Raw genomic sequence first — 72089 nt, 5'->3', positions numbered from 1 at the left:
TTTTTCCCATCCTGTGATCTTTGGTATATCTTCTTAAAATAGACTTCAACTCCCCTGTAACCTGACGTGTACACTCCTATGTGTGACCCGTGGTAGGTACCTATTTAAAATAGGACAGAGCCGTAGGTGCACAGTCAGTTTAAAAGAGTTAAATTTTTAATACAAAATAAAAATAACAGTGTAACAGTGGCACCTAAAAACAATTAAAAAGCTTTACCTTATTAAAAACGATAAAACTGCACAGCAAATTCAAAAGTGTTAAATGTTTTGGTGTTAATAGGCTTCTTGCAAAAGTAGAGTTAATTTTACTCTCTTTTAATGTAACTTTGAGGTGTAAAATGATAGCAGTTAAAATCGAGTGTTAAAAATGAGTGTTTCTATGTCAAATCTGGAGGTGTTACAATGGAAACATTAACTTGACCTCTTAACTCTGAACTCCTACAGGGGCTATGACACCAACAGAGTAAATTCACAGACTCCGCCCCCAGCACGGCTCCAATCGAAGCTGAAGTGAAGCCGTTTCAGAACATTTTGCTCTACATATTTGAGTTGTTTGCCATGCTTGGTAAGTCATTTTTTCAAAGATTGTTTCAATTATTTCTATTAGCTTTTACTTCTGTGGCTCTTTGGAGTTGAGACAAAGCTGTGTGAAAGGCATTAGCCATGTTGCTCGGTGATAGCATAATATTCTGTTTTAGCTAGCTGAAAGGTATTGTTTGCGGGCAAATACCACAACTTGAAAAAAAGCTTGCATGTGAATTTTCAGTCAAACCTTTGGTCAAATACACCTAAAACAATGTGTAGAATGTGAAATGTTGGTATAATGGTGCTACTTGAAGCCTGAAAACGATCGCCCATAAAAAAAAAAACGAGCAAACAGCAGTAGCAGACGTCCTGACTGGATTCTACGTTAGCATAGATCCCTCCAGAGTTTTGTGCACACGGTTTAGGTAAAAATGAAAAAGGTTGAGGTTTTACATTTAGTTCAGTATTACCTGTTGCCTGTGTCCTTGTCTTTTGGGAAAATACTCATATAATGGCTCAAAGAGGATTCCTTTTTTTTTTTTTTTTACTGTGCTGCAATTGTTTACTGGATTATTTGTGCCATTAATTAGTGTCAACTAATTTTTATTCAATCTCCACACAGGATATGCTTGTGAAGATGGAATATGGGGGAGAGCAGAAGTTCCACAAAGGGATGAATGAAGGACATGCATATTGTATTGAAGAAATAAGTGTTGAGAATGCTGTTATTTGCATTTACCAGCTCACCTATGTCAGACCTTTTGATAAACACAATTCTAATGAAAGTGAGAACATGTATACTGTTGCATCTTTCAGAAAATGTTTTGAAATTGTGGTGCACAGTTCAGAATAAATGTTTTTCAAAAACCATTGCGTCTTTTTAGTAAATGTTTATTTCCAAAAGAAATTTCTAGAAGTTCAGAACAGTAAAATTCCCGCTTTTTAGAATGAATTAGAAGATAACTCTTACGTAGTTAAACTAAAATACTCTTTGAGAGTTAATATATAAACTCTTAACACCAAGTGTTAAATTGTCAACTCCAGACAGATTTGGTGTTTAACACTAAATCAGAGTTAACGTACCAACTCTCCAAAAAGAGTTAAATTAACACTCTCTGGTGTGGACCCATATAGACACTTTAATAGTGTTGAAATCAAATCCGACAGTGTTAATTTGGACATGCTGGATTTGCTGTGTGTATGATTGCCCGTGAGACAGGACAAGCGCTGCGGGGAACCGTTTAAGAACAAATCGACATAGCACACAGGTTAAAAAGGGACGGCAACTCACACATGACCCCAAATGGGCAAAACACTATAGAAAAAAAACAAAATCTTCAGTGTCGTCTTCACTCGGGCCCACCGCTGTGCATGCAAAAGCGGTGAGACAAAAAAAGGATTTGTTTTCCCTGCAGCGCCTTCACCGTCTGCGACAATATTTAAATAAAAAAAGGGGTTAAAAATACTAAAAGAACCAATATCTGTGGTGCCTACTGATACAGAAAAAATTAAAAAAAACAAAACAAAAAAACCAATCGACAGCCGCAGCAGTCAGTCTGTCGACTTACACCAATTTAAAACAAATTAAAAACACACTGATGTGCCGGGTCCTTTGCCCGCAGCCAGAAATCCACCTGGCAAAGCAGCAGCTCGGTACTCTGTGAATAAAAGTAAAAATAAACCTCTGCCAACAGCCAGAGCTCAAGTGGTACATTTTTGTGCAACGTACCGTTATAACAGAAGTTTAGGGGAGGACCCGTATCAGACTTTCATAGACAGAAGTTAAGAAACACCAACTTGCCCAACTTGGACCAAGCACTCGCAGCTTCAGGTTTGCAGAGGAATACCCAATTGCCCACACCTGCGCTTATGAAAGGAGCAAAGACCAGCTCCGCCCACCAGGGGCGGTCCCAAGTCACCAGGTCTCACCTGTCACATTCGCTTTACTTAAAAACATAGGATGGACAATAAAACCATTGTTTTGGATAAATAAACTTAACAATACACACACACACAAGCGCACAGCCCCAACAAAAAGAGATATCTAAGTAACTTTTTTTTTCTCTAAAAAGAAATCTTCTTTGCTTAAAGTGACAACAAAACACTAATATAATTTTTGTTCCATGTATTTAATTTATAATACATATTTTGAACATATTATTCATCATCATATTTTAATCATGTGAGTATAAATTATCACTCAGTAATGAATTATTAATATTTTATGACATATGTGGAGCAGGGAAATTATTTTACTGCTATTGTTAAATAATCATCATTATTACCATTGCATTAATAATATAATCTGGAGTTTATATTGCATTCAGGGGTTGAACAGTGTGTGTCTTTCAGAAAGGCTAAAAGTCACAGGCTGACAGGAAACAGGCTTGCAGAGAGTTTGCAGAAGCAGGAAGTTATTTTGAGCAGCAGGCTAAGACGAGGCTTTAACAATGTAACAGATAGCTTTAAGATGGCCTTAAGATGTTTATGATGATGTTAATTTTGTATTTCAGATGCAGTTATAACTATTGTGTACACAATGCATATCTGTGCTTATTTGAGTTGAGGTTCAGGTTCTTTAAAGGTCTTAAGCTTCACTGACGTGACTGTTCAGGTGATACATGCTGAGGGAAAACTAGAACATAGAAGGAATTGCAATACATGCTTACAAAACACTTATATCAGGTCATTTTATATTAAGGTTTTAGTAGAGGTTCTTGGTTAAAACATTTATTTAGTAGAGGACATATACATAGTCTCAGTTAGGTTGTAACACATAAGGATGAGCCTCTGTTCTGGTAAAAGGTCAGAAGTGCAACAGGTGAATTGAGAAAGAGCATTTGAGGACGAGACACAGACAGTTAGTAGGTGAAGAGGTGACACAAAGAGCATGTGAGGTCAACACACACACACACATGAGTTAGATTTATTTAGAGGAGAGATTTGTTGTCTCGGCAAGAAAGAGGAACAATTCACTTTAAGACAAGAACGGAAAGTACCAGCCATGAAAATAGAAGATGATCTTCTGGGTTAAAAGTCATTGTGGTGTTGATCTGATCTATGTATAAAATGTATCTGTGACGCATGAAGGGGCGTCAGTAAATCAAACCCTGATGCTATAAAATATCTGTTCATGCTTTGATTAAGTTGAAGACTAATTGCTGTCTGCGTACAGAGTTGTCTTCCCACACGTGTGTAGTCATTAAAATCATTGTTTGACCAAGAGCTTCTGGACCAAGGGTGGTTTGTACTCTCCCTCCTCAATTTTGAACCTTAACATTTGGGGGCTTCGTCCGGTGGTTGAGGAGGGAGAATTGAAGGTGTAGACGGTGATGTATTCGGTGGTCCGTTGTGGTCAGACAGGCAGGCGTGACCCGGCAACCAAACTGAGGGGACAGGCGCCTTTAAAAAGAGGTAGGCACAGGCCTGTTGAGTTTATCCGAAGTGTGCTGAATTGGATGATAAAATTAAATGTCTATTCAGTAAAAGTTGCCGGTAAATGTCTGGTTTGATTTTGATGAAAATCTCATGAGTTGAAGCAGTTAGAGTTCTGCTAAGAAGAAATGAAAGCAGTTAAAGTCTGCGAGAGCAGTTAGAGTCTGCCAGGAAAAGTTTAAATACTGGGTTGAAGTCCCAAAGAAATTGAGTTAGAGTCTCAAGTAGTTTGGTAGGATATTTGGTCATTTTGTGGGTTAAAGTCCCGGTTGGTCATTAGGTCAGACCTTGGTTGGTCATTTTGTGGGTTAGAGTCCCCATTGTCCATCAGGGTAGATCTGCCTCAGTCATACACTTGTTTTGGGTGTTGATTGTTGTTTCAAAGTATTATAAATTATTCTAGAACGGCAGTAGAGTCTGCTAGGAAGTGCAGTTCTCGGAGGTAACGCTCCCTCCCGGCCAAGGACGCTTGGCCCTGACCTATCGGCGAATAGGGTTAGTACGGTCGGCAACCGGGGAGAACTTGGGAACCTCCAAAATAGCTAGGAGTTAGAGTCTCCTTACCGTTTGGAACGGTAGTCTGCGCTTTTTTGGTCAGAAGAAGTTGGACTTCGGGCGTGTAACTTTAACTTAAAACTTCGGGGAAAGCCTTGGCTGGGAAACGCCAAAAATAGAGCTTCAGGCAAAGTTTGGGTTGGTTGACGCTTTTAAATTGAGTTAGGGATTTTAGAGATGAGGCCAGAAACAGTTAAAGTCTGATACTGGTTAATTGGTCGCAAAAAACTCAGGGAGTTTATCCGCTGGGCGGTTATTTTAAATTTGTCGAAATTGTGTAGGCGCTAAAGCTGACAGATCTGACAGTGGTTGTAAATATAAGATGTCTTTGTAATATAAAATAAGAGATCTCTGTGTGAAAGGAGTCTGAGGCAATGCTGGAGCTATTTTTAGACGGTGTGTGTGTGAGTGAAAATGCAAATGAGTAAGCAGTGAACTGTTTAAACCACAGTTGGTTTTACAAATACTGCTGCAAACATTGTTGAGTGTGTGTTTAAGATGCCATTCATGTTTATTAGAGGACTATAAATAAAGTTTTGAGTTGCCGTAGTGGATGTATAGTAATTGACTGAGTTTGGATGTAGATATATAAATATATTGAGTGCCCTGTATATACTTAAGACTAACACATTACTTTCAGTAGTAACTTTTCTCCAGCATTAGTTGCTGGTGTGGTTTATTTTTTCAATTTCTTGTGTGTGCGGTGAGAATTAATGGAGGTTTCAATTTTTCGTTTGTTTGTTTTTGACTTGCTCTTTCTGATTATGACAAGCATGTCTAAAATACTCTTAGGAAAGTGTGTTTTGAGTTATATTCCTCAACTCTAGTCACAGTTTAAGTGTGTGAATGCGGTGACTAGAAGGTTTTGAATGATGAATAAAGGTGAGAGGTATTTCTTTGGTGATGTCAAGTAGGATGTTTTAAAGTTTGAAAGTGTTTTTAATTTGAGAGAGGCATGAGTGATGTTATAAGAGTTTGAGTTTCTTTTTCTTTCAGTTCAAGAACGCATAAGTACATACACTTGGTACACCCGTTTACTCTTTTACTTTATTAAAACAGATGGTGTATTTGAGTTTGAATTTCAGTAATTGTATGTTGATATGGTAATTTAGTTTTATGTTAGGTGAAGGAGATGTCCATCTCTGCGTCTTGCAGGATTGAAAGTGAAAGTTGAAGGTTGTGATGTGAATGCTGTGAGTACTCGATTTGAATGATTCTGTGTGAGGTGTACAAAATACTAAATAATAATAACACTATGAAAGTTGATAGTAGAGTGAGTGCAAGGCGGTGTGTGAACAGAGGAAGTCTGAGAGAGAAGTGTGTGCGTAGGCAAAATGCAGAGTGTGTGCGTGAAATAAGGGAGTATTGTTTTTACATCAAGGTTTAGTAGAACTAAAGTAGAACGTCACAAACAAACAAAAGAATGTGAAATGAAGAGAGAAAATAACTGACAATTACATTAATGAATAGAAAACACACATACACAAAGTGCCATATGTGAAATTATTCTAGGAAGGAATCAGAAGTGAGATAGTTTAATATAAGATGCAATGAAGGAAGCAGCTTACACTCCTTTAATTTCCAGAGCCAGTGTGTTCCCTCCCCTGCCCACTTGGGCCCCGTATCAGGCGAGTATGGAAGGCTGGATAGCCCATGACGGGTAAGATCCCACCTCGAAACCCTGGGACAACCTAAGGCAGGCACAGTCACGATTACTCGGCCTCACTCAGTCCCTGTGAGCTCAGACTCACTGGTGAGATGAAGTGAAGAAGACGGGACCTCAAGGGTAAAGCCGCTGGGCTAAGGCGAAGGGGGTAAGTGGCAAGTGGAGCCCTACCTTCTGGCTGAGGACAAGGAACGCTGCTATTTAAGGTAGGAAATCAAAATTTGGGTTAGTAAATTTGGGAAGGAGAAAATTGACTGTTTAAAGGCAAAATTATGAAAGAGTCTGACACACTGCAAAAGCAACATATGCAAATTCACATACACAAACAGAAAATGCATTAACCTTATAAAGACAAGACAAGCTCATGGAGATTAATGTATAGATACTGATTAAACCTGGCTTAGAACACAAAGATACGCAATGAAGATCAGTTTGCTACTTGTATGAGTGGTAGAATGGTGTGAATGGTTAATGAAATACACTTGAGTTTGAAGCTGAGGAATAACTCAAAAGAAGCTATATGACAAAGGGAGTTATGGAAAAAAAGAAACGGTGATTAAAGTAGTTTTAAAAAAGTGACTTAGGAGTGCTCTCGTACTGAGTGATCAACACTAGTGATCACTGTAGAAAGAAATAAAATGATTTAATGAGTTGGTAATGTTTAAACATATGTTTCTGTTGTTACAGCAACTCATTGAGAGATGACTCAGTATGCAAATTAGTTGGAGTGAGTGGTGACGAAGGAACTTCCTGTGTGTGTGTGTGACTGAGGAAGTGACTTTCAGAAGAGGAAGCATGGCAGACAAGAGAAGTACAGATTTGGGTAGGAAATAGTTTATAGTTTAGTGATTATATGTTGTCGTAAGGGGGTTTTATGCTGAATTTAAGTATGTTAAAGGGGGTGATTTTTGTGTGCAAATTGTGTGGTTTTAATGAGACTTTCGGTGTATTGAGGAGGTGAAATTATGTGGTGGCAAGACTTGTGTGTTTAAGGTTGTTGAGGTTGTTGTGGTGATGGGTTGATTCTGTCAGTTAGGTTTGGGTTGTTGTTGTTTTTGTTTTTAATAGAGGGAGTTTTAGGAAACATGGACATGTCTAAAATTGGGCCCATTATTTTGTAACAGTGCACTTAAAGAAAACCTGTCAGGTGATTTTGTTTTGTGTTCTCATGAGCTAATAATCAGCTCTATTTTTTCATTTCTGTCTTAAGGAGGCCTGCAACAGTGAATAACGGGGCTGAAAATTATCGGGAAGAGCAAATATAAGGGGGCTTTCCAGATTACAATTGGCTGAGGAGAAAGCTACCTGTGGGGGACTATTCAGGTCGTAAGTCCCTGTAAAAAGGATTTTATGCGAGTCAATCCAGTCCAAAAGCATAAAGAAATATTTTCCTATGGAAAATAAAAAATGACTGAGCTCATTTTGCTGAGGGTGGAGAATCTGACGCGGGACGCTCCACTATTAGCAAATATATGGTGTGAATGCATGTGAGTGAATGTGTGGCTGGATGAAGGTGTGGATGAATACATGTGGACAAACAATTTGTTTTTACCAGAGAAAATTTCTGTTTTGTTTTGTTGACTGGGGTTAGATTATGGGATTATAGTATATTGTTGGGAGAATGCCAAATGCTAAAGGGGAAATATTTTTTGATATAACTCATGTTACCATTAATTGAAGAAACACATGACTGATAATTGTTCTGTGTTAAGTTTCTTTGTATGACATAGATTGGATCATGAGTGGGGAAAACTGAGCATTTTAAGTTTTGTATAGTATTGTGGATGTATAGTATTTTTGACACATGAAATGTGTCAAAAAATAAAAGGGGGAATTTAGGGTTTAAGAATTTAGGATTATTTCAGGACTTTTTGGGGTTTTTGGTCATTTGGGTATGGTAAAACTGAAACTGTTATTTTTATGTGAAGGTTAAAGGATTAAAGAACTGAATCCTGTTTAGAAGATACAATACCAGGGTTTTAAAGCTGTGTACAAATCTTAGAGGGAAATTGTGGGACACGTTGACAAAAAGATATCCTTAGGGAAAATTAGTGAGGGTTGAAGGAGTAGAACAGGTTTGATTTCTCTTTTGATTTCTAGAAGTAGTGGTTATAATGTAGGCTTACACATACAGATATTATATAGGAGGTATTTTTAGGATAAAGGGGAGAGCTTATAAATAGAAATGATTTTTATACATATTGCATTTTTTGATATGAGTTATTGAAGTTATTGAAGGATTGCACGCGCTTACAGACACAGAGTCCATAAACACACATGACAGTATTGATTCCAGGCAAAAGGCCTCAAATTCATTTAGCTTTTAACTGAACTTAAAGAAGGACCAAAGAGGAAGGAAAGCATATATTTTGGTTAAGTCTGATAAACTAGAATTAGAAGGTATTGTTACATTAAAGGGAGCAAATGAAATAAAAAGGCTATACCAAAAACGGGTTATAACATAGGAAATGTGAGGTTTTAAAATGAAGTTAGTGTTAACACATAGGAGTTGTTTTTAGGCAGCATTTAGCTATGATGAAATGTATACAGGAGTAATTGCTTATATGCTTAAACTTAATTGATTAAAGTGGTTGTTTTTCTTTTGGAGCTTTTAGTAGAATAGGCTGGTTCTAATGATTTTTTGTTAAAAAGGTGGACAGTTTGTGTAAAGGATGTTGATGATTAGATAAGGGAAAATAGAGCGAGCAACCGGACGTGAAACCAGCGCTTAAAGAATTTTAAAGTGATGAGTAACGTTGAAGAATATATATAAATACAAGTCAATAAGTTAAGAGCATAATTAGGATCATGCTTTTGATTGAAGAGTCCCAAATAGGATAAGTTAGGGAGGTGCAGGAAAAGGTGTTTTGTTTCCTTCGCAGAAGATCTCGACGACCACAGGGAGGTCCGAGACCACCAGAGAGGGACCGAGAAAACCTAAGCTTACACATGGAGTGTTCTCGAATGGGAGCGGGTGTTTATTACTGGACCAATTAGATGACATGAGGTTGTCTGAGCGAGGACACAATGTATTGCGACCTCTGGTGTTCCAGAGGTCGAGAGAGGGAGTGTGGAGCAGGGAAATTATTTTACTGCTATTGTTAAATAATCATCTTTATTACCATTGCATTAATAATATAATCTGGAGTTTATATTGCATTCAGGGGTTGAACAGTGTGTGTCTTTCAGAAAGGCTAAAAGTCACAGGCTGACAGGAAACAGGCTTGCAGAGAGTTTGCAGAAGCAGGAAGTTATTTTGAGCAGCAGGCTAAGACGAGGCTTTAACAATGTAACAGATAGCTTTAAGATGGCCTTAAGATGTTTATGATGATGTTAATTTTGTATTTCAGATGCAGTTATAACTATTGTGTACACAATGCATATCTGTGCTTATTTGAGTTGAGGTTCAGGTTCTTTAAAGGTCTTAAGCTTCACTGACGTGACTGTTCAGGTGATACATGCTGAGGGAAAACTAGAACATAGAAGGAATTGCAATACATGCTTACAAAACACTTATATCAGGTCATTTTATATTAAGGTTTTAGTAGAGGTTCTTGGTTAAAACATTTATTTAGTAGAGGACATATACATAGTCTCAGTTAGGTTGTAACACATAAGGATGGTAAAAGGTCAGAAGTGCAACAGGTGAATTGAGAAAGAGCATTTGAGGACGAGACACAGACAGTTAGTAGGTGAAGAGGTGACACAAAGAGCATGTGAGGTCAACACACACACACACATGAGTTAGATTTATTTAGAGGAGAGATTTGTTGTCTCGGCAAGAAAGAGGAACAATTCACTTTAAGACAAGAACGGAAAGTACCAGCCATGAAAATAGAAGATGATCTTCTGGGTTAAAAGTCATTGTGGTGTTGATCTGATCTATGTATAAAATGTATCTGTGACGCATGAAGGGGCGTCAGTAAATCAAACCCTGATGCTATAAAATATCTGTTCATGCTTTGATTAAGTTGAAGACTAATTGCTGTCTGCGTACAGAGTTGTCTTCCCACACGTGTGTAGTCATTAAAATCATTGTTTGACCAAGAGCTTCTGGACCAAGGGTGGTTTGTACTCTCCCTCCTCAATTTTGAACCTTAACACATATCATAAAGACTATGACTGTTATAAATTTTTCTTACTGCCTTTATTACTTCCCCTGTCATAAAGATTGGCCATAAATCAGTTTTTTGACATATGGTATATCTAAATCCTCCTATTGTAAATCCATAGCCTAATGATGGATGAAAAATGTAACAACTGGCTTTACTGCTTTTACCTCTGCTTTGGTTAATATGGGTGAAATGTCACAGAGAGAGGATAACAGAGTGTGGCTCACATCAATTGATAGGGTGGAGAAAGGAGGAATAAGTATAAAATCTGTGTGCAGAAGAAACAAGTTGATGGGAGTTCACAGTTGGAAACTACAGCAAGAAACACCACACAGATTAACCACTGCTGAACACTGTGGACATATTGGTTTTAAGGATTTATATTTATTATGGTGCTGTAGCCTATCAGCTTCACAGTTTGTTGTACTGTTCATTTAGAGATACTCTCAGGGGCACCAGTTGAACTCACTGATAAAAAAAAAAAAGGGTCTAATTTCTTGTCAGAAAATATCAGATGCTAAAAAACAGATTTTTTAAAAATACATTTCCATAATCTATAAACCTTTGGACGGTATTATGTTTAAACATGCCCCAAAACAGCACCCCTTCCCCCAAAAGGAAAAACAAATCTTTTTCCCGTAAAGACAGATTATCAAGACCAAACACGACTAAAGCAAATAGAAACACAGTGTGACACTGATAGGAGCTGAGTGTAAGAGCTTCTTTAAAACCCATTATCAGCAGTTTTAAATGTCACGTAAAGAAGAAGACAAAAGCTGACAGTTCAGACTCTTTTTTTTCCTCAGAGATATTTTTTATTAAATTTAACCAGAGAACATATGCACACACACTTGTAACACACACACAAGAAACGACAAGATTGCAAGTATTGTGGAAAAAAATGAAAAGAAAATAATAAACATTTTACAACATGTTCTTGGATTCTGAGAGAGAGCAGCATTCACTTAGTTATTGTTCAGGGAGGTAGTCGAGGTAAAGTGTGCAAACCTATGCCCAGCAAGCTTTCCAGAAATTAGTCTATTCTCAAACCAGAATAAAAAGAAACCTGTTGCCTGGTAATTTGGGATACATTCAAAGCCTTTTTGTGGGGGCAAAAATCTCTTTTTAGATAAAGACAAAAAATAAAAACATAATCCAATTAATAAATTAATAGTATGCAATCCAAGGATTAAAAAATTGAATTATATAATAAACAGGTGGAATTCCAGCCTAAATTAGACCTCCTTTTGACATAGTTGAACATCAGCTTTTGAAGAATCAGAGTGTTTTATATGCATAGTGAAAGACCAGGTAGGATGCTAGCCAACCTAGCATCCTACCAAACAAAATATTACAATTAGAATAAACAATGGCAGTGTTTTATCGATTTAAGCAAATATTCATAGCTGCAGTTAGCTTCCTGCACTGACCAAAGGTATGAAGGGTATAAGATACTAACAAGGCTGTCCCAATGAGTAACCATAGCAACCAGGTCCTAGTCTTTGTATTAGTTACTTTCTGTTATATTTTGATAGTCCATCATTTCATGTGCATTACATTTAGTTTTGTTTCCCTTGTCTCGTTTGTTTCCTTCATTCCTGCTATGTTGTTCCCCATGTGTCCCACTTCTCCTAATCACCCTCTTGTGTATATATTTTCTCACTCTCCTTTTGATAAGTCTAGCTGTTTTTCTATAGGTTTTGAAACTATTTTCAACACACAGCAAAAACATCTATGATGGAATTAAATCAATGACTGTAGCCAGAACCAGTATGCAGCAAACAGCAATCACATCCTAACCCCATGGGAGGCGTTTCAGTGGTCTGACTTGTAGATTTCTGGAATTGCTTGGTTCTGTGTTTTGGCCAGCAATGTTGATGGTAACAGGGAAAGTTTGATGTGTCAACCTTGTTCCAGTAAATCAACTCAAGGTGAAAATTTTAAAATTGTATGGGGACAAAAATGCAGCTATTGTCAAGCTTGACGATATTCCTATGACAACACCAAGAGAACCATCTACAACAGGGTTGGGGAACTCCAGGCCTCTAGGGCTGGTGTCCTGCAGGTTTTAGATGTCACCCTGGGTCAACACTCCCAGATCAATCGATTAGTTCATTACAACACCTTTGGAGAACTTCAAGACATGTTGAGGTCGTAACTTATTGACATGTAATGTGTGCAAAAGTCAAATCAGCAGAGGCAGATATAGCAAACATCTGTCAACATCTGCTATGCATAATCACATGCACTTAAAGCATCCTCTCCTGGTACTGTCTGCCAATCCCCCCACAAGCACCAATTCATCATCACAGTCATGTTCTGCCCCTGCAAGTCAGTTTCGCTGTCTGTTCAGCGTCCTTGGATGGGTGGTGGTGGGGTTCATGATGTTCACAGTGGTATTTTATTAGTTATTAGTTTAACCATGGATGAGGCAATGGCTGTTATGTTATTTTCTTTTCAATGACGTTACATGTTCATTGCTGGATTTATAGAAAAACATCAATTAATACTGCATATCCATAATTATTATAATGAATATAATTAAAGAATACTTACACTATAACATTAATTAGAAGTGTAACGCAAACAACTGGATTTTTATGCCTATTTTGAATTTTACTCGAATGCAAATACAAATACTTTTCTCCCCTCAACAAATACAAATACCGATACAAGTACCTTCTGCTTTGCACATCTCTAGTGACAGCACATCTTGTGGAGTGATGAATTGAAGCTACAGTAATCATGCCTGCCCTCTGGTTGACTCTGGTTTCTAGGGTGTCACTGCTGTCTCTCCCTCCACTCCAGTCACTGTGTCCCTGTCGGGTCCCCCAAACACTCATGCTAGCCTACCTTTTTTCTATCTTGCTCTCTGCTGTTTTTTTCCTTGCTCTCTCTTACTTTCTCTCTTTGTCAGTGTGTGTATGGTGTTTGGGGGTTACCTCTCTCCTTCTGGTGTGGCTCCTCCAGTCTCTCCACCTTCCTGTGGACACTCGCCTGTCAGCAATCACTTGTGCTGACTCAACTACAGCTCATCACTGATCGAGTTGACTATTTAAGACTGGAACAACCATTCAGTTCTTGCTAGATCGTTTCTTCAGCTAGGTACGCTCTCGGCCTCCATTTTGTCTGGATTCTCTGTGTTGGATGTCCTGGATTAATGCCTGTTTCTGAGCAAATCTCTCTGCGAAACCTGAACCTAGTAGCAGTATGCTTCGTCAATATGCTAGCGGCGGAGATTATCCCCACTGCGAGAGTCACCACATTCCCAAACCAGAAACCGTGGATGGACAGATCGATCCGCACTGCAGTAAACGCCAGGACCGCCTCCTACAACGCGGGTCTCGCCACTGGCGATATGAGCGCCTACAAAGCAGCCTCATACGGCGTGCGGCGCGCGGTGAGAGATGCCAAACGCCGGTACCGGGAACGTGGGGAGTCCCGCTTCCACCAGGGCGACACACGGAGTATGTGGCACGGACTACGCACCATTACGGACTACAAAGCCAGGGACACTGCGCCGATCAACGCCGACTCTGCATTCACCAACAAGCTGAATCGGTTCTACGCCCGTTTCAAGGTTAGCCAGGCGGCTAATGCTATCTACCGCCTGGCTACTGAGGACAGTGACGTCATCAGCGAGAGACCGGTGACCAGCATCGCGGAGCATGACGTCCGAGCGGCACTGAGGAGAGTGAACACAAGGAAAGCGGCGGGGCCAGACGGCATCACCGGCCGTCTGCTGCGCTGCTGTGCTGACCAGCTAGCAGGTGTGTTCACTTACATCTTCAACGAGTCCCTGGCGAAGTCTGTGGTCCCCACATGCTTCAAAAGATCCACCATCATCCCTGTGCCCAAGAACAGCAAACCCTCATCCCTGAACGATTACCGGCCAGTTGCACTGACCTCGGTAGTAATGAAGGTGTTTGAGAGGCTGCTGAAGAACATCATCTCCTCCTCCATCCCAGACACCACAGATCCGCTGCAGTTCGCCTACAGATCCAACAGGTCCACAGAGGATGCCATCGCCCACGTCCTACACACCACTCTCAGCCACGTGGACAAGAAACAGGGTAACTATGTGCGAATGCTGTTTGTTGATTACAGTTCAGCGTTTAATACAATAGTGCCCTGCAGACTGTTCACAAAGCTCAGGGATCTGGGACTTAACAGCCGTCTGTGTGCATGGGTGTTGGACTTCCTCACTGGCAGAACTCAGGTGGTGAGGGTGGGCAGGTGCTTCTCCAACAGCATCACCATCAACACAGGAGCACCTCAGGGATGTGTCCTCTCACCACTGCTCTACTCCCTCTACACTTCAGACTGTGTGGCCACCCATGGCTCCAACACCATTGTGAAGTTTGCTGACGACACAGTGGTGTTGGGTGCCATCTCCAACAACGATGAGGCGGCCTACATGGATGAAGTGAAGAATCTGGCATCGTGGTGCCAGGACAACCACCTCCAGCTGAACGTCAGCAAGACCAAGGAGCTGGTGGTGGACTTCAGAAGGGGTCAGCACAGAGACTACAAGCCCATTATCATCAATGGAGCTCCAGTGGAGAGGGTGCAGTCCTTCAAGTATCTTGGTGTCCACATCTCCTCAGACCTGACATGGGCTGCCCACATTCAGGTCCAGACCAAAAAGGCTAGGCAGCGCCTGTATCACCTACGACAACTGAGGAAGTTCAGGGTCTCTCCAAAGATCCTCAGGATTTTCTATACAGGCGCTGTGGAGAGCATCCTCACACAGAACATGACATCGTGGTTCGGGAACAGCTGTGTGAAGGACCAAAAAGCTCTCCAGAGAGTGATCCGTACAGCAGAACGCTGCTGCAGGATTGCTCTCCCCCCGCTTCAGGACACCTACACCAGGAGATGCCGGACTAGAGCAGCGCAGATACTGAAGGACCCGTCCCATCCTGGCAACAAACTGTTCCAACTTCTGCAATCTGGTAGAAGGTTCCGCATCATCCGGGCAAGGACAGAGAGACTCAAGAGGAGCTTCTATCCCCAAGCCATCCGTGCCCTAAACACACACACCCGCCCTCTCACATCATCTATAATTGACTGAGACAGGACTCTCTTCCAGACACTCTAAACCAAGGCACAATGTACATTTCAAATTCCTTTAATTTTAAATATGTTTATATTGTCTATCCTGTAAAATAGTCAGATGTCTATTCATATTAATGTACAGAATTCACCTGCTTGCTGCTACTACTGCACATTCACCCAGTGTATATACTATATGTATATATATATATATAGCTGGATAGCGTAGTGGTTAGACTACACGCCTTTGGAACAGAGGATCGCAAGTTCGATTCCTGCCTGGGGCGTCTGTATCCAGTAAGGGTCCTAAGGCTAGACCCCCTATGCTAAGCAAGCCTACCGCAGACATGAGCGAGACAGATAAATATGAAGGCATGCCGGCTCGGACGTCGCCCGGATCAACAAGGTCCGCGTCAGGTGTTGAGGAACCAGGGCACCCTGACGAAAAGTGGGCTACTGGAACAAGAAGGCATCGGTGGGCAAGAGACGAAAACAGGGCATTGTTGGAATGCTACTACGCAAGTAACCCTGGCGGAAGGGGCTACATGAATAGGATGAGGGACCTATGGATTCTTCGATACCCAACATCCACAATGACGGCGAAACAACTAGTAGCTCAGTGTTCCAACATTCGAAAGAAGGGACTGCTCTCACAGCTAGAGATTGACGAGGTACAACACAAATGCTACGGCAAGGAGGAGTCAGGACGCCAGGTCAGGGGGGAGATATCATCACCCGAGATTGGGTACATAGCCCCAAGTGCGATAGGAGAAGGATCGTTGAGTGCGAGAGGAACTGACCTGAAAAATAGGATCATGGCCAAGCTTGAAACCTGGATCCCCCGTAGCCGGTTACCAAGATTACGTGAAGTACCCTCAGAAGGTCTGCTAGATGATGTTAATGCAGCACTACGGGCAATACCTACAACCACGATTACCGACACTAACAAGCTCATCTACAATACGGCAACAGTGATCAGTGAGATGCTTGGCTACAAGTTGAACAGCGACAAGGGGCAGTACCCTCCATGGAGAAGGAGGCTAGAGGGCAAGATCAAAGTAACGGAGGGAGGTTAGCCAACTAACGGAGTTGCAGAAAGGTGCGACAAATAAGGTGCCTAAGAAATACAGCAAGCTGTCCATACCTGAGGCCTTGGAAACTGCCAAGCAAAGACTCACAGCCTTGGCCAGCCGCTTGAGGAGGTACACCAGAGAGATAGAAGGCAGGAGAATAAACCAGCTGTTCTCCACAGAACCAGCAAAGGTGTACTCTCAGTGGCAAGGGAACAATAAGAGAACAGCACCACCAAGGCTGGAGACGGAGCAATACTGGAAGAGCATATGGGAGAAGGATGCAACCCATAACGGCAATGCTCAGTGGCTAGAGGATCTGAGGGCAGACCACAGCGACCTCCCTGAACAGGGTCCAGTAACCATCACAGTGGCAGATATCCAAGAAAGGGTCTCCAGTATGAAGAGTTGGACAGCACCAGGGCCCGACATGGTTCACGCCTACTGGCTGAAGAAGCTGACTGCACTCCACGAGCGTCTGGCAGCACAAATGAACCAGCTGCTAGTTAACGAGAGACACCCGGAATGGCTAACTGAAGGCCGGACGGTCCTGATCCCCAAGGACCCCAAGAAGGGACCGGTCCCCTCCAACTACCGACCAATAACCTGCCTCAGTACTACATGGAAGCTCCTGTCAGGCATCATATCGGCTAAGATGAACAGGCACATGGGTCAATACATGAGCGGGACACAGAAAGGAATTGGCAAGAATACCAGAGGCGCAAAACACCAGCTACTGGTAGACAGAACAATCAGCCGAGACTGCAAGACCAGACTGACCAACCTGTGCACTGCCTGGATTGATTACAAGAAGGCCTATGACTCAATGCCCCACAGCTGGATACTGGAATGCCTAGAATTGTACAAGATCAATGGGACCCTAAGAGCCTTCATCAGGAACTCAATGGGGATGTGGCGTACAACACTAGAGGCCAACTCCAAGCCCATAGCACAAGTCACCATCAAGTGCGGGATCTACCAAGGAGATGCTCTGTCCCCACTGCTGTTCTGCATAGGCCTGAACCCCCTCAGTGAGATCATTAACAAGACTGGCTACGGATACCGACTACGGAACGGAGCAGTTGTCAGCCACCTCCTGTACATGGATGACATCAAGCTGTATGCCAAGAGTGAACGAGACATCGATTCACTAATCCACACTACCAGGCTATACAGCAATGACATTGGAATGTCGTTCGGACTGGAGAAGTGTAGTCGGATGGTAACAAAGAGAGGGAAGGTAGTCAGAACTGAGGGGATTGAACTACCAGAAGGCAACATTGCAGACATAGAGGACAGTTACAAGTACTTGGGGATCCCACAGGCGAATGGGAACCATGAAGAGGCCGCTAGAAAAGCTGCAACCACCAAGTACCTGCAGAGGGTCAGGCAAGTCCTGAGGAGTCAGCTGAATGGTAAGAACAAGATCCGGGCCATCAACACGTACGCCCTGCCCGTGATCAGGTACCCTGCTGGGGTAATAGGCTGGCCAAAGGAGGAGATAGAAGCCACTGACATAAAGACAAGAAAGCTCCTTACCATGCATGGAGGGTTTCACCCCAAATCCAGCACCCTGAGGCTGTACGGTAAGCGGAAGGAAGGGGGCCGGGGACTGGTGAGTGTCAGCACCACAGTCCAGGATGAGACAACGAACATCCAAGAATACATTGGGAAGATGGCCCCAACTGACCGAGTGCTCAGTGAATACCTCAGGCAGCAGAAACCCAAGAAAGAGGAGGGAGACGAGGAACCATCATGGAAGGACAGGCCCCTGCACGGTATGTACCACCGGCAGATAGAGGAGGTGGCTGATATCCAGAAATCCTACCAGTGGCTGGACAAAGCTGGACTGAAAGACAGCACAGAAGCACTAATCATGGCAGCACAAGAACAAGCTCTGAGCACAAGATCCATAGAGGCTGGGGTCTATCACACCAGGCAAGACCCCAGGTGCAGGCTGTGTAAAGATGCCCCAGAGACAATCCAGCACATAACAGCAGGGTGCAAGATGCTAGCAGGCAAGGCATACATGGAACGCCATAACCAAGTGGCCGGCATAGTGTACAGGAACATCTGTGCCGAGTATAATCTGGAAGTCCCGAGGTCAAAATGGGAGATGCCCCCAAGGGTGGTGGAGAATGACCGAGCTAAGATCCTGTGGGACTTCCAGATACAGACGGACAAAATGGTGGTGGCTAACCAACCGGACATAGTGGTGGTAGACAAACAGAAGAAGACGGCCGTAGTGATCGATGTAGCGGTTCCGAATGACAGCAATATCAGGAAGAAGGAACACGAGAAGCTGGAGAAATACCAAGGGCTCAGAGAAGAGCTCGAGAGGATGTGGAGGGTGAAGGTAACGGTGGTCCCCGTGGTAATCGGAGCACTAGGTGCGGTGACTCCCAAGCTAGGCGAGTGGCTCCAGCAGATCCCGGGAACAACATCGGAGATCTCTGTCCAGAAGAGCGCAGTCCTGGGAACAGCTAAGATACTGCGCAGGACCCTCAAGCTCCCAGGCCTCTGGTAGAGGACCCGAGCTTGAAGGATAAACCGCCCGCAGGGGCGTGCTGGGTGTTTTATATATATATATATATATATATATATATATATATATATAATGTTCTTCCTCTACACCCCCCAATTTTTGCACATGTCGAGGAGCGTGTCAGGCTACATTTCACTGTGTGTTATACTTGTATAACTATGCATGTGACAAATAAAGAACCTTGAACCTTGAACCTATATGCTCTATTCATGTGTGTGTGCATGCCCTGGGATGTCTGCAGTACCTGACATCCACTACTGGAACTCAAAGCAAAAAACACCAGCTCTGTTAACTGCTTTTTTTCCACTTGGCTAAACCTGTGAATAAACCCCTCTAAATTTTAACAGTGCTTTGGATGATCTTTAAAAAAGAATTATGACAGTTTCTCCATTATTTGCAACAATCGACCAGGGATTAGTGTTTCATTCTCAGTCAACATCTTCATGATGTTACTCTATATCAAGTCTGATTTTGTACTTCAAGATAAAAGCCTCTTAAAATCACATGTGTATCTTATAGCTTAATTCAAAATGCCAGAATTGGTAGTACATGGTGTACTATTGGTGTGAAGCAATATCTGGCTTTTCTGCAACATATTTTCATTGAAAACATTTCAAATGCTATCTTTAAGCTATGTTATCTTATGTTCCCTCTAAATTCAAAATGTCTTTTGTGAGCATTTGCACAGGAGCTGATTTAATGCATATTTTGAGGCTATATTTTTCTCTTTATGTAAACAGTTATTCTTCCTGAAGCCTCAGTAGATTTGTGGAGTCTTTGTGGTATCTTATATTGAATCTCTTTTAAGTTTTCAAAAACTGTTTTTTTTTTTTAAAAAAAACTTTGCATCTATTACTACAACTTATTGTATATATTGAAGATATTATTGTAGCTTATCCAAAAGGCAATGTACTTTTTTTTAACATATTCAAGAAGCATTTTAGTTCTGAAGTTTGGATGTTGGGTAGCTTGGATGTTACTGCCACTATGAATCTACTAGAATCTACTAGAAATGGTAGGAATGCAGTCACTGATGACATTGTGACTTCAAGCAACTGAATTTATGTACAACATATTTTTACTGTTCTGATCCATGTGTTATGTTTGAGGATGGTATGTCTACACTATTGATTTAACAAACTAAGCAAAAAAGCATTTCACCCAGGTTAAAGGGCACTGTTGCAACACTTACTGTAAGTATGTTCCCTCCCCAGATTTTGGAAAATATCAACAGGTGCAGAAAATAATTCTTTCTTTCCATTATTGACAAAAGTTAAAGGATAAAACAATAGAATATCTGCTTTTTATTAAGTACATGGACACATTTGGGAATTGAAAACTTTTCAATACTTGCTACTAGCTTTTAATGTTTAATTTTGAAGACAGCATCAAATACTAAACAAAGAAAGCCCTACATCATAAGTAACTAAAAAACATTAGACTTTTTTCCCACGATATACTGGACTTGTAGAAATTGTTGCATGATAAACGTTTTGTGCTTTGTAAATCTATAAATGATTGACTTTTAAGATATCTGGAGACCAAATAGACGGGGCTTGTCATGGGTGTTGGTATCTGTGCTAAGTGGGAGGGGCATGGGGGTTGAGGGGGTGTCTATTTAACAGACGCTGACTCTGAAAATCTTTGCAGTGAGTCATGGGCTGTTCAAGAATTCTGACATGGACACTGAGTGTCCTCCTGAGCTGGATGTGTGTGGATCAAGCGGTGGCTGAACCGTAAGTTCAAGTGTTCTTTATAAAGAAAAATAGAATTTGTTTGTTTTGTGACTTTGTGTGTAACATTTGTAGTTAAAGTTTGCACGAGTACTGGTTTGGGGTTTCCTTCTTTGTCAGTGCTTTATGCGTTCATCTGTCTGTGTCTGCAGGCAGTACCTGGTGGCCATTCCTGCAGTTATAGAAGCTGGAGCTGAGACCAAATTTTGTGCAAGTCTTCTGCAGCCCAGTGAGACTGTGGTCATGACTGTCACTTTGATGTCCAGAGAGGAGAATACAACCCTGCTCACACATACATCCAATGAAGATTTTCATACTTGCACTCAGTTTATGGTGAGCTCCCCAAGATGGGTTTTGATTCACTTGGTAATTTCTAATTTTAAAAAAGACTGCAGGTGAATACAATCAAGTATTTTAAACATAACACACAATTATTTATTTATTCTTATTTATTAATGTGTCTCATCCTCTAAAATACATCTCTTAAAGGCTCCTTTAGTGGAAGGAGAAAAGATTCTGGATTTTGAGGTGGAGGTAAGAGGAGACACATTTCACTCAAAAGAAATGAGAAAAGTCATGATCAAAGCCTACAAGGCCGGGACATTCATCCAGACGGATAAACCCCTCTACCTCCCTGGACAAACAGGTAAGAGTGAGCTGATGACCCATCAGAGCTAGATGGATTTGTTCTGATACAGATTCAGCCTCTTAGAATTTCTGCTCTGAGACAATTCCCAGCTGCTGGGAGACCCCCCCCCCCCCCCTCTTTTTCCTGTGTGTATTTAACTTCCAATATGAACACGTCCCTTTCCCTCAAAAACAAAAACTTTTATTTCTATAATTTCCAATTATTTTAGTAGGATTTCATGCTGAAAAATGGTAAATGTAAATGTAATCTGGCCACATTTGTGCAGCTCACCAAAGTATTCCCTGCAAACATTCATTCATTTATTCATTTCAGCATAAAAATTAAATGGATAAAAACGAAATGTAAAAATACAGCAGTGCTGCACAATCCAAGCAGTCTCTGTGTCACCTACGCTTTTGAAATACATTTTAAATGTGTCGTTCTCTGACAGGTACTGGTAATTATCAATTTCCCATCTTCACTTAGATTTAGGATTTTAAACAAAATCATTTGCTGTTCTGCTTTTTTTTTAAACACTTCCTACCTTCAGTCTGAACAAGTATATGCTGCATATATATATATATATATATATATATATATATATATATATATATATATATATATATATATATATATATATATATATACAGGGAGTGCAGAATTATTAGGCAAGTTGTATTTTTGAGGAATAATTTTATTATTGAACAGCAACCATGTTCTCAATGAACCCAAAAAACTCATTAATATCAAAGCTGAATGTTTTTGGAAGTAGTTTTTAGTTTGTTTTTAGTTTTAGCTATTTTAGGGGGATATCTGTGTGTGCAGGTGACTATTACTGTGCATAATTATTAGGCAACTTAACAAAAAACAAATATATACCCATTTCAATTATTTATTTTTACCAGTGAAACCAATATAACATCTCCACATTCACAAATATACATTTCTGACATTCAAAAACAAAACAAAAACAAATCAGCGACCAATATAGCCACCTTTCTTTGCAAGGACACTCAAAAGCCTGCCATCCATGGATTCTGTCAGTGTTTTGATCTGTTCACCATCAACATTGCGTGCAGCAGCAACCACAGCCTCCCAGACACTGTTCAGAGAGGTGTACTGTTTTCCCTCCTTGTAAATCTCACATTTGATGATGGACCACAGGTTCTCAATGGGGTTCAGATCAGGTGAACAAGGTGGCCAAGTCATTAGTTTTTCTTCTTTTATACCCTTTCTTGCCAGCCACGCTGTGGAGTACTTGGACGCGTGTGATGGAGCATTGTCCTGCATGAAAATCATCAGCATCAGAGATGCACATCACCTAATATGCTTAATTGATAGTAGGCTTTCGAGCCTATACAGCTTGGAGTAAGACAACATGCATGAAGAGGATGATGTGGACAAAATACTCATTTGCCTAATAATTCTGCACTCCCTGTATATATAAAAATACCCAGCACGCCCCTGCGGGCGGTTTATCCTTCAAGCTCGGGTCCTCTACCAGAGGCCTGGGAGCTTGAGGGTCCTGCGCAGTATCTTAGCTGTTCCCAGGACTGCGCTCTTCTGGACAGAGATCTCCGATGTTATTCCCGGGATCTGCTGGAGCCACTCGCCTAGCTTGGGAGTCACCGCACCTAGTGCTCCGATTACCACGGGGACCACCGTTACCTTCACCCTCCACATCCTCTCGAGCTCTTCTCTGAGCCCTTGGTATTTCTCCAGCTTCTCGTGTTCCTTCTTCCTGATATTGCTGTCATTCGGAACCGCTACATCGATCACTACGGCCGTCTTCTTCTGTATATATATATACAGAAGAAGATGTGACATATTGAAATCGCGTTTGAATTTGCGCTTGTTTTTTGCGCTTGTTTTTTGCTTTCACTTTGCAATCGCGTGAACTGTGTATAGAGAGCGACAGCACTGATTGGTGAGTGATGATAATTTGTGCACCAATTCCTCTGACATTGTCTTATTAATCGTTAGCTTACTATGCAAACATGACAAATGAAATCTCCCGCAGCAAGCTTAAACATGTGAGAGGTTGATCGCGCAGAGAATCGCTGAGCTTATGTGAGTGCGTGTGTAAAAGCAGCAGGATATATATTTCAGTTCTGCTGAGCCAAATAAGACAGGTCAGGGTGAAGAAGTGACAGCCAAAGAAAAGCTTACCACAAAACGGAAAAGTTATGACAAATCAGACTATAAGGCAAAAAGAAAGTGCAGCTTTATGGTTTCATGGACAAAATAATTTCTGTGGCTGCGATATGATGAGCTAAATAACCAGGGGTGCACATAAGTGGTCCGCAGGTGCGCATTCGCTGTCAAAATAAAAAACACGCACAAGGGTTAGGGTTAAATTTAAAAACTGTACTTTTGAGTTAAAATATATATTTATAATTTTAATAAATGACAAATTAAAAAGGCATGAACATTTTTTGTATCGAAAAAATATCGAACCGTGACACCAAAGTATCGAACCGAACCGAACCGTGAATTTTGTGTATCGTTGTACCCCTAATATATATATATATATACCGTATTTCCCGGACTACAAAGCGCACCTGAATATTTGCCACACAAGCTAAAATCAGGGGAAAATCCTGGTTTGTACATACATTAGCCGCACCTGACTAAAAGCCGCAATGTTTCAATGTTGACTTATCATATGTAAGAGAATATGCACAAAGGGAATTGTCAGGAAAGAGAACTTTACAAAGTCTCAAGCCAGCCATGATTTCTTTAAACCTTTCTTCGGAGAAGATCGATTTTCACCTGTTGTTATTTTTTTTAAAAGTGCTCTCCGGGCTTTATGAAAGTCGTTTGCTGCAACCTGATATCACAACAAGGCATGTATAGACATGGCAGTCCACCATGTCCATTTCACGCTTTTCCTCTACAAAGGATATGAGGATGAACAATATAAAATATATACACATTTAATATAATTTAAGCTTTTTACAAATAGAAGCAAAGAGAAAATTATGTTAGTACTGCTACTTATTTGGCAGTAATGATGTTGGAGAATGCGTCAGTTTCAGTTCTTGGTCAGGATTTATTACTCATTAAGGTTTAAAATCTTTGAACTTCTTCCACAGTTTATTTCAGAGTTGTTGCGCTGGACTCCAAGTTTAGACCTTTCAGTCAGCTGGTGAGTATTTCTGTCTCTCCTTTTCTCCTTGACCTTTATCACTCTGTTGAGTTTATCAGTCAATTCGCACTAACAAATCAATAGTACAATGTATTATCTGTGTTTAGTAATGAGTTTTTTACTTATTCTGTAATAACTGAAGCAGACATTTTAGCAATGACCTTGGCGTAGACAAAATAACGTAACCTACCCCCCCCCCCCCCCCCCTCCAATACTGATAAAAAGTCATGTTTATGTTAAATTGTGTTTTGTGTTGAATATTTTTGAACTTCTACCAACCCTTTAGTTGGATAGAGGAATTGGTAGGACACTGTATAAGAGCCCCATTTTCTCAATCGATTTTCTTACTTTTGTCCTATTTGATTTTTTGTCTTTTAGTGCAATATCATTGAACTCAAGGTAAGAAAATAACGACACATCATCTTTTTTTCTTTTATAAATTCAGCATTCTGATAGATTTGTTAAGAGTGTAAGCTCTCCTTAAAGCCAACAGCACAACAAAGTGCAACAACTCAGACATTTATATGCTCATTCAGATATCAGTGTCTTACCGTGGTGCAATTTTGTTGAGCTACATATATATATATATATATACAGTATATTTTGTGTCAGATTATTTCTTGCACCTTTACTTCAAACACATAACTCTGATAATGAAACGAGTTTCTATAATTACAATACCAATTAAAGCTGCAAGCAGCGTTATGAGGGCCCTCGCACCCCCGGCGCGTCGACACTACTAACACTGGAAAATAGCTCAAAATGTTAGAAATATTCCAGTGTTAGAAAATCAGCACTGCTCAGTGTTAGCCATTGTTAATCTTCAAAACTGACTAGGTTACTTTTAAACATATAACACTGTCAAAAGTGTTAATTTAACACTCAACAGTGTTGTATTTAACACTCAGAGGTGTGGACCCATATAGACACTCTCCAGTGTTAATTTAACACTGGAGATTTTGCTGTGTAGCTACTGTGATGTTGCACATACATTTGTGAAATCCCATTACCAAGCCTTGAAATGAAGAAAAATCTGCATATTTCCCTGCGTTTTCTTGATGTTAATGTGACTATGAAGCCGTATGTTCACTGGCTAATAACTTGTCTGTTACAAAAATCATTAGCAAATGAGCATACTATGGATAGTCATAACATCCCCTAGCAGTCTTTAAACAGAATGCAGGTTTAAGGCTTCAATTTTCTGACCAGAAAGCTACATCCATCATTTAAAGTTTTCACACACTCATCGTGGACACGAATGTCATGATGATTTTGAAGCTTCTGGCACAATTCTAGGTACACATGACATTGCCACTGGTTTTCTTTAATACTGCTTAGTGGTGTTACTACTCATGGTTACATCATCCACATGGAAGGCAGGGGATATCATCACGGCCATCTATCAGCCAGCAAATGGTTAGGATTCCATCATGGTACTGTCAGGGATGAGGAGGCCATTTTAAGTGGCTGTATATGTATGTTATCTTTAATCTTGTTAAAGGGAAACGGAACCAGGAGCATGGCTAGAACATATTTTCACCTGTATTCATGTGTTCACTTTATGTGTCATAAACACCCACTCCTCTCTGAATGTATTTAACAGGATCCCAATAGAAACAGGATTGGACAGTGGTTAAATGAAACATCCAATAATAAAATATTGCAGCTTTCATATTCCTTGAACTCTGAGGCCCCTGAAGGAATGTACCAAATAATAGTGTCTGTGGGTGAAGATAAATTTGGTCACAGATTCAAGGTGGAAAAGTATGGTAAGTCAGGTCTTTAAAAAAATCTTTTTACATTCTGTTTCTAAGATTCTTAATGCAATGCAGATGCTAACTTTGATATTTTGTCCCCAGTTTTACCCAAATTTGACGTAACAGTAAATGTATCTGAAGAAGTGAGTATTGGACAGGAAGAAGTTGATATTAAATTATGTGCAAAGTAAGTAGCAGTCATTTGTTGAGAAATGGCAATTTAGAGTCTCACAAAACCTGAGTTTTGTTTTGGAAATAATTTTAATAGGTACACATTTGGACAGCCTGTTCCAGGAAGTGTTACAGCTACGATGTGCCGACCTCTTGATCACTCTGGTGTCCTCGCTTCGAAACAGGCTCCCTGCCACACAGAGACCAAACGGGTACAGTAGTTCCAGTCTCATATTTCTCCTGAAACAATGTGCAGATAAAAGCAGACCACATACCCATGCAGAAGGTTTCTGTATATCAGCAATCATGCAGCAGCATCATTAAGAAAAAATCTCTTCTGTGTGAAGTACTGTTCCTATTAGGGCTAGGTATCGTCACTGCTTTCTAAAACTGATTCAATTCTGATTCACAAGGTCCCGATTCGATTTAATTCAATTGAATTTTGCCTCAGTCAGAAATATTATAATAATGATAATATATCTTGGACATGCTCTGTTGAAAGAACCCTCTAAACCTTGTAAATTAAAAACATTTAATTCCAAATTATTTGACCAAATTAATTTCTCTCCAATTACAAACTCTGTGTAAACTATCTAGGTATAAAAAAAAGCTGACACTTGTGAGATTTCATCAGAGATGTAATCATCACAGCAGATGCCTTTGTGTCAAAGTAACTGAGGATAAAACACAGACAAACATGAAGGAGATTTTCCTTGCCTGGCTTTTTATAGCAGATAACCCCTTTAAAAATATTTTGCAGTAGATAAAAACTCTGAAAAACCCATGAAACAACAGAGGAACATTACCTGAAGCTGCTGAAGTTAAGCAGAGGAAAGTTACAGAGATTTTTATTAGAGACAGACCAAAGTGTTTTTCAAATCTTGCACAATTTGTAAAAGTTTAATTTCTTCAGTATTAAACAGGAGAAATTAGGCTTTCTTTTTGAAAAAAAGAAGAAGAAGAAAGAAACAGCTACCAAAGGTGCTGTAGAGAACGGAGAGTGACAAAACTTGCAGTTTCAGAATTTGTGAAATGTCAGCATTCAGCACCTGGCATGTCTTCATACGTGCTGTCACGTCACGTTCTGCAGCTGATTAGTGCAGTTGTAAGATTACACACCTTTGGAGCGGGAGTCACAAGTTCGATTCCCACCCGGTATCCAGTAGGGGTCCTGGCTAGACCCCACCATACTAAAAACCAAGCCCTGGAATGGTACGGCTACGTCTGCAGCCTGTCCACAGCTCGGACACAAGTATTTCACTACATGTTGTAACCTGTATAATTGTGTATGTGACAAGTAAAGGTTGTTTTCTTTGTGTTAAAATCTTTTTGCGGAATCAGCTTACCTGCTCTCATCTGCTGTTTTAGCTGTTTGGCTGTTGCTTAAATAGTTTTGTGAGCTTTAAGTTGAGAATCTGGCATTTCTGGCAAAATACATTTATATTTAAAAATTTATTCAGAATTTAATCTTGCATTATTCAAATTAAAATCGATTTGAATTGGCATATCAATTTTTTAACCCCACCCCTAGTTCCTTTGAGAGTAGTTTATCTCAGACTATGCCCAGTTTGGCTTGTTCATTTTAGTCTTCATCACTGGTTGAGCGTGTGGGCTCTGTGTGCAGATGGGCCCCATATTTTGGGCTTGCCACCTTTAATGCTGACATGCAGGGAGGGGAGTAAGTAGGTCTTTCTACACCACTGTTTCATGTACCTGGGGTTTAGCTGGTGATTCTGGGCTGATCGCAACCCGGGGTCCCTTCTTCCAAACCTCAGGGGCTGGGGTGGATGTGTATCTGTGTATGTGTGTTTGTCTTTCACTGCCTCTGTGAAGTTAAATCATGCAGCTCTAGCTAGCCATAAAAAGACAGAATCAATAGTCTGTGGATTCAGCTGTAAGACTTTAGTGGCCTAGTATGAAGCAAGTTGAGATGTTCAAGTTTAGCACAGTTGAGATGCTACATCTGTTTATGGTTTGTCAGCTGTACAGTAGCTAAGAGTAAAGCTCTCATGAGACAATACCACCACCCAGAATAGCATTGGATGCCCTCTGCCTTTCCTGAAAGATCTTTTGAGTTACATTTTTAGTTTAAAAAAAGTCACAATTTTGAGAATTTCAAGTCAAATCTGTTATAAGCATAACAAATGTATGGTTTTTAAGACCCTCTTTTTAGGCGTTTTTGAAAATTCAGTATTATAAAACACCTGGCTATAGATTCAGTCGTATCCACTGGTTTGTGTTCATTATTTATAAATGCTGAATTTTTGTCAAGGATGGTTGTGTGGCAGGTAGGAGTAGGACCAGGACTTGAACAAAAAGGTTAACTGAAAGAGGCAGCTTTATACCCACTGTAGATAAAGCGAAAAACAGGTGAATAAACATGGAGACATGACAGACTATACATGGAACATGGACACAGAGCGGTGAGGAAACAGAAACACTAAATCAAAGAATATAAAAGAATATAAATTAAACCAGAAAATGCAAACACTGGGTCACAGACCATGACAATTATAGGTATTCCTCTGACTCCATTTTGTTTTGTCTGCTATTATAAATATATTCTTTGGCTGATGCTTGAGCCAGTGTGTCAGCTCTTAATGAGCTAACCGATTAAATAATGAGTTTGAGCCTTTGTTTGATGAATAACATTGGTAGAGTTTTGACTGACTGAAGTGATTGTAACAAAATTCAAAGTGTTGCAGCCAGCTTAAAGTTTGATGTAAGTTTTCACTGTATGATTTATGTTTTATTGTGTTGGCCTTTCTAGGCAGACAAGACAGGCTGTACAGTTGTTACCTTCAAGATGTCAACCTTCAAAGAAATTCACAATAAATTCCTTCAAGATGAGCTGAATGTCAGTGCCAAAATAGAAGAGGAGGGAACAGGCAAGTCTGGCAATTGTTATTTTTCATTTTGTTTAATTGTTACATCTTTTTAAATTATACCTTATTGTCTAACATTTAAGTTTTGTATTCAGGTATTTCACAGGAACAAGAAAAGAGAATAAGAATTTCCTATATCCTTGGAAAAGTGTATTTTTTTGATATCCCCATGATTTGGGAACCAGAATCAAATCTGAAAGGAAAAGTAAGTTCAAAATGTTTTTCTTTACTTTAGTTGTGTCATGGTGCTACAGAATTTAGAATTTAGTGTAAATAATGTGGTTTGTAGTAATGAAACATTGTGGTTTAAACAGGTTAAAGCAGTATACTACAATGATACACCCATTTCCAAAGCACCTGTGTATCTGTTGGTGGGAGAACATGGGTCGGCACACTTGCTAAAAAATCTAACAACTGACAGCAACGGTGTCGCTGAGTTTTCATTGAGCATAGATAACTTCGATGAGGATATTAAACTCCATGTAAGTAGATAATTACACTGAAACTGTAACTGTAACTGGTAAGTTTATTTTACATTAGCTTGCGTCTAAAGCCTTCCATTTTTTTCTTCTTCATCAACTTATTTTATGCTTCTTTCAGACATTTCAGGCAACCCTGACACCAACCCTTAACTATCCAATATATAGAACTGGTTTTTATGATAATGGATTTCTCATACTGTCTACGTCCCAACCTCAAGTACAAGATGCAAAAACATTCAGCTCGCTGGAGGTGATGATGAAGGATAAAATCCTTTCCTGTGATGCAGAAGAGGATATATCTATACGGTACACTATAGTGAGGGAAGCAGCAATCTCCATAGATGTGATGTATCTGGTGAGTTATTTCTTGTCACAAGTCCACCCATATGTATTAGTGGTGCAACGGATCAAAAATCTCACGGTTCGGATCGGATCACGGTTTTAAGTCACGGATCAGATCAATTTTCGGATCAACAAAAATAGAAAAAAAAGACAAAAATTTGACTCGCCATTTACTTATTTAAGTATTTTTTGCCTATTAAAAACATTCAACTGAAGACTCATTGCACGCACTTATATAAAAACAAATTAAGGTGCAATATGGACATTATGGACGTTATGGACGATGCTGGGCATCCTCTGCATCCTCTCCACAATGCCATAAACAACCAGAGGACTGTGTTCAGTGACAGGTTGCTTCTCCCAAAGTCAAGGACCAGCAGGCTTAAAAAGTCCTTTGTCCCACACGCCATTAAACTGTTTAACTCCTCGCTGGAGGGGAGAGGGAGGGGAAACGGGGACAAAGGAGGGGGGAACAAGTAAGCTGTAGTGCCTTTTCACTGTGCAATAGTTTTTGTTAATATCCAACGGTGTAATAGACTCACAATACTTGAAATGTGCCGTTCCCTTGTATTCTTATTCGTATTTATTCTATTTATCCCTTTTGTATACTCTGTATTTATATATGTGTATATATGGTATATTTCTGCTCACATTCTGCAACTTCTGTCGGTGCTGTGCAACTGGAAACTGAATTTCCGGGAGGAACCCATCCAAGGGATAAATAAAGTTTCATTGAATCTAATGTAATCTATAGGGCAGTGCAGGGTTTTGTATCTACCACTCCGCTGTGATATAACGAGCGGTCATGTGGCTATCCGTTGCCCTGGAGGTCGACCCATTTGTAGTTAGAGCAACAGAAGATGCCTGGGACAGTTCAGCCATAACTTTAAACTTCTCCTGCTCATACATGCTTGGAACAATCTTGTCACACTGAAGTGGACGCGCAACGAGATATCATAGCGTGGCTCGAGCACGTTCATCACAGTTTAAACCCCTTGTTTTGCACACCCCGAATAGCTTTTGTCATAGCTTTAGCCCGGTCGGATTGGGCAGCAAAAGGCTGCTTAAATGCCGCAAACTCCTCTGCTCCGCCACTTGGACCGCTAGCGCTGGCCATAACTACCGCTTGACAGACTGACCACGCGCACCATACACATACTTTTTTTTTCCTTTTTAGAATCTTCGGATCATGTGCGTACCGAACCGTGGAGTGGGATCAATTCTTATTTTGGATCAACTGTGATCCGTTGCACCACTAATATGTATATATATATATCTATATATATATAGATATATATATATATATTAGGGGTGCAACGATACTCGTATCGATATTGAACCGTTCGATACAGTGCTTTCGGTTCGGTACGCATATGTATCAAACAATACAAAATTTTTAATTTATTTCATCAACTTTCCTTCTGACGATGCTGTCTGTGTTGAGCGCTCAGTGGATCTGCGCTCGACAGTGCAGCCTAGGCGGAGTAGTCGAATGCAGATTCACTGAGTGCAGGGCAAGCTAGCGAGACAGAAGTTAAGCTCTCCTTGCAACATGGCAAATTGAACCTCACCCACCCTCATTCAGATGTGGCGTTTGGGACGATTTTGGTTTTCATTTGAAGCATGACCCTGATGTTAAGCGCGTCATGGACTAAAGTAAAACAGTATGTTGGATGTGCCACGCAATGCTCAATTACATTGGTGGGAACTAGTGTGTTAGCGCAGTTAGCTCGTTAACGTGTTGGCCGTCCAGCCCCACGCACGGGGCGATCCACGGTAGGTCGTTAACGGAGATTTGCTGTGTTGTGGCGTTAACGTCATTTCAACGAGATTAACGCTGACAGCACTAGTGGGAACACAACAAATATGACTGCACATTTACTCCGACAACATCCTAGTGCAAAGACAAGTGGAAGCAGAAAAAAACAACAAGCATGCATGCTACAAACTTTACCCGAGTCATTTAGACAGCCGTTAGCACATGATTCTCCTTATGGGGACCTGATATATTTAATATGCTGCTGAGAATATAGCCCAGAAGAAGTGTATAGTATAGCTTTTATTTTGGAAAGAGCCATTTCGCTGTAATAAACTCTCTTTTCCAAAGATGAGTGATTCCTCAATCAGATATATATATTTTTTATTACTTTGATGTTTCAGCAACATTAAATTTAAAAACTGTACTTTTGAGTTAAAATATATATTTATAATTTTAATAAATGACAAATTAAAAAGGCATGAACCTTTTTTTTGTATCGAAAAAATATCGAACCGTGACACCAATGTATTGAACCGAACCGTGAATTTTGTGTATCGTTGCACCCCTAATTAATATATGTATGTATATATATATATATATATATATATATATATATATATATATATATATATATATATATATATACACAGTGGGGCAAAAAAGTATTTAGTCAGCCACCGATTGTGCATGTTCCCCCACTTAAAATGATGACAGAGGTCAGTAATTTGAAAAAATCAACTGTGGGAGCAATCATCAGAAAATGGAAGACATACAAGACCACTGATAATCTCCCACGATCTGGGGCTCCACGCAAGATCTCATCCCGTGGGGTCAAAATGATCATGAGAACGGTGAGCAAAGATCCCAGAACCACACGGGGGGACCTGGTGAATGACCTGCAGAGAGCTGGGACCAAAGTAACAAAGGTCACCATCAGTAACACACTACAACGGCAGGGAATCAAATCCCGCAGTGCCAGACGTGTTCCGCTGCTGAAGCCAGTGCATGTCCAGGCCCGTCTGAAGTTTGCCAGAGAGCACATGGATGATACAGCAGAGGATTGGGAGAATGTCATGTGGTCAGATGAAACCAAAGTAGAACTTTTTGGTATAAACTCAACTCGTCGTGTTTGGAGGACGAAGAATACTGAGTTGCATCCCAAGAACACCATACCTACTGTGAAGCATGGGGGTGGAAACATCATGCTATGGGGCTGTTTTTCTGCCAAGGGGACAGGACGACTGATCCGTGTTAAGGACAGAATGAATGGGGCCTTGTATCGTGAGATTTTGAGCCAAAACCTCCTTCCATCAGTGAGAACTTTGAAGATGAAACGCGGCTGGGTCTTCCAACATGACAATGATCCAAAACACACCGCCCGGGCAACAAAGGAGTGGCTCCGTAAGAAGCATTTGAAAGTCCTGGAGTGGCCTAGCCAGTCTCCAGACCTCAACCCCATAGAAAATCTGTGGCGGGAGTTGAAAGTCCGTGTTGCTCGGCGACAGCCCCAAAACATCACTGCTCTTGAGAAGATCTGCATGGAGGAATGGGCCAAAATACCAGCTACTGTGTGTGCAAACCTGGTAAAGACCTATAGTAAACGTTTGACCTCTGTTATTGCCAACAAAGGTTATGTTACAAAGTACTGAGTTGTATTTTTGTTATTGACCAAATACTTATTTTCCACCCTGATTTACGAATAAATTCTTTACAAATCCTACCATGTGGATTCATGGATTTTTTTCACATTCTGTCTCTCACAGTTGAAGTGTACCTCTGGTGCAAATTACTGACCTCTGTCATCATTTTAAGTGGGGGAACTTGCACAATCGGTGGCTGACTAAATACTTTTTTGCCCCACTATAAGGTTAGGGGGTTAACCCCTCTGTCCATCTAATCTGACTGAGCTGGAGCTGAGAAGAATTTCAGCTGGTAGAGACATACCCTAAAAGACTGGCAGCTGTAATTGCAGCAAAAGGTGGTTCTACAAAGTATTGACCCAGGGGGCTGAATAATTACTCACACCCCACTTTTCAGTTATTTATTTGTAAAAAATGTTTGGAATCATGTATGATTTTGGTTCCACTTCTCACGTGTATACCACTGTAAAGTGTAGAAGTAAATTTAAATCTAATTTGATATACAAAGAGGTGTTTACAAAGGTTATAAAGCTAGTTATGTAGCTATTTGGTGGTTACATGTTTTGATATTTACATGTTTACATGTTTGAATGTTTAGACATGCATGTTCAAACAAGTAATAAGTATGTGTTATATCTACCTGGTTGTTTTCCCTGTTTTGATCTGAGTATAAGATTTCCTGGCTTCTGAGAGGCCAGTGAAGTATTCATGAGGGCGGCACACAGGAAGTGTGGGTTGTTGTTGCCGTGTGCTAAAAGTAAAGAGGCTGCTAAAAAGTTATCCGTCTCCGTCTTGCTGTTCCTAATTATTCAGAGAGATTCCAAACCATCTAGTGAACCCTCACGTTACATCTGGTGGCAGCGGTGGGATTTATTTTCTTGATGGATCTGTGTATTTGGTGAGTTTTACTCCCAAGCTGCGGATAAGATCGTTTTTTTTTCCCGCTGGGATTTATCCCTCTCTGTGAACAGCTGATGAACTTAAAATAATAACAGTAATAATTTTTGGAGATAGTAAGGATTGTTGCAGCTTTTCTCTCTGTTTTTGTGATTTTTTGTGATTTTTTTTTTTGAGCTGGATATTTGTTGGGAACATGTCGGCTGACGAGAGTGAATCTGTGCATGAGCTGCGCTCTTCTCCTGTGCCACATTCGAGGTCAGTGGATGCAATACGGACTGTTGCTGCTCCCGCCCACCATACCGTTTCCAGTGCCCTGACAATAGATCTTCCACCTGTTTTTAAAGGAGATGGGACTGAATCTTTTACTAGTTGGTCTCGTCGCTTTGAAGTGGCAGTGCAAGCTATGACTCCACCTGAGGTAGATTTGCCAACTGTGATGTCCTCTGTTCTGCCTACTCGTCTAGCAGATGCTGCATTTTTGTACTGGGACAGTTTGCCTTCATCAGCCCAGAAAGACTATGATCTAGTGAAGGATAAGCTGAAAGAGGTTTTCGGTCCAAAATATTCTCTGCCATTCTTCCAGACACATGTGAATGCTCGCCCCCGGAAACCAGGTGAAAGTTTAGATGTGTACAGCGCGGATATTACCCGTCTTGTGCTTGAAGCTTTCCCTAACTATGACTACAATGCCTTGGAAGGTGAAAAATTTCGCCGTTTTGTTGCTGGGTTGGACCCCACCTTGTAATCTAAGATTCATGAGATGGGTGCAGAGGATCTCGACGGAGCCCTGCGCATTGCCAGCCGTTGTGAGAGAGCACGGGCAGCATTGCAACTTACAGCTGCAGGATCCTCTCATATTCCGTCTTCAGAACAGGTTGCTATGATACGTCCTCAGCCTACTGATGCTAAACTTCTTCAAGCGGTTGAGGAGCTCACACTTACTGTAACCAGCCTGAAACATGAAGTACAGCAGTTACGGGAGAAACAGAGTTACCTTGCCCAACGTTTGGACTCCAGTCGTGATAGATCCTCCTCTTCCAATGTTCAGTACAGCACCCGCAGTGCGTCCCCGTCGCCTTATCATGCCAGACAACATTCCAGAGACTATTGCTCGCCTGAGAGGCGTTATCATCGTGATCCAGAGTCTCACCGTGAACGTCCTTCTTCCCCTGTTCCCCAGAGGTTCAATGAGTGGGACAAATGTGAGAAACACGATCAACGCACATACCATTCCCAACAGCCCCCCCAGTATTCCAGGTACAATTACCCTGACAATAACAGATACCGACGCAGTCCCAGTCCTGCTCCACGTAGAGTTAGAGATGCTGCGTCCTACAGTAGGACCAGTGTTCGTTTCCAGTCCCCGGAAAGGCCTGCACATTTCACCTCCGGCCCACAGGGAAACTTTCATTAGCTGCTGTTGAGGGGCAAACATCAGCTACAGTATCAGGGCCCCAAAACCACATCCCCCAGTTCCCCTCAGAGTCTGATGGATCAGTCTCCTCTAACGTCTTGGCTATTGTCGAGGGCATTGAAGTGTGTGCTCTAATTGACTCTGGTTCCTTTGTCTCCCTTGTGAGTGAAGATTTTCGAAACGCTCATCCAGCTTTGAAAAAACGGCCTATGGTAGCATCCTCTGTGCCAGCTCGTTCGGTCAATGGAGAACGTCTGGAAATCTTAGGCAAGTTAACCGTTGGTATTAGGCTTGGGACTCAGGTATGGCAGCAGGACTTTGAAGTCCTCAGAGGTGCTTACCAGCCAGTCATTCTAGGTTGGGATTTTCTGCAGAGGCACCATGCTCTTCTCGACCTCAAAAACAAAGTGCTGCAACTGTGGGACATGAAAATTCCCCTGTTGCCCAAAGGACATGAGGTGGCTGCCTGCTGTAATGTTTCTGTGTTAGCGCCAACCAAAATTCCAGCTATGAGCGAAACTCTGATCACAGCCTGTGTGTCAGCAGCCACACCGGCTTCTCCTGTTCCAACAGACTACTATGGTGTCTTGATCCCTAATCCAACATGTGACATTGTTGTGGCTCACACTCTCAGTGAAGTTCAGAATGGTACTACAGTGGTTCGAATGCTTAATCCCTCCAGTGATGAAATCGAACTGTACCCTGGACAGCATCTGGGTGAGTTTCATTCAGGCTCATCTGTTGATATCATCCCACTGGAGCAGACATGTTGTGCTACTTCGCCTGTGTATGATTCGACTCTGCCGGTAGAAATAGATGAAACAAACTTGTCACACTCCCAGGTTCAGTCCCTGAAATCACTTCTCCAGAAGTATTCAGGAATCTTCAGTAAGCACTCAGAGGACAGAGGTCACACAGGCATAATTAAGCATCATATTCACACAGGTGATGCTACACCAATTAAACAAAGAGCCTATAGAGTGACACCTGATCAGAGAGCTGAAATACAGACTCAAGTTGACAACCTTTTAAAGGCAGGTGTCATCGAAGAAAGCTACAGCCCATGGGCCGCCCCAGTTGTTCTGGTGCGAAAGAAAAATGGTACGTGGCGTTTCTGTCTCGACTATAGGAAACTCAATGCAGTGACAATCAAAGACTCTCATCCTCTTCCAAGGGTTGATGATGCACTGGATGCGCTGTCAGGTTCTGCCTGGTTCTCCACAATGGACCTTCAACATGGCTATTGGCAGGTTGAACTGGAAGAGAAGGATCGTGAGAAAACTGCTTTCACAACCGGCAGTGGACTTTACCACTTCACTGTTATGCCCATGGGACTCACAAACGCTCCAGCGACATGTCAGCGGTTAATGGAGATGGTACTTCGTGGCCTTCCCTGGAAAACCTGCTTAGTGTATTTGGATGATGTCCTCATTTACAGCCGCTCTTTCGCAGAACATCTCCAGCATCTGGAAGAAATTTTCGGCAGATTCCAGGCAAGTGGCTTGAAGCTAAACCCCTCAAAATGCTGTTTTGCCAAAGATCAGGTACAATTTCTGGGCCACATTGTATCAAAACATGGCATCCAGCCTGACCCCAGTAATGTGAACAGTGTGCAAGCCTGGCCTATTCCACAAACAGCGACAGAAGTAAGGTCATTCCTTGGACTTTGTTCATATTATCGCAAGTTCATTCAAAACTTTGCGCACCACAGTGTCCCCCTACATGCTCTCACTGAGAAGCATGCAACTTTTCAATGGACTTCTCAGTGCCAGGATGCATTCATGTATCTGAAACATGCCCTCTCAAACCCTCCAGTGGTTTCATTCCCTGACTTCACATTGCCATTTTCTCTGTATACTGATGCTTCTAGCACAGCTATTGGCAGTGTACTAGCTCAAAAACAGGGACAGCAAGAGAAAGTCATTGCCTATGCTAGCCATGCGCTTACAAAGGCAGAAAGAAAGTGGTCGACTTATGATCGAGAACTCTGGGCCATTGTTTGGGCAGTTAGACATTTTCGGCACTACCTCTACAAGCAGCCATTTGTTATTGTCACGGATCACAAGCCCCTCCTGGGTCTTCGGAAAATACCCATTGACAGTGATAGAACTGGTCGCCGTGCTCGCTGGGCTCTTGAACTTGATCCTTTTGAATGGACTGTGATTCATAAAGATGGCCACCGCCACCTCAATGCGGACGCACTGTCACGTCGCCCTGTCACTGGTGAAACCGTAGAGCAGGACACAGTCTGCACTGCTTCTGCTACCTTGAAACCTGAAGAGAGGTGCGTAGGTCCTGCAGGCCCGCCCAACCATAGTCCCTGCAGTACTGACCAAAAACACATTCCATGCAATGACTTTCCTGATCCACGACTGCAGTGTGCAGCGCTATCTGTTTCATCCACATTTGTGCTTGAGCTGCCTGAAGATGATCTCAAAAGTGAACAACAAAAAGATCCTGTACTGTCAGAAGTCATTGGCTGGAAAGCTAAGGGTCAGAAACCACCCTACTGGCGTATGAAAAAATGCCCACCTCAGGAAAAAGTGCTATGGCATGAGTACTCTAGACTTACCTTTCATAATGACTTACTCTGTCGTAAAGCTTTCAACCCATCCCAAAAGTCAGTGTTGCATCAGTTGGTTGTTCCTGAATCTTTAAAAGACACTGTCCTACAGCTGCTGCATGGCAACCCAGTGTCCGGTCACCTATCAGCAGATAAGGTCCTGAAACGTGCTCAGCAGCTATATTACTGGCCATTCATGTCACGTGACATCAGAATCTGGTGCACACAATGCACTCCATGTGATGCCAGACGGAATCCCACACCTCATCACAGAGCTCCAATGAAAACAATTGTTGCTGCGGAGCCATTTCAAAAGGTGGCAGCTGACATACTTGAACTCCCCATTACGAGTCGTGGCAACAGGTACGTGCTCGTTGTTCAAGACTATTTCTCGAAATATGTCAATCTCTATGCTATCGCAGACCAACGTGCCACAACAGTTGCAAAATGCCTGTTTGACAACTTCATCTGTCAGCACGGCGTCCCTGAAATGCTACACACGGACCAAGGACGTCAGTTTGAATCTGACCTGGTGAAACATCTGTGTCAGCTGCTAGGCATCCAGAAGACACGGACCAGCCCATATCACCCTCAATGGGATGGGATGGTCGAGAGGTTCAATCGAACACTTATTGACCAGTTAGCTAAGTTACTCCTTCAGCAGCCTGGCGAATGGGATGACTGCCTCAATCAAGTAGCTTTGGCTTACAACACCAGTCCTCACTCTACCACGGGGTTTACGCCATTTTTTCTCACACATGGACATGAGGCACGGATGCCTGCTAATATGCTGTTGCCTACCAACATGTCAGCATCATCTACTTCTGTTTCTCCTGTTGACTACGTCACCCAGTTGACTCAGAGACTTCAGTCTGCCTTCAGCACTGCTGCATGGAACAGAGATTGTGCCCACAACCAGCAGAAACAACTGTACGATAGGGGCATCAAACACACTCCTTATGTTCCGGGTGACTTGGTGTGGTTAAATGACCCCACTACAGCAAAGCAGAAACTTGCTCCACATTGGAAGGGCCCCTTTGAGATATTGGAGTGCCTTGGAACAGATGGAGAAAACCCTGGTGTCACGTACAGGATTCGCTACCTCCTGGACCAATCAGACAAGACTCAAATTGTTCACTACAATCGTCTCAGGCCGTACAAAGCACCTGTCCCTAAAGGTGGAACCAACTCACCTGCTGGTGACATACCTGTACAGCCCCAGATTCCACAGTTGACTGCATTATCAGGTGCGTTGCCCTTCACAGCTTCAAAATCTGCAGCTGAAGGGAGCTGGAATGTTCAGGGCCGCAGCCCTGCAACCTCATCAGACCCTCAGGTTTGTCAGCCACCACCTCTAAACCAGTCACGACCCCATTCCCACTCTCCTTTGTCCCCTTCTCCTCGGTCTGAGACTGTAACGACTTCCCCCTCTGGCCATGTGGTGATACACCAATCAGACATTGTCCCTTCAACTCCTCATCGAGTATCTGGTGTTTCACGGCGATGTGGGAGACGTCAAGTTGTGCCTCCCAGATACCTCAAGGACTATGTTTTGAACTGAACTTGTTTTTGGTTTTGCTGTTGTTTTATTGTTGTCCCCTTTGCTCGCAGCATGTTGGGGTTTTTTTTCCTTTTCTGTAGGGAAACGGGGACGTTTCTTATGTGAGGGGGGGAGGAAAATGTAAAGTGTAGAAGTAAATTTAAATCTAATTTGATATACAAAGAGGTGTTTACAAAGGTTATAAAGCTAGTTATGTAGCTATTTGGTGGTTACATGTTTTGATATTTACATGTTTACATGTTTGAATGTTTAGACATGCATGTTCAAACAAGTAATAAGTATGTGTTATATCTACCTGGTTGTTTTCCCTGTTTTGATCTGAGTATAAGATTTCCTGGCTTCTGAGAGGCCAGTGAAGTATTCATGAGGGCGGCACACAGGAAGTGTGGGTTGTTGTTGCCATGTGCTAAAAGTAAAGAGGCTGCTAAAAAGTTATCCGTCTCCGTCTTGCTGTTCCTAATTATTCAGAGAGATTCCAAACCATCTAGTGAACCCTCACGTTACATCACTTTGTATTGGTCTTTCACGTGGAATTACAATAAAACTGATTCATGCTTGTGGCTGTAATGTGACAAAATGTGGAAAAGTTCAAGCGGGCCGAATACTTTTGCAAGCCCCTGTCTGTCTGTCTGTCTGTCTGTCTGTCTGTCTGTCTGTCTGTCTGTCTGTCTATCTATCTATCTATCTGTGTGTGTGTGTCTCCTAAATTATGTCATGTTATGTAACATGTCAAAAACATATCATTCCAAGTGGTCAACATCTTATGATAAATTAGGCCTGTTAGTAGAATTGGCAGATTGGAAGAACCAATATTGACATATTGGATGAAAAACCCCTTTGATTCATGCATAAGCTCATGTCAAGCCAAGATTAACAGAGCTGTATCGTAACACAACCAATGAATATATGAAAGATTTGGCCTTAAGGATTAAGCTTTGCATGTCTGCATGGTGTACTGGCTCTGAAGTAGTAGCTCAAGCTGATCGCACATCCTGTATTCACAATGCTTGCACATTGCACTAAAGAGGCCATGTCTATTTTATGTGGAAGTAATGTCAAGCTACACAGGGAGAAGGCAGGAAGTTACACAAATAAACAGCAAAGTAAAAAGTTTCTAGTTTCTGTTTCTTTTTTGTAAGTTTATTCTTTCGAAGTTTTCTGCAACTGCAATAAAAAGCAGCCTCTTTGAGTTTATTCCTCTGTCTGAGTGTCCTGCGTTTGGGTCCTCCATCCTGCCTGCCATATAGCACTAACAATGACACATCCTGTGTCATTTTCTTCTATATTCTTCAGGTATTGTCCAGAGGAGCTATTGTCATGCAAGGATTTAAACAGATTAAAGTTAAACATCAGTCAGGTATGTAAAGCATGGTTGAAATCATGAGTTCATCAGATTCTTTTGTAATATTATGTTTCACAAAAGGCCACCCTTTTAAAAAAAGGTATGGTAATTATTAAAATAAGGCGTATATATTAGCTTTTTTGGTTTTCTTGTTTGTTTCAGTGAATGAAGGGGAAGTGTCCTTTAAATTGAGAATTTCTCCTGACATGACACCAGTCGTCCAGATTATAGCTTATGCTGTACTTCCCCGTAAGATTGTGATTGCCCACAGTGCTGACTTCTCCACTGAGAAATGCTTCAGTCACAAGGTATGTGGTGTTGTAAACTGTGTGCAGCTGTGTTAGTTATATTTATCAGTGTAAGTTTAAAGTGTAGGTTTAAAGCATGCCTTTCATATGAAACTATGACATACAAAAAACAAACTTCCAAGTGGCACAGACTTGTCACTCCAAACAAGGAGGTCACAGCATTTGCCAGCATGGAGTGGGCAGTGATCACTACACCTGAACTCCAAAAAACACATGGAAGCTAATGAATGGTTTCTGTGTTATACAGGCTTGATGTTTTGTTCTTTTAAAACCCTTAAAGTTTAGATGGTGTGATGTATGATTTGTGTGTGTCAGGTGTCATTGGAGTTCACGCCTTCTTCAGCTGTCCCAGGAGAAAAAAACAACATGCAGGTGACGGCCCTTCCACACTCTCTGTGTGGTGTGAGTGCCATCGACAAGAGTGTCCTCATAGAGGAGCCTGGGAATATTCTGGATGCAGATAAGGTAACTGTGATCTCAACAACAGCATACATCCTTTACTTTCAGTCAGAGATGGGCAGTATCGCGTTACTTGTAACGCGTTACTGTAATCTGATTACTTTTTTCGAGTAACGAGTAAAGTAAGGGATTACTATTGCAAAAACGGTAATTAGATTACCGTTACTTTCCCGTAGGAACGCTGCGTTACTGTGTTACTAAAACCGTGATTTTTTGCGAGAATGTCTCACAACAGTGACGTAAGCGAGTGCGACGTTAGTGACAACAGCTGTGTGCAGATCAACAATGTGTTGCAGGAATTGCTGTCTTGTGTGTGACTGGGTGCAGTAAGGAGTGTATGTAATGTGTGTGTGAGCATGCGCGTGAAGGAAACGCTGGGAGCGAAAGAGGAAAAAGAGAGTGAGAGAGTGTGTCATGGGTAGAGGGCGACCGGGAGCAGCGTTCTAACGGGCTACAGGCTATGCAGTGTGTTTCCAAAGTGTGCAGTACTGTTATTAAAGCCTCATCTCTTCAGTACTCTCCGGTGCCTCGGCTGATTTCTGTCTGCCTCACTACTCCACAAAAGTGAAGGGAGTTAACCCCGAAGGAGGACAAACTTCGGCCCTGGAGGAAGCATCTCCCCTCGTGTCTCCCGACCACGGTCAGGGGACTGACGGCGAGGAATGGTTAACACTGGCGACCACGAAGGGACCCTCTCACGTTGTTAAAGAAGTGGTGAGCACAGAGAAAAACCGACAGGCTAAAGCGGCTAACGATAAAGCCGAGTGACTGTAATTACAAGTGTATTAGCCCGCAGCTAAGCTAACTCGCGATGGCCGCTGCTCGCCATTCTCGTGAAAAGTACGGACTTGAGACCAATTACTCCAACCCGTTCATATCGCTGACCAGTGTCTCCGAGGGTGCCGCGAGCATTAGGGAAGCTAACAGAGACAGAGCTGTGACTAAATGTGAACATATGAACCCATTCCTGTTTGCCGAAAGTTGTGCTAACACACACGCTAATGGAGAGTGTGTATTCGCGCCGCCCGATGGTCCTGCCCGGCCGCAGTTTTCCCGCACGAATCCCTTCGTTGATGCTGAATGCCGCAGCTACGGCCGTGAGAGAAACACAGGCAGCAGCATGAACTATTATCCAGCTCCTACTCCCCAAATGAAAATCCACTATCCAGACTCAAACCCATTTTCCTCCGCTCACATGGACAGTTTTGTACACAGCACACCGGCTCAGTTTAACGCAATGTTAAATACACCCATGCAATGTATGCCTTCCAGTAGCCTTAATGAAGCCATTAGCTATGGGGAAATCACTGCACAGCATAAACCCCGCTCGAAACCAGGCAAGACCCGCTGTGTGCCCCGTCAGCCCCTATCTGACAGTGAAGAGGACGGTGACACTAGAGAGAGAGTCCCCACCCTACGTCCGGGCCAATATGACGGCACCACACCGTGGAAGGAATTTCTGCACAGGTTTGAGAGCTGCGCTGAAGCCAACTATTGGTCAGAAAAAACAATGACAACTCAGCTTAAATTCTGCCTAGTTGGAGCAGCAGGGGCCATTATCCACAGAAATCCCCGCTCATCCAAATGGGATTACCGCCGCCTGGTGGACGAACTGGAAACTGCATATGGCCCTTCTTCTGACCATGCAGCTGCTGTTGCTGTAGAACTGAGGCAGCGAGTGCGTAAACCTGGTGAGGCCCTGCATATTTTCAGAGATGACATTTATGGGAAAGTGGCTGTTGCATATGGTAATAGAGCAGAGATTGAACAAGACTCTATAGCTGTTGAAGTTTTCACCAATGGGCTGGGTGATGCAGAAATAGTACAGAAGTTGCTAGAGAGGCACCCAGCCACACTTGCCTGCGCATACGAAATAGCCCACCGACACGAAACCACTAAAAGGGCTGCATCTTATGTAACCAGTGCCATGCAGCAAGGAGCCCGTAACGCAGCTGAACGCCGGCCCCGAGCTGCCGTCGTCAGAGAAAAAGACAGAGATGAGACTGTTGCTGAGCATGCACCTGCAGCTAGCCCCTCACCGAATCGTTTTGTCCCACACACACCCTCGACAACACCGAACAATCACAGAAATTTTAAAAGGAGTGGGGTTCGCTGCCATAACTGTCAAGGTTGGGGCCATGTCCAAAAGCAGTGCCCTTCCCCTCACAAAACCACCAAGGCCTTAACATTGAACAGTAGCCCTTGGGACAGCCCAAAACCCACTGTGCTCCACCTTAAGTGCCAAAGCCAAGAAATGAGTATCCCCATGCGCCTCTACGAAGTGGAGGTATGTGCTGTTTTGGACAGTGGAGCCCGGAGGAGCGTGCTGCCGCTGCCCTACTACAACTCCATCCACCCAGACGTGAGACCACCACTACAGCCCTCAGTTGTTGAGACCTTGCTTGGTGTGGGACCTGGGGACGTGCCGGTGCTAGGTGAAGCCCAGATACCTGTCAATATCAACAATCGACAGGTGGATGTTGATTTCTTGGTGGCAGATATAGCAGGAAATGAGGTGCTGCTTGGGCATCCCTTCCTCACTCAAGCTGAAGCACGTCTTGATTTTGGCAAACGCCGCATCATCCTTTTCGGTGAAGAGGTGCTCTACTACCAAACCGAAGCCAGTACAAAGTCACACGCAGTGAGAATAGCTAGAACTGTGGTGGTGGAACCGGGGCAAGAGTATATGGTGAAAGGCAACGTGCATCCTGGTGCAGCAGCTCGAGGTGACATGATGCTTAGTCCCACCAAAGGTTTTGTTGAGAAGCACAAAGTACTTATCGCCAGAGTCCTAGTCAACGCACAGCCTTCTAAAGCTGTCCCACTTCGCCTTTTTAACATTGGCAATAAAGCAGTAACAATTAAGGCGGGATCCATTGCCGGGCTCCTCCAGCCAGCTGAGGCCGTGGAACCCTCCATGGTCTCCCCAGCTGCAGACTCTCTGACCAGCCCTCCTGTGGTTCCTCTGCACCTGCAGGAGCTCTATGCCCAGAGCTCCACAGACCTCAATGACTATGAACAGCTCCAACTGAAACGCTTGCTTTGCACTTATGGACATGTGTTTTCTACAGGGCCTGCTGACCTGGGCCGAACCAGCCTTGTGCAGCATGACATCATAACCCGTCCTGGTGCCCCAGTCAAACAAAATCCACGAAGAATGGCAGGGGAAAAGCAGCAAAATGCTGATCAGCAGATCTACGACAGTCTACAGAGCGGTCTCGCCCAACGCAGCTGCAGCAGCTGGGCCTCGCCCATCGTTATGGTGCGTAAGAAAGATGGGACATACCGTCTCTGCATTGACTACAGGGCTCTCAACGACCGCACCATAACAGACGCCTACCCACTGCCCCGCATCCAGGACACGCTGGACACACTCTCAACTGCCAGATGGTTCAGCACATTAGACCTCGCATCTGGCTACTGGCAGGTTGAGCTGACGCCTAGAGCACGCAGGGCCGCCGCTTTCTGCACTAGGACAGGCCTCTTTGAGTGGAACGTCATGCCATTTGGACTATGCAATGCCCCGGCAACGTTCCAGCAGCTGATGGACCGCGTCCTGGCTGGCATGCAGTGGGAGACCTGCCTGGTCTACTTGGACGACATCATCGTGCTGGCTAAGGACGTGTCGGGGATGCTGCAACGGCTTGGCCAGGTATTCTATAGACTTCAACAAGCTAACTTGAAACTGAAACCTGCCAAATGCTGCCTCTTTCGCCGCGAAGTTGCTTATCTTGGCCATGTGGTATCCGAGCATGGTGTGGCTACCGACCCCAGCAAAGTTCAAAAGGTTCAGATGTGGCCCACACCTACGTCCATCCAGGAGGTCAGACGCTTCATCGGCCTGGCCTCATATTACCGCCGGTTTGTGAAAGATTTTGCCTCTATAGCCGAACCCCTGCACAACCTGACCAAGAAGAATGCACATTTTCAGTGGCATGCTGAGCACCAAGCAGCTTTCGACAAGCTGAAGTGTCGACTCACCTCTGCCCCTGTTCTTGGCTATCCACTTGACCATGGAGAAATGACACTAGACACTGATGCCAGCGACACTGGCATCGGCGCGGTGCTGTCACAGATGCAACAGGGCGTGGAACGTGTGCTGGCATATGGCAGTCGTAAGCTATCAAGAACTGAACAAAACTACTGCACCACACGACGTGAACTACTAGCCGTCGTGGATTTCACGTCCCACTTTCGCCAGTATCTCCTTGGACGGCCTTTCAAAGTGCGCACAGACCACAGCAGTCTACGGTGGCTAACAAAAATGAAAGAGCCAGAGGGACAATTAGCTCGATGGCTCGAGAAGCTTGCCGAGTACAACTTTGAGATCATCCACCGTCCAGGTCGAGTGCACACCAATGCTGATAGCCTCTCCAGAAGACCCTGTCGCCAGTCTTGTCCATGCAGAGTGCAGGACCCCCCCAAGCATCTCGGGGGGACCAGTCATCAGGCAGTTCAATGCGAGTTGGACTCTGACACCAGCTCCCTGTTGCTGAGTCCGGTGAGGGTGGAGGGACAACCGGCTACTACAGCGGTGTGTCTAGTGGGGGTAAGTCATAACACCACCACACCAGAAACAAAGACTTTAGACCAAACTGCTCTTACAAAGTCAGACATTTTATGTCAAAACACTCCTATCAACACAGACATCTCAGAACAGACAATTCACACTAGAACAGACATATCACACCAGAACATGTCCACTAATACACACACTGTAAAGCTGACTGAGAAAGTATATGTGGCTAAAACCCTTGATACTGCTTCTCTGTTTCATGGTTGGACCATGGGGGAGCTGAGCCAAGCCCAGGACGCTGATGCAGACATTGCACCCATACGCGCCTGGATGGAGGCCAGCAGTGAGCGCCCCCCATGGACTATTGTTTCACCATGCAGTCCAGCAACTAAGACATACTGGGCTCAATGGAAACGGCTCTACTTCAGAGATGGAGTTCTGGTCCGTCGCTTCTACTGCCTTGACGAGACCCAGTTCTATCCCCAAATCGTACTGCCACGTAAGCTACAACCAGAAGTGATGGGCCAGATGCACGAAGGGCCAGTGGGTGGACATTTTGGTGTCGAGAGGACTGTGGCCAGACTACGAACCCGATTCTATTGGTATCACATGAGGGAAGACGTCGCTCTTTGGTGCCGTACTTGTACCAGCTGTGCATCCAGGGCCCGACCCCAGAAGACACCGCAAGCTCCGATGGGAACTGTCCGGGTAGGAGCCCCAATGGAGCGCGTTGCGCTGGACATTATGGGACCACTGAATGAGACAGAGCGCAGAAACCGATATGTGCTTGTGATACAAGACTACTTTACAAAGTGGACTGAAGCCTTTCCTATCCCAGATGAACGGGCTGCAACCGTTGCCGAGGTCGTTGCGTCTGAGTGGGTGTGCCGCTACGGGATACCTCAAGCACTACACAGTGATCAGGGACGCAATTTTGAATCTGATGTGTTCCAAGGGGTGTGCAGTTTGTTTGGCATAGATAAGACTCATACAACGCCATTCCGACCCCAGTCAGATGGCCAGGTTGAACGTTTCAATGCCACTCTCCAGAAGATCCTGGCCTCCACAGCAGAGCGTTGTCATTGGGACTGGGACCTGATGATCCCGTACGCTGTTATGGCCTACAGGGCGACCAAACACAGTGCTACAGGTTTCACCCCGAACTTCATGATGTTTGGCCGAGAACTGAGTGAGCCAGTGGACCTTGTCGCAGGTCTACCTCCTGATCCAGGCAACCAACCCTCAGTTCCAGAGTATGTGCAGCAAATGCGTGAGCGGCTGGAGCTGGCCCACCTCATCGCCAGGGAAGCCCTGGGTGAGTCAGTCAAGCGCGCAAAAAGGCAATATGACAAGAACTGTTGCCACACACAGTATAAGACTGGAGATCCTGTGTGGTATCTCATCAAAGGAACACGTCACGTCAAGAACAAGGTCAGAAAGTTCCTCCCATCGTATGAAGGACCATTCTTTGTCCTGGGACAATTGGATGACCTAGTTTATCGGATCCAGAAGAACCCAAGGTCTAAAGTGAAAGTTGTCCACCATGACCAGCTAAAGCATTATCGCTGCCGCGAGCCACTGGACAATACCTGGGTCCTTGATCAGGCTCATCAGTGGTCCCCTACAGAGGTCCCACCACCAGCTTTAGAAGATGACCCAGCAGACCGTGATCTGGGTCTGCACAGTCTGTTCTCTACTGCAACTGGCAATGGCCCCAGCTCCTCTCAGCCTTCTGTCTCAGTTGCAGCTGATCCCGCTCTGGTTGTGGTTGTCCCATCGTCCCCTTCCCATGTAGACCATGAGAATGGTGGGGGTGTGGTGGGTGAGCCAGACCACCCGGGCCAGCAGTTTCAGCGACCAACTCGTCGGCGCAGAGCTCCAGACCGGTATGGAGTGTGGATCACTTAACTTGGTTTACCTACCATGGACAGTTCCAAGTAGGACTGAAGATTCGGTTCAAGTTTAAATCGTTTCAGCCTCCTATACTGTTAGCTACAATGGTTTAAAAGAGTTATATTTTTTTTTTTCATTGTTCCAGTGTTTACATTTTTTTTAAAAAAGTATCTGAAGGACCTACGGGGTTAGCTACATGCACTTATCCATTTGTATTTGTGCCTTCCTAGATGCTAGGATAAGTTGGTTATTCCCGGTCGCCATGTAATAGTTACAATTGTGTAATTTCTTTTCTACTTAACAGCACTTGAAATGCTTTATTTTGCACATGTATGTACACCTTACTTGAGCCAACCTCTTTGTCACTGAAGTGCACTCGTTGATACTATACCTCACCTTATATGCGGTAATGGCTAACACTTTTATCTCCTGTGGGCTCCAAGTGGTAAAGGGGATTGTGTACCAGTTTTATGCATTACAATGCTGGAGTGGAATTATTGTTTAATTGCCATCCAGAGTGGGGGTAGTGTTGCAGGAATTGCTGTCTTGTGTGTGACTGGGTGCAGTAAGGAGTGTATGTAATGTGTGTGTGAGCATGCGCGTGAAGGAAACGCTGGGAGCGAAAGAGGAAAAAGAGAGTGAGAGAGTGTGTCATGGGTAGAGGGCGACCGGGAGCAGCGTTCTAACGGGCTACAGGCTATGCAGTGTGTTTCCAAAGTGTGCAGTACTGTTATTAAAGCCTCATCTCTTCAGTACTCTCCGGTGCCTCGGCTGATTTCTGTCTGCCTCACTACTCCACAAAAGTGAAGGGAGTTAACCCCGAAGGAGGACAAACTTCGGCCCTGGAGGAAGCATCTCCCCTCGTGTCTCCCGACCACGGTCAGGGGACTGACGGCGAGGAATGGTTAACAAATGGATCACATATTGATTGTGGGAGAGAGTATGAGCATGCAGCGTTTAAAGCGTGGAAGTACTGACCTTACTTTGAGTTTGATTCCATAAAAAGTGACAAAAACATTAGCGTCCATCGTGCGTGGGAAGAAAAGTTTTTACAGCGAAAAAAACCCCTAAACTTCCAAGTAAGCGCAACGACGTAATGGGAAATTCAAAGAGAAACTCGCGGATTGTTCAACTGACCGCGGCACACCTGCACCAGGGTAAACCTCCGCCTACCGCAGTTCTGCTTTACAGGTGAAAATAGAGCAACAGGACCGCTGAGTCTTTGACTTTATTTATTTTCTGCTGTGTTTTACTTGCATCTATTTGAAAGACTGAGTGTAAACACAAAAAAAATTTTATTTTATGTGCTGGAATGTGCAGAAAATAGCTTTAAATGTTAAACTAATTTATTCAAGTCAGAGAATGTTGCATATAATTAAATTTTTGCTTGATGCATAAAGTTAAAAGATTAAAACTGATAAAACAAGTTAAAAAAAGAGACTTTTCCATTTGATTACATTTTGTATGATGGATTATGTAGAAAAAGTAGAATTGGGCTGAAAGATCTATCGCTTTATCACCTCTTCAGGTTGTAAATCGTGTTTTTAAAAAGTAACTAAGTAACTAAGTAATTAATTACTTTTGAAAATAAGTAATCAGTAAAGTAACGGGATTACTTTTTGGGGGAAGTAATCAGTAATTAGTTACTGATTACTTTTTTCAAGTAACTTGACCAACACTGCTTTCAGTCTCTTCTAGTGTCATAAGTATCAGACATTATATGAAGGCAACATGGCACTCAGTTTGTGGAGAAGTTCCATAATTGCAAAGACGGGGATTCTCCTGCATCTAAAGAGCCAATTAAGACAGATGAGAATGAGTATGAGGTTCATAACAGTTTAAGCTGTGTCACGGCAGTATCTCTTTTCCTTGCTGTGTAACCATAGCATCTTTTCGGTTTTCTGGTGTATTGAACCAATGCCTGTATATATAACTTTAAGCATGCATGGTATAAGTTTAAATTTCAGAAGAACAGAAAGTTTTTGAAGCCTTATTTTTAATAAATAACTGTGTGGAGGTGTTTCCATGTTGCATGGCCTAATTGTAAATGTTGCTTCTAGATTGGTTTTGTTGGCCACTCAGAGGTTTTGTTCTCTTCCTTTTTTTCCTGTTTATTTTCTTCTTTTTATAATACAACTATAAATACAGTTCAAAACTGATTTTGTTATGAAAAAGATTTGTATGCGTGTATAACACATATAAAGTACAACGTTTGGATAATAACATATTGAACGCACATTTTACACTCAACAAAAATATAAACGCAACACCTTTGTTACTGCTCCCATTCCCCATGGGATGGACGTAGAGACCTAAAATTCATTCCAGATACACAATATAACCATCCCTCCCAAACAGTGGTCACAAATCAGTCCAAATGTGTGGTAGTGGGCACATCTGCCATATTGAGATAATCCATCCCACCTCACAGGTGTGCCACATCAGGATGCTGATCTGACATCATGAGTAGTGCACAGGTGTACCTCAGACTGCCCACAACAAAAGGCCACCCTGGAATGTGCAGTTTTGTCTCACAGCAAAATGCCACAGATGCCACAAGCAATGAGGGAGCGTGCAATTGGCATGCTGACAGCAGGAATGTCAACCAGATCTGTCGCCCGTGCATTGAATGTTCATTTCTCAACCATAAGCCGTCTCCACAGGCGTTTCAGAGAATATGGCAGCACATCCAACCGGCCTCACAACCGCAGACCTTGTGTAACCACACCAGCCCAGGACCTCCACATCCAGCAGGTTCACCTCCAAGATCGTCTGAGACCAGCCACCCAGACAGCTGCTGGAACAATTGGTTTGCACAACCAAACAATTTCTGCAAAAACTGTCAGAAACCGTCTCAGGGACGCTCAACTGCATGCCCGTCGTCCTCATCGGGGTCTTGACCTGACTCCAGCTCGTCGCCGTAACAGACTTGTGTGGGCAAATGCTCACATTCGATGGCGTCTGGCACGTTGGAGAGGTGTGCGCTTCACGGATGAATCATGGTTCACATTGTTCAGGGCAGATGGCAGCTGAGAATGTCCCAGTTCTTGCATGGCCAGCATACTCACCGGACATGTCACCCATTGAGCATGTTCGGGATGTGCTTGACCGGCATATACGACAGCGTGTACCAGTTCCCACGAATATCCAACAACCTCGCACAGCCATTGAAGTGGAGTGGACCAACATTCCACAGGCCACAATTGACAATCTGATAGACTCCATGCGACGATGTGTTGCACTGCATGAGGCAAATGGTGGTCACACCAGATACTGACCGGTTCTGGGTCCCCAGACCCCCAATAGTGCAAAAAACTGCACATTCCAGGGTGGCCTTTTGTTGTGGGCAGTCTGAGGTACACCTGTGCACTACTCATGATGTCAGATCAGCATCCTGATGTGGCACACCTGTGAGGTGGGATGGATTATCTCAATATGGCAGATGTGCCCACTACCACACATTTGGACTGATTTGTGACCACTGTTTGGGAGGGATGGTTATATTGTGTATCTGGAATGAATTTTAGGTCTCTACGTCCATCCCATGGGGAATGGGAGCAGTAACAAAGGTGTTGCGTTTATATTTTTGTTGAGTGTATATACCCAAAATTCAGTTGACACACTGAAATTCAAGTACATAACTGTAATTTTACATGTTTTTCAGAGATGACAATACTAATAATATATTAGCATTAAAAAAAAAACTTTGATCAAAGAGCTTGCACATATTGGTGGATTACCAATTACAGAAACATAAGAACATGATTTTGGTAATAAACAATACAGTTTATTTAACACAGTGGTGGTATAAAACTTTGAGTGGTGATGTGATAAATTTTGTGATAAAATTGCTACATATTTGGTTCATATAAGTGCAGACCCTTAATCTGATTTTCTCAGTTGTTTAAATTTCCTAAAACAACATTTATTTGTAATTGTATACCTTTGAACCATTTTTCTGTTTAGATATTTAATTTGCTGCCTGTCTGGAAAGCATCTTCTATCCCATATGAGCTTCAAGACCCATATTCAACTAAATGCTGGAATGTGAGAAAAAGAAGATATATTGCATCTGATCAATATAAAGAAGCCTACATAACTTTCCAGGTAATACATAAATATTTTCCACGAGCATGTGTTGTGTGTTTGACTTATACAAAATATAGGTCCAGCTTCTTGGTACTGGCCTTAAACCTTGACTCGTTCAAATGTTCCACATTATGTGACTCTTAATCAGTGTTCGGGAGTAACGGAATACATGCACTGGCGTTATCTATTTAAATTTCAAATTATGAGTAACTGTATTCCATTCAGTGTTGGGTAAGTCACTTAAAAAAGAAAACTTACTTAATCAATATTGTATTTAAAATACTTATCTAATTACTGTGTCTGAAAAGTACCTTAATTACTCAATACGTAATTTAACTAAATACTTCTTAAAATCCCTATGACCCTTGAGTGGACAAACAATAGAAATTAAAATTCTTTAAATAATAAATAATTAAAAAAAAACAAAACATGCAAGTCAACATGAAATAGTTTAGCCTTTTAGCTTTTCTGAATCATCTTTTATATGTCTAGCCCAACAGTGAGTGGCTTCAACATGATGCAAAACTCCTTTAAGAACAGATTCTCCTGATCATTTGATTCCAAACTGAGTGCAGACAGTATTCAATTCAGCAAGGGCAATGTCAGTGATCCTGGACATGAAATGAATTCCACCGTGTTTTAAATAGGCACTATAAGTTTTTTCTTGAAAAAAATATCTACTAACTCTGAAGCAACAGAAAAACGGTTTGCTTTTGCCCACATGCAGAATACTTTGAAGTTGCACTTCTGTAGATGAATTTTGACTCATTTGCTTGAAGCCATTTCTCAACATCATGAAAAATTAAGTTCAGTGTGTGATGCACACCTTAGGTGTGGAGGGAGAGAAAACTGTCCTTCAGATTCTGTGGAGAGGGTCTGCTCAACATCAGTAAATATCACCTCTTCATCTTCTTCCGATTCCTCATCAGAGTGATTTTTGGAACATTCTAAAAGCTTTGATAAAATTGGACCCATTGTCTGTCACGATGGCTGTCACTTTAGAGTTCAGTCCATAAGCTGAATGTACTTGCTCGATTATATCATATGTGTGTCTCCCTCAAACTCTTTTACATGTTTGTGCTGCATGTCCTCGTAAAAAAGTAGAAGGATCAATCCAGTGTGCAGTCATTCCGAGAAAACTTTTGTTATGGCTGGTCCAAATGTCAGCAGTCGTCGAAATATATTCCAAACTCTCGAAGGTCTCTAAACTGCATTTCCATGTCCACATAACACTTATCTACGTAAGTCAAAAACATTTTTCGATCGGACAGTGCTGCTTTTTTGCCACACACAGGTATTTTGTTTAATATGCATCTAAAAGACGAAGACTCAACAGTACGCATCTCTTCCACAATTTAGCCTGCAATAATTTTTTTAAGCTCACCTTCAGACACTTTCTGTGCTTGAGTTGCCACAGTGTTATCCATCGATGATGAACAAGGATCACTCAGAAGTGTTCGTCTATGCTGCCTTGTCAGGTGCTTCAGCAGATTACTTGTGCTATTGACAGCGGCTGTCTCCCCAGGACATAGCTTACATATTACTGTAATGTTCTTGTCTACTTGTTTCAGAAAAGTGAAGTAATGGGAATATTTTCGTTTCATAAAACAACCACTCGCTTCAGCCGAGTCTGACATCTTCCACTTTAGAATACGACTATGCAACAAACTGGCGCAAAAACACGTGCACCTGCACTACAACGATGTAAAAGCGGCAGAGTTTACTTTCACCTTTAGAAGATAAATTAATGAAAAAAAAATAACGATATTCAGCAATTTTAATGATTTTACAATTTAACGCAAGTACATTGTAAGTAACTGTAATTAAAACACCTAAAAATGAACAGTAATCAGTTATTCTACTTTTTCAGTGGACAAGTAATTTAATTACCCAACACTGATTCCGTTACAGTTACATTTTAAATAGGTGGTAATCAGAATACAGTTACTTTGTTGAAATAAATAGAAAACACAGCGTTCATTTCCAGTTTCATATGTTAGGCTATCCCCTCTCTATGCCTTCTCCAGTTTTGGTGATTAAACACAGTCGGGTGCAGGTTTAGCTCAGTTGGATGAGCATGTATCCATTAGTGATGTGCGATACCACTGATTTACTGTCCGATCCGATACCAAGTAATATTCAGGGTGGTATTGACGATACTGATCCGATACCGATACTTTATACAAAAACGTATTTTATTTATTGTATCTCAAATTGTAGCGTCATAATGATTACAGGACATCAGATTACTTGTTCTTATCACTTAATAATGCAGAGTTCATCATATAGAAATAAAAAAACTGAAGTTGTGCGCTATTTGAACACCTTGCCTGCCTGCAGCACTAAAGGACTCCATGAGAGACGTCTGTCTTGCCCTAGCAGCACCTGTCCCTCTCCTCCTCTTCAGTTCACCTCAACATACGCGCCTCATATTCTGTGACATGATTTACTCTGAGGTGTTTGACAGGGTTAGTGATGTTGCCACAACCATACATGCCAACCCTCCCGATTTTTCCGGGAGAATCCCGGAGCCACCATTCTCCCGAATTTCCACCTGGACAACAAAATTGAAAAACCATATTGCAGAATTCATAGCGTGGCCGAGCCAATTCCAGTTTACAACAATGGCAGCAGCTACTTAGTTTTAATATTACTCTTATTTCGGGCAGCACTGTGGCACGGGGGTTAGCACTGTTGCCGCACAGCAAGAAGGTCCTGAATTCAATTCCAACATCAGGCCGGGGTCTTTGTGTGCGGAGTTTGCATGTTCTCCCCGTGTTTGCGTGGGTTCCCTCCGGGTACTCCGACTTCCTCCCACCGTCCAAAGACATGCAGCTTGTGGGGATAGGTTAATTGGATAATCCAAATTGTCACTAGGTGTGAGTGAATGTGAGTGCGAATGGTTGTCTGTCCCTGTGTGTTAGCCCTGCAACAGACTGGCGACCTGTCCAGGGTGTACCCTGCCTCTCGCCCTATGACAGCTGGGATAGGCTCCAGCGCCCCCCGCGACCCTGAAAAGGATAAGCGGGTCGCAAAAAAAAACATGTTTTCATGTGAGAATGTAGCTGTGTAAACTTCAAATATCTGAGCCGATCGACACATCGTCTTCAAACCCCCGCGGTCTTTCACTACTCAGGTTAAACATGTATAAGTCACTTTGATAACTTAAAAATGTTATTGTTTGGCTTTTTCAGTGTTTTATTTGTTCGTGAGTAAATCGGTTTGGCTGAGATTAAAGTTATTAGATTAGATTAAATTAAATTTAACTTTATTAATGGGTGGGTTCCTCCAGGGTTTTCACACAGCTGAATAAACATCAAACAGAAGATCATTAAACAAAGTGTGAGATGGTCGAGAGTTTACGCCAGCGCCCGGTTATATTTTAGATAGCAAGGAGCAGACGGCAGAGTTTCACTCCACTGAGAGAGCTCGTGATGTACTACCCGGCTTTCTTTAGACCGCGAAGGCCGGGTCCTCAGGTGGAAGCAGCCTCTGAATTTGGACACCCCCGCTGTTTCCGGGCCAGCCAATAATAACGGTGACATTTAACGTATTTTATCCGATAAATAAACCCTGTAAAATGTATTTATCACCCCCCCCAACAGCCCTTTTGAATGTCTCCCTAATTCTGAGGTCTCAAGGTTGGGAAAGTATAGCCACAACACCTCACTCTTGGAGCACTTTTTTGCCACATGTATCGCAAACCCCGTCTCAGCTGTTTGTGGAGGTAAAATACGTCCGCACAATTACGTTCAGCCATTGTTGTGAGTGCGCACGCCAAGGGGCTGCGAGACATTTATACAGCCGTATTTCGCACATGACTATGAAAGGCGGAAGAGGAAGTAATTCCTTTGAATGTAGACAATCCGAATGTTATAGTTTCTTTCCACTGTGTTCCTGTTAATGATAAACTACAAATTTACCCTAAATTGCTAAAATATAGATATTTTAATGTGAGAATCGATTCTAGAACATAAATGATTGGTATCGGAGGAATCGATATTTCACGATCGATCCGCACATCACTAGTAGCCATATGTCGCATAGCTGAAAGCGGCCGATTCGAGTATGACTTGTGGCTCTTTTGTTTGTTTGTTTGTTTTAACTCAATTTCCATCTGGGATTAATAAAGTTTCTCTGATTCTGATTGCCGGAAATCCAAACAAGACATAAGAGGCTCTAATGTAAGCGTCCTGTTAATGTTGGTGGTGTCAGTTACACAATGGAGCCAGAGCCAGCATAACAGAGCCAGCAGTCCATGGGCAGGAATGCATTTATTACTTGGAATTTCCGACACCATTTCATAAGAAGAATGGGATGGGCGAAACTTCAGTGTCTTCAATCTATTATTGCTGTGTGATTTTTATTACTATTAATGAAGGCTACTCACCACCGAGCTGGCATTAACTGAGGTTCATTCATAGATTGCAGACTGTTAGGCCGTTTCTAAATACTCATGTACGCAAGTCCGTACTCTCGTTTTCGCTTGTCCGAACTTCCTAAGTTCACACGGGAGTCCGGACTTCCCAAAAGCGCAGCGCGATCGTTCCACAATTGGAACAGCAGTGTACTTGATGACATCACAGCTCTGGCTCCTTTACTGCCACCCCCTCTTAATTTAACTGTGATTAATATTTGCAATGGAAATTACACATGACATAAAAAAAATTAAACATGATTATACAGTAAATTTCTTGAAGACAAAAAGATAATTTGATTAAATTTGAATTGAACAAATATTTAAAATATAATCTGATCATTTTTGGAGCAACCTTCAGCATCTCCACGTAATAACATGCTGTTTTTAGACTTGATGGATAGCATTAACAACCTGCTAGCTGCAAATAATCATGTGCAGTTCTACATGATTATTAACCGACAAAAAGAAAACATATTACTGATACAGAAAGAGTTTTCTATACGAGATCACTGCAACACGTGCAGCCTTACCTAATGTCCACCCTACTGTTATTCATTTTATATTAAGATTTAAAAATCTAGTTGGTATTGGTATGGCAAGTAGCCTTCAGTAATAGTAATAAATGACACAGCAATGGTACATTCATGTAGTTGTAAAAAACATGACAATATATTAAGTAATCCAAAGTATTCAGATTACGTTACTCTCATTGAGTAACTTAACGGAATACGTTACAAAATTATGGGGCATGTATTCTGTATTCTGTGGTGGAATACATTTTAAAAGTAACCTTCCCAACACTGCTCTTAGTGGCTGCAAAATCAAATAAATAAATAAAATTCTACTGCACTGGGTAGTAAATGACAAACAGTAGTCCTTCTCTTCAGCATTGGTGAGCTTGGTATTGTCACAACATCTTTCCATCTGCAGAATTGTATTAGAGGAGCCATCTAGCTAACTTCAGAGCATATCAGCTGATAATAAATATGCTTTTTATAGCTTTAGCCGAAATTAACTCTCTGTGATGTTTGTGTGTCTAGAATGTTGGATTAAAGGTGGCAACAAACCTGCTGCTCCGAATTCCTCATTGTGTGACTTTCCTGGGAAGGAATTATCACCGGGAAAATAGTAAAATCTTTATGTTTTCTTTTCCTTTTAAATTGCAAATAATAAAAACGTTGGCAAAATCAAAGAAGAATGTCACCGCTCTCCTTTATTCAGATTCAGTATTTATAGTTTGTTTGTTTGTTTGTTTTTAACCATTCTACAGTATTTGGGAGTCCTGGAGGATCTAGAGGAGATCTTTTACCAGAACCACCACACATAAAACCCGTCCGTGCTTTCTTCCCAGAGACTTGGATATGGGACCTGGTGGAAGTTGGGTATGCTGTTTTTGTTGATCATGACATTAACTGACATTTAAATTAGTAAGGGAAAATTAGTTTGTGTATATATAGGGACATTTATGGATCCATGCGGATGTTAACCTGTTTTCATGTTTAGAATTCTGCTCAGAATTTAACATTCCTAAGAATGCACTGTTTTTGTTGGCTAATCTAGGTAATGTAGCTATGTTTTACCATCTGAAAATTTCCATATTTGTAAATCTGCTGATTCAGAGAGTCTGGAACAAAGGACGTGTCCCTCACTGTCCCTGACACCATTACCACCTGGGAGACGGAGGCTTTCTGTTTGTCCTCTCAGGGTTTTGGTTTGGCTCCTCGAAAAGAATTTAGGGTCTTCCAGCCCTTTTTCCTCGAGCTCACCTTGCCCTACTCCATCATCCGGGGGGAGCACTTTGAACTGAAGGCAACTGTTTTCAACTACCTGACAAGTTGCATCATGGTGATCAATGTTTCTATATCAGCTAAATAAATATGTCAAAAAATGTCAGCATGCTGATAGACTTTACAGATGATTTTGTCATGAACCAAAGTCCAAGTAGTAATGAGAAATCTGCATCTTTAAGCTCGGCTCACTAAAGAGAGCCGGCTCTTTTGGCTCCCAAGCGACTCTTCAGGTTGTTTTGTTGCTTTAATTTATTTATTATCAAAAACAATATAAAATTATGCACAAAATGAATTACTAATGTAAAAAAACACATTTTTATTTACATTTGTTTATTATATATAGAGTTTATATAGTCAATAGAATTGAAATGTTTTCAGATTTTGCTTTTTTTCTTGGTGCCTCTCATTTTCTTTACAATACCTTTTGAATGTGTCAATGTTGTCTCTTGTTGTTGCCCCTGCCTCTCTTTCTCTCTCTCCCTTCTGTTCTGTTCGTTTGCTATTGCTGCTGCAAGTGTAACTACCACCTCTCCCCCTCTTCATCACGTGCTGCATGAAGCAAAAAAAAAAAGTGAGAGAGAGAGAGAGAGAGAGAGAAACATGCCTCTCAATAAGGAACCGGCTACCGTTCACTTTAAAGGGCCGGCTCTAAGAGCTGTTTCGTTTGTGATCGACCCATCACTAATACCAAGTGGCCACCATAATTATAACAATAAAATGGTTTATTTACAAATGTTTATAAGACATATCAACTACACAAGACATGGAACATAGACGAGACAGCGACAGACTAGACATGAAGAGCAACAAAGAACCAACAAGAACTGAGAACTAAAAATAACTCAGATGCACAAGTCAAATCTGGAACTCAATTCTAACTAAAACAACCATTTCAATCCAAATACTTTCAAAGAAATAACAAGTCCAGAACAAACCCACCCAAAAATAGCTTGAAGACCCAGCACCATGACAGTAGTAGTGTACACATTTCCCTAACAAGTGTCAGGAAGGGTATCCAGTGTAAAGATATACAAAATCAAAACATCTTATGTGACCCTTTGTGAATAAGGGAGTAGCTGAAAGTAGCGTTTTGGTTTGTCACACTTGGTCTGATGTTGTTTTCTATGAATACAACTTCTGTCCTTACAGAGTAACAAGAAAACACTGAATTCCTCTTTTACTTAGAAACTCAACCCACTGTTTTGTTCTTTGTGCAGGTCACGGTCTTTGCTACGCCTTCCTCAGATTATACCCTCACCCCTCTTTCCGGTGAGCAGTACACATCCTGTTTGTGTGACAGCGAGCGCAAGACTGTGAGCTGGACCATGAATCCAGTAGTTTTAGGTAAGGATCAAGTTTTTATCCACACCGGTGTAAATGTCCTTTCAGTCAATGCCTCTTCTCTTTTCAGTATCTACAAAATCAGTGAGATTATCTAATTAACAATATTTTAATGTGCAAGACTTTACAGGGTTGAGAAAAATTATGTTTGTTGTCCTTTTTTAGGGGCTGTGAATGTGACTGTGTCTGCTGAGGCAGTGCCATCCCATGTTTCATGTGATAATGAGGTTGTGAGAGTACCAGAGAGAGGCCGCATTGATGTGGTCACAAAATCCTTCATAGTAAAGGTTGGTGCCATTAACACAGGATGACAAAGATTCTGCGTTTGAAATAGTTTTTTCTCATGAAAGATTTTCTCATAACTTCTTTCTTCTCAGGCTGAGGGGAGTGAGATGACAAAGACGTCCAACTGGCTGCTTTGTCCAAAAGGTCAGTGTATTTTCTGCCAAACAAAACAGCCAAATATTTAGAAAAAATGATCAAATAAATTTATAAACAAACTGAATGGTATGCCCTGAGTTCAATTTCCTTTATCTTACCAATTTGTTATCTGTTCCTGTTCCCGTGGTTTTCAGATAATTCTTTGTAGTTTAACACTTTACTGGTAACTTCAGCGTCCCACCTTTTCCCATACTTACCACACAAATAACTATGTACTATACTCTTATCTGGAAATGGGAAACATTACAATGCAACAAGATCTTTAAGTTGAACCAAAAATGTTTACTGAGTGATGTGTAAAAACCAAATGCAATTAGTAAATCAAACAATCACTTGCAGTATCAAAATTCAGCAAACCACAGTCCTAAAGTTCTTTATAATATCCTTCACCAATAATAATATAATATAATAATAATAATATAATATCCAACCCAAAGTCCCATCGCTGCAGGCCTGGATCGCTGCGTGTGGTCGTGGAAACCAACGGTCCTCAAAACAAAGCAAACAGGTGCTTCTTCTCTGCGAAGGCACCTGGCCAAGTTGAAGCAAAACTGCCTGCCGCATTGTCCTGGAAGCTGCAAATCCAACCAGCTGGGTCTCTAGCCTCGCCAGTCTGAAGTCTTAAGCCCCGTACAGTTCTTGCTGTAATTCGTGGCCATTGGAGCTAACTCTGTCAGCCTAGTCAGCTAGCCACTAACTAGTTTTCTGGACAGAAATACAAGGCTAGTCTGAGCTGCACTAACTCATATTCTACCTTGCTGCCTTGGACACGGGATGGGTTTTGCACACCATCCCTCACAAGTGTCCTAGCTGATGCTAGCCGCATCCAACCACCATCTCACTCCAGTGGGGGGGGGGGGGGGTCCCCTCGTGCCACCCCCCCCCCTCTCCCCGCCTTTTCTCTCCCTCTCTCTCTCAGCTTCCTCTTCCACTTGACCTCTTCCTCCAAAATAAAAGCACCTTAACGACAACAAACTTAATTTCCACTAATCTGAATACACAAAAATTAACTAATAGAACTATTCATATATACATGTACATTAGAAACAAAACTTAACCCCTCTAAATATCTTTGGGCTACACTTACCTTGGAAAATAATTTCTCATCTTCCTCTTCTGTCTCATATTTCTCATTTGAAAAAAAAATGCATTTAAAGTTACCTGCCATTAAAAAAAACCATTATTCCATTTATGCTTGCACCTCTTCTGCACCGATAGCTAGTAACGCAACTGCAACTTTATCTAGCCTATGTTGAATGAATGCATCGCTGGAACAAAAAGAAAATGTGATGTGAGGAAGTACAATTTTAGTTAAAAGATTATGTACATTCACCATGGACATGAGTGTCATGGTAGGTTTGGGCTTTAATTTATTCATTTGAACTGCTGATATTTTAGACTTGAATGATTGCAGGGCACACATATCTTTAATTATTTTACAAACAAGACTTGGGTGCACACGTTTATCTGTCAGATTTTCTCTAATTTATACAGAATCAAAATATATACACCCTCAAACATATATATATATACATGTACGCCCACAAACAGTGGCTAAATGTCCCTTGTCAAGTTACGCCTTGACCAGATACCTTTGCATCAACAAAATTCTTGTATAACTCTGGCTCAATATTTAGCCACTCTTCTTGGCAGAAGTGATTGGTTTCCTGACCTGCACCTGGTTTGTAAGAGTCGCCAAATTTTCAAAAGGGTTGAGGGTGGGAATCCCAGAAGCTCAGTGATAGCCTGCTTCATCCATTCCAAAATCAATTTTGATGTGTTTTTGGGATCGTAGTCCTGTTGGAACACAAAGTCGTTTCCAATGTGAGCAGGACAGATGGAACAATTGACGGAAAAAGTGTGGACTGCATACCAGTTCTTCAATTGTGTTGATAGGCCACGTAAAACCAGAGTTATGATAAAAAAATATATGCAATGTTTGTTTTTCTTCCTGAATACTATCGTTGTTTATATTTACTGCAGGAAGAAACGGTAAAAACTGCGTTTTATAAGGAAAACGCTCGAAAGCACTCTCCCCTGGGAGCAAATACAAAACCAAAGCACCCCCACCATTTACCACTGGTCAAAAAATGTACCATGTCGACCAATCAAAACATGGCATTTAGTTGTTTAGGAAGGGTGGAAGTTTTAGGAGTGACGGCGGTGTTTTGACATGTGAGAGATTTGTGACGTTTAGCCCTACTATTGTAATAGCTGTGGGAGTCTCCTAGTGGGTTTGTGTTGTTAGCGGCAGCCATTCCATGCTGCTCGTGTTCCATTGTAAAAGAAAACCTTACCGTTGTGACGGCCTGGCGCCGGCGTTACCCATCTCCACGCATGTATGCACGGACTAAGAAGGCTGTGGAGATCTGGCTCGTAAGGTGTAATGTTGCTGACAGCGAATAAAGGTCTGTTATTGGATTTAACCGACTGGCTTCGGGTTATTCAGCTAACCCCCACACCACACGCTCGCTGGACCTGCTAGCCGCTCCTTCCTCACCAGACTGCTGTTACAAGTGTATAGTCAATAGTTTTGTTGTGTGTGTCAGAACAATGAGGCGACTACTGAATGTTACAGGTGTTACAGGAGTGATACATCTCCTGCTATCAGGCCTGCAGGTATCAGGCTGTTGTTCTCCTTTATCTCATAGTGGACAGAAATTATTTTTTGTGGCACAAATAATTTGTGTGGCATCAGATTTGATGCAGAACAGCTGATTGTTCTGTAAATAGTTTGAAATGTTTGTTTAAAAAAAACGCCTTGGCAGCATTTTTAGGTAAACAGCTGCAAAAAACTTTGTTGTTTGCATAACTCAGTTACTTTTTTGAAGAAGTAACTATATAATTAATTGCCCAACATTGGTCATTATATACTGTATTTTGCAGACAGAGAGTTACAGGACTCTCTCCCAGACCACAGACTCATAATACAAGTCAGAGCTTTATAATAAAAAAAAAAAGAAACTTACACAGGTCATGAACAATATTTTTCTTACATTTTCATTGTAAGTGGGCTAAAGTAGTCTAAAATTAGTCTAACATAAATGTAAATGCTGTTATTTGATTATTTTAATAAACCATGTAACTTGGATGGATTTGATGCTGGCGTGACCACAGTGCACACGTCTAATGTTGTTGAGTGTTTGCTCAGACACATGAAAAATTAGAGGGAACATTGGTCAGGACACACCCCTGCGGGGACACTGTATGTATTGTGCTTGATTTGTTCTGTCCTCCCTGGACAAACTGTCCAATCTCCTCACAGGTTGACCACATCTTCCCTGAAAAGTGGTCTGAATAAACTTAAGACACTGAAGCTGTTTCCGTGTGAAAGTTGAGTTTTCATTTAACAACATGCATGGCCATTCACCACGGAACAGGAAGTTGTTGTTGAGAGGCTATTAAAGCTTAAAAAGTTACAAAACTTAGTACACACCTCAGACACGATGAAGATGATGTTTTATTGGTCCTACTAGTGGGTGTGGCCGATTGCTTCTATACTGCCACATTAAGATATTAAATGAAGCAGGCGTAGGTCTGTGTTATTTGCATTTGTGAAATTTCAAAGCCTAATGTAATTTACAGTAACATCAGTAATGTATAGTAATGTAATTTTTCTGGAGTGATACTGTTAACCTAAAAATTCAAGTATTCTTATTTATTTATATTCAAATATAAGTAATTGAATTTAAGATTAAACCTTTGCACCATTTTCTGCTTTTGTACTTTTACAAACCTCTAGAGAGTTAATAGGATCAGCATGGCCTTTTAGTTCAATCTAAGACCTTGGCAACACCAAATTATGAAGCTTTTGAGGCTTGGTTAAGGATGTCTGAGGCGGCACACCAAATTTTGATAATCCCCCCACAGGACATTTAGTTGTTAACGAGTATCTCAGCTATATATAAGATATTTATAGTTATATCTACATGCTTGGTAAGAGTCAGTCTGGAGACTTCTGTGTGGAATTATTAGGTCACACTCATGGTACTCATGTGGTTGTTTGCCGAATTATTATTTTTATTGTGCCTGAAACTTGGCTAATTGTAGGTGTCTGATTTCTCGTATGACCTGTTACAGTTCATGATGCTGTGACCACCTGCTGATTTGAAACTATTTTGGTACTGACATTCTGATTAAGCTCCTCTCTGTATGGTGATTGTTTGTCTGTACACAGGAGACACACTGACAGAGGAAACTGAGATACAGCTGCCTGAGAATATGATTGAAGGATCTGCCCGCACTTTTGTATCAGTCCTGGGTAAACCTGATCATTTTTAATTAAATGAGTTTAGATTAATCCAGAAAGAAATATAGCAAGTTTCATTTTTTTAACCAGTACAATAGTAAATGAATATAAAAGACAAATACAACTGGACCGGCATTCTTTTGCCTAGTTTTGAAACACGCTATTAAATGAGACTCCAACAGTTTTGCAGTTTAGAAAATAGTTTAGAAACTACATTCCAATGACAAAGTGCAAAATATTATAATTTAGTATATACAGTTTTTATATAACCTGCTGTATTTTTCTAAATATTTAACTTCTTTACTAGTTTTAATCTATTTGTAGTTCAAGTGTTCGAACGTTGTATGTTCTGTCTCAGTGACTGAGTGCCTCTGATCAGGTGACATCCTCAGCCGGGCTCTGAAGAACTTGGATGGACTGCTCCGGATGCCATATGGATGTGGAGAGCAGAACATGGCTCTTCTAGCCCCCAACATCTACATCCTCCAGTACCTGAAAGGCACACAGCAGCTCACCCCAGCCATCATGGAAAAAGCTGCGAACTTCCTGACCAGTGGCGAGTGTGTTTGTTTCATAGTGAGACTAAAATCAGAGGTTTATGAATAGAATATCTATTTAAGAGTCATTTTCCTGTTGTTACAGGTTACCAAAGACAGCTGAACTACAAAAGTTATAAAGGCGCATACACCACATTTGGAAGAGGAACAGGAAACACTTGGTGAAAATAATAATTACCTTAATATTCCATTTGCCTCAGAAACAAAACTGAGCCTGTTGGTAAAATTTACTCCTTAAATCTCCCGTCCTATTATCATTTTATTTCTGGACATGGAGAAAATCAACTCACATTATAATGGCATAACTGTGACACATTTTGATATAATTTTGAAACATGAGGAAGTTTTCTTTTGGGTGCTTTTTTATGTCAGGCTGACTGCTTTTGTGATGAGAAGTTTTGCCAAAGCTCAGTCTTTTGTCTACATTGATCCAAAAATCATTCAAGAATCTAAGACATGGCTGGAAAATAAACAACAAACAAATGGCTGTTTTAAAAAGTCAGGCAAACTCTTCAACAACAGAATGAAGGTAAGTCTATACTTTAGCTGGACACTGATACTAATTCTGTGCGGAGAGAAATTCTGGCAGCACACAGAAATAACTTGGTTTCACTCACCAGGGTGGTGTGTCTGATAAAGTGACTCTCAGTGCATACATCACTGCTGCTTTCTTGGAAATGAATATATCCCAACATGTGAGTAAACTCGATGTGATCCCATTTGATCTTTTAGAACTATAAGACGATAAGATGTGTGTCTTTTTTTTATAACAGTGACATGGTTGTATTTACCTTAATTAAACGAGTCGTCAGTCGCAGTAAACCAGCAAAAAACTCGAGCCGCCGGGCTACGTAAAAAGTGTAGAGGGGCGTGTTTGCGGTCATGTCCAGCGGGTGTCTACTGCGCAGACTCTGGCTCCAAATTTGCAAGATGGCAGCCTCCACAAGCGGGATATTTCGGCTTCATTTGTGCACAATGGTAGGAGGCGGTGTCGCGTTGTCCATCTTTTCTACAGTCAATGGTCTGGAAGTCCAGCAGTTCATCTAAACAAAAGGCACTTAGACTAAAACAGATATAGATATGTCTATCATACCACAAAACAATAAGAGAAGGACCCCAAAGTCTTTGCAGACTAGTAAGGATCAGACCCCACTTAATATGACATCGACTATAAACTCTAAGCATATATGAGTAAATATTTCTAAGCATAAATGACAATCAACAATACGAATCTAACACTGTAGGTGAAAAAGAAATTTGTTAAAGCATTATTTCTATTTCCAGTCATGAAAATAAAGTTTAAAAAATAAGTACATTGTAGGGAAATGATCAAGTTGGGTGACATATGTCCTTAGAAAATCCCACAATTTCTTAAATCCCCCCAAAAGATTTTTTTCTTAGAAAATGATGGTGTCAGAAGCTGCTTTTGTCCACTTAGCAGAAAGTGCTTTAATAAGTGTTTCTTATAAGTATTTAATTGTCCAAACATTAAACACAAGAAACACATCCACATTTTCCTTTCTGAAAATGTGGATGTGTTTCTTGGTTTTGTTTCATATGTGCTTTATGCATTTATGCACTTTGTTGGATTTATTGTTGTGGAGAGGGATGAGGTGGCGACTGAAATTTACGATACTGGCAAACCTTGACTATATGTTGCAGTTGGCACCTTTTGCATATCCAAGGCACAGTGGGCCACAGGAGGCCATACCCATGTTGCCTCTTTAGTCTTCCTTATGGAGTATACCAGGCAGTCTCCCTCGGGTCTCCTCCAGAGTGGGGCCCTAGTCCTCTCCTGGGCAGGGTGAATTGGTCCGTTGTTCAGTTTGTCTTCATAGGGCTCTTCTTTCGATCTTTTAAAGGATCCTGTGGTGAATAATAGCTTGGCTTGTCTCAGGGAGTCCATCAATGACCTCAGCAACACCTACACTACAGCTCTGCTGGCCTATGTCTTCACCCTGGCAGGAGACACGGAGACCCGCGCTCACCTTTTGCAGCACTTAGACACAGTTGCAGTGAGGGAAGGTGAGTCACCATCTAACAGGAAATCATCCAGGTGTTATTACCATAAGTGTAACTTTTATTGTATGTTTGTAGGAGGTTTCCTGTACTGGTCTCAGACAGCAGCAGAAACATCAGCCTCCCTGTCAGTGGAAATCAGTTCTTATGTGCTGTTGGCCAAACTCAGTGCCTCCACAACTGCTGACGACCTGGGTTATGCCTCTGGCATTATTAGGTGGCTGACTGGCCAGCAGAACTACTATGGAGGCTTCTCCTCCACTCAGGTGCTACACCACCCAAACAGCTTAAATCTCACCTTTGAGTTCATATACACTGGGATAAATAAAAACGTATCTGAGAGAAGCTGAAATTTTACTTGCTGTTGCTGTCCTGTAAAATACAAAATATAAATATATATGTAAGTATGTGTAGTAGCTGTGATTTTGTTTGTAGGACACAGTGGTGGCTCTTCAGGCTCTCGCTCTGTACTCCACTCTGGTGTTCAGTCCTGAGGGTTCAAGCACAGTGACAGTTCAGTCTGACAGCAGTCAGCTGACATTTGATGTAAATCCGGGCAACAAACTGCTCTACCAGGAGGAGACGATGCAGGGCGTGTCAGGAAAATACAGCCTGGAGGTGAAGGGCACTGCATGTGTGTCAGTGCAGGTCAGTGACAGCATCCTGCTTGTTCCTTTTTCCAAATAGAGAAGTATGATGAAAAAATGTGTTTGCACTCAGAAAAGCACATTTGCTTATCCATCTATGTATTTGCTCAAATTATCCAAATTCAGGATGCAGTGGCTTCCCACTAAGGAAATGATTTCAAACATTCCTTTTCCTCCTATGTATTTTTTTTCTTCTTGTTGTTGTCGTTGTTCTTCATCATGGATTTCACTAAGGCCAGATGACATGTATAATATGTATAATATCTCCAGGAAGGTCTAGCTACACTGTGTGTATCCTCGCAGTTGGATTTGCCTGGAAAATCTCCAGAGGGTAGTGTCATAAAGGCATCCTGCAAACATGCCTGCACCATCTTAGCTGGCATATTTTAAGTAAATAACCAGCAGTTCTATTTCCAGATCCCTTCTCATGTCCAAGCCTTTATCTCAATTTTAAATATTTTGATGAAAGAAACTCCAAATCAACATGACATTTCTGCCCACAATTAGTGTACATAATATTCTGGCCACAACCACCAAAATAATTTCATAACTTTAATCAGTCCCCTAAAATGTGACGCCACTATTTTTTTTTTTTTTTTTTTTTTAAATAAATAGGACAGGGGGAATGAATGAGAGAAAGAGGGGGAGAGAAAGAAAGAAAACCAAAGGGGAGAAGAGACGGTGAGAAGGGGGGGGAAGAGAGAAAAAAAAAAAAAAGAACTCCTGGGTCACCTGTATGGAGAAAAAAAAAAAACAAACAAAAAAAACAAACAGAGGAGACAGCAAACAACAAAGAGCAACATAATAATAGAGAAAACAAAGCACCATCACAATAAACTAGCTAGTCATAGATATCAGTATTTACTAAATAATAAACGATATTGTGCAGCACGCAAGATAGACAGCGCACAGTGTGCTTTGAGGCAGCAGCCAAGAAAGCTTTAGTCCGCGTCTGTGAATACCCATGTGTGCATACCTGTGTGGATCAGCATGCTTGCATTCCAAAGGTTTCTCCATGTAATGATCTGCTAGGGAGTGTGGGGGGGCCACAGCCCCGTCCTCCAGGGTGTGAAGCGGGTATGGAGGAGATCAAAACTCCAGACATCCAGAGGCCCCCAGAACACAAGAGACCATGGAAGACCAACAGAGGGGCAGCCGCGCCACTGTCCCAGTAAGAGCTGAGGAGAGTCCCAGATGAGGGCTCGCCCAGCAGCCGCGGAGCAGAAGCCAGGGGGAGTTGCAGTGACGCGCCCGTGAGCTCCGCCGGCCCCCAGCTGTGCCTGAGTGACCGAGCCCCAGGCCGAGAGGCCGGGGGCACCCCACCTCCAAAGGGGCCCGAGCGAGCCCCAGGCTCCAGGCCCCGACAAGCGGCCGCCAAGGAGTGAGCCGGTGTGTACCCGGACGCCCACCCCCAGACACAAAGAACCACCAACACACCGACACCTGAGGGAGTCCGCCACCGGCAGGGGAAGTGGTGGTGGGTGGAGATAGGCCTCCAAACCTTGGAGGGCCTGAGGTGTCCCCAGAGAGGTGGCGTCTGACACCCAACCTGACATATAGACACAGACATACAGGCACACACAGACACAAACATCCATTCCCACCCTCATGCTCTCATATGCACTTACTCCACACTCAACCAACGTGGAGACAGACATAAAGAGACGCTGTACACACAATCACACTCCCCAAGCGTACTCTACAAACCGGGTCTAGGTACCCTTGCCCCTGGAGGGGGGAATTGCACCCAGACCCAGGTGGTGTTACCCTTTTCCCTGCGGTGGGGAGAGGCAGACCACCCCGACTCCGCAGCAGCAGGGAGGCCCCACACCCCAGACCGCAGTCGGACGGCCAACTCCTCCTACTAGCCCTCCCGCTCCAGCAGGCCGCAGAGAATGGGGGTGGGAGAAGACTCCAAACCTCCCTCAACCCGCTCATTGTAGTGTTGATGCATATGTGTTCTAAGGTGCAATTAAAACCCAGGAGGGCATGGAGCTACCTGCCACTATATTTTTAACATAAATGCAAAACAAACATAAAAACATTTATATAGTTGAGATATACTGTAACAACTAAATGTCCTGTGGGGAATTATCAAAATTTGGTGTGACACCCACAAACAGATTTCTATTCTTCTTATTATTACTATTATTATAAACTGCAAACCTCTTTTGGTTGACTATTTCGCAGATTTCTGTTCACTACAACATCCCGAGTCCCACTGATGTCACTACTCTCAGCGTGGAGGTCAAATCAGGGGTTGATGCAACAAGTGAATCCAGACGCAAGCTCACTCTGACAATGAAATCCCTGTAAGTATTTAACAGATTAGATATGTGCTAGGGGAATTTTATTTACCACTGTGGGATAAGTGTTGGAAATGTGGCATCTATGGATACACATCAGTGCAATCACTTTTTAACTGTTCAAACACAGGTACAGTGGAAAGGAGAATACTACCAACATGGTGATCCTGGATATCAAAATGCTCTCTGGATTTGTCCCAAATGCAGTGTCTTTAAAGATGGTGGGTTGTTGCAGTTGTTAGCTGAATAGAAATGTTGCTACCATGTGTCAGTTTATGATGAGATAAAATAATAATAAGGAGACTGTTGTCTCCTCACAGCTCGAAGGTGCCCCATTGGTGGATCGTGTTGAACAAACAGAAGATCATGTTCTGGTGTATTTACAGGAGGTGAGAGATAATCACAGTGGGGATACCAGATGATGATGTTTGTATTGTTACAGAGTGTGTCTCCTGTTTTTAAATCTGTTCAGTTACCAAAGGACATGCCCATGAACTACAGCTTGACAGTCATCGAAGAACTTCGAGTGGAGAACCTGAAACCAGCCATGATCAAAATCTATGACTACTACCAGCCAAGTACAATTCTAACTCACTTCACTGCAACAGCACACTGACACACGTTGCTCCATAGTGTAGCTGTACAACAAACAGCAGTTAACAGAATTTGAAGGATCAAATTTAAACGTGTTGTAAAAACACAGCAAGTCACATTTTTCCACTTTGTTTTCTCTCTCAGGTGACCAGGCTGAGACTGAATACATTTACCCATCAGCTGCAGGTAACAAACTGTTATAGCGAGAACACCACATTTCACACAAAATTGAATTGAAGTTATTTTTAAAATATTTGTTCAATCTCAACACAATACAGTATTTGACAATACAGTTAATTCAGTACTTTTTTAGGCCTGACTGATTATTTTAACACAATTGCATCCTCATGTTTTATTCTTTTGTTGCAGCTTAAAGATGTGCAGTCAGTCCTGAGGTTGTCACGCAAGTTATTCAACTTGCATTTTAATAAAGATGCTTTTTAAACACAAATATGCCTCCATATGTTTTGTTTTCATCTACAAATAGTTCTTCTGTATAAAAATATTATCCATCTCAACCTGACTCTACCATCCTATTTTGTCACACTAACCCTCCACATGTCTTCATACACTACATCCATGAATCTTCTCTGGTCTTTCTTTTTTCCGTCTGTCTAACATCTCCATGTTCAACATCCTTTGTCCAGTGAATCCACTATCCCTCCTCTTCCACCAACCTGCCTCTCATTCACACACAGATATATTCTGTCTCGCTTCTATTCACTTTCATTCCTCTTCTCTCCAGTGTAAACTTCCACCTGCTCCATACTCTCACTACAGATCATAACATCTTGAACGCATCTGTATGTTGATGGCCAAAGGACATACTTGTGGCTTTTGATAATGGTAGCATTGATAGAGTTGCAGAGAAGAGTATCTCACTGAAGAAATTACTTTGTAAGGTGAGAATCTCTATCTTGTGAAATTATTCCAAGTAATGCATCTTTTAAACAGAAAATGTGATTATGTGACAAATGACTCTATTTATCTTTTTTATGTACTATTTAGCTTTACTGCTGCTTTAAGGAATTTTCACCAATATGTGCATATGTTTTAACTTTTTTTGCGTTCCAGTCCAGCCCTGGTTCTGTGTACACAGATAAATAGAAATCCAAAGTTTTCTGGGCTGTAGCTCATTTTAAGGATTTTAAAGGTGCTAATCTGCTGCATGA

The 72089-nt window shown here is 42.1% G+C and overlaps 1 protein-coding gene across 1 annotated transcript; it reads left to right on the top strand.

Annotated features, from left to right (window-relative positions):
* Positions 1–20619: 20619 nt before the first annotated feature.
* LOC309702007 (alpha-2-macroglobulin-like) lies at positions 20620–71139 on the top strand (the record flags this gene model as incomplete). Its single annotated transcript, XM_082526379.1, has 35 exons — positions 20620–20699; positions 20849–21029; positions 21186–21342; positions 24420–24472; positions 24851–24871; positions 26076–26241; positions 26332–26416; positions 26498–26612; positions 29171–29288; positions 29381–29490; positions 29600–29767; positions 29895–30122; positions 41240–41303; positions 41451–41596; positions 41912–42061; positions 52431–52571; positions 58014–58101; positions 58244–58355; positions 58593–58818; positions 59981–60107; positions 60270–60391; positions 60482–60533; positions 64723–64806; positions 65174–65356; positions 65437–65512; positions 65724–65880; positions 65972–66046; positions 67214–67376; positions 67449–67636; positions 67806–68018; positions 70208–70329; positions 70454–70544; positions 70644–70712; positions 70796–70901; positions 71062–71139. 35 exons carry the CDS (start codon positions 20620–20622, stop codon positions 71118–71120), a joined length of 4296 nt encoding a protein of 1431 aa, XP_082382505.1. The 3' UTR covers positions 71121–71139.
* Positions 71140–72089: the final 950 nt, after the last annotated feature.

This window comes from Aulonocara stuartgranti (assembly GCF_965226115.1).
Source record: "Aulonocara stuartgranti genome assembly, chromosome: 3".
In the NCBI taxonomy this organism is placed as follows: domain Eukaryota; kingdom Metazoa; phylum Chordata; class Actinopteri; order Cichliformes; family Cichlidae; genus Aulonocara; species Aulonocara stuartgranti.
This window is presented reverse-complemented; position numbering and strand designations above follow the sequence as displayed.